This window comes from Ovis canadensis, chromosome 8 (genome assembly GCF_042477335.2).
Source record: "Ovis canadensis isolate MfBH-ARS-UI-01 breed Bighorn chromosome 8, ARS-UI_OviCan_v2, whole genome shotgun sequence".
Taxonomy (NCBI): Eukaryota; Metazoa; Chordata; class Mammalia; order Artiodactyla; family Bovidae; genus Ovis; species Ovis canadensis.
Genome location: NC_091252.1, coordinates 3,661,424 through 3,731,310, shown reverse-complemented (window position 1 = coordinate 3,731,310; position 69,887 = coordinate 3,661,424).

Sequence of the window (69,887 nt, the reverse complement as noted above, 5' to 3'; positions counted from 1 at the left end):
CAGTCCGCCGCGTGGATCAAAGGATCTATGGTTTTCCCTCGAGTCTTTCCCACGTGGCTTTCCCACGAGGCTTTCCCACAGGGCTGTCCCACGTGCACACGTGGTGGGAGTCGATCCTCGGCTTGAACGTCAAGGCAGTGCAGGGAAAACAGATTCCTCTGGAATGGACTGACACATCTGGAGGACTCTTGGAATGGTGGCACGACCCTGGAGTTCCTCTCGCCTTTCCTGTGGAGAGCGCCTCCTCTTGAGATGCGACGGGAACGCCGGGAATTCTATCCCTACGAAACAGGGAAAGGATCCCTCATCTCGAGCTAGGAGGCGGAAACGGGGCTCCCCTGGATGTGTGCGGGACACCACGTGCTTCCTCACGAGCGGAGACGGGTATGTCGGGGAACTTCTTGAGTTGCAGCAACGGTGTGAAGGACCCTTTGGAAGTTCCAGTGGTTAGATGTGATTGGCCTCGAGAAGCCTCAGCGGAAATGGGCCTCATCTCGCCTGGAGGGCAAAACCTCCTGGATTTTCTCGAGTTTCGGCAGGTGCTCTCGACTTACGACGGGGACCTCAGGGACCCGCTCTGGTGGCCTCAGGAAAGGCCAGTACCCATGCGAGTTCCTCGGGGGCCTCTCGGGATTCCTCTCCCGTCGATGCCGGTGCCTAAGACCTTGTGTGGAGTCGGGGCCGGAACCTGAGGATTCCTCTCCAGTGCTGACATGGATCTTGGGGTACTTCTGGAGTCTCCCCAGGGGAGTCAGTCCTCCTCTCGAATGGGGACATGCACTTGCGCTTTCCTCCAGAGCGGTAGCAGCAGTGACACGCAGTCCGCCGCGTGGATCAAAGGATCTATGGTTTTCCCTCGAGTCTTTCCCACGAGGCTTTCCTACGAGGCTTTCCCAAAGGACTCTCCCACGTGCACAGGTGGTGGGAGTCGATCCTCGGCTTGAACGTCAAGGCAGTGCAGGGAAAACAGGTTCCTCTGGAATGGACTGACACATCTGGGGGACTCTTGGAATGGTGTCACGACCCTGGAGTTCCTCTCGCCTTTCCTGTGGAGAGCGCCTCCTCTTGAGATGAGACGGGAACGCCGGGAATTCTTTACCTACGAAACAGGGAAAGGATCCCTCATCTCGAGCTAGGAGGCGGAAACGGGGCTCCCCTGGAGGTGTGCGGGACCCCACGTGCTTCCTCTCGAGTGGAGACGGGTATGTCGGGGAACTTCTTGAGTTGCAGCAAGGGTGTGAAGGACCCTTTGGAAGTTCCAGTGGTTAGACGTGATTGGCCTCGAGAAGCCTCAGCGGAAATGGGCCTCATCTCGCCTGGAGGGCAAAACCTCCTGGATTTTCTCGAGTTGCGGCAGGTGCTCTCGACTTACGAAGGGGACCTCAGGGATCCGCTCTGCTGGCCTCAGGAAAGGCCAGTCCCCATGCGAGTTCCTCGGGGGCCTCTCGGGATTCCTCTCCCGTCGAGGCCGGGGCCTAAGACCTTGTGTGGAGTTGGGGCCGGAACCTGAGGATTCCTCTCCAGTGCTGACATGGATCTTGGGGTACTTCTGGAGTCTCCCCAGGGGAGTCAGTCCTCGTCTCGAATGCGGGCATGCACTTGCGCTTTCCTCCAGAGCGGTAGCAGCAGTGTCACGCAGTCCACCGCGTGGATCAAAGGATCTATGGTTTTCCCTCGAGTCTTTCCCACGAGGCTTTCCAACGAGGCTTTCCCACGAGGCTTTCCCACGAGGCTTTCCCACAGGGCTGTCCCACGTGCACACGTTGTGGGAGTCGATCCTCGGCTTGAACGTCAAGGCAGTGCAGGGAAAACAGGTTCCTCTGGAATGGACTGACACATCTGGGGGACTCTTGAAATGGTGGCATGTCCCTGGAGTTCCTCTCGCCTTTCCTGTGGAGAGCGCCTCCTCTTGAGATGCGACGGGAACGCCGGGAATTCTTTCCCTACGAAACAGGGAAAGGATCCCTCATCTCGAGCTAGGAGGCGGAAACGGGGCTCCCCTGGATGTGTGCGGGACCCCACGTGCTTCGTCTCGAGTGGAGACGGGTATGTCGGGGAACTTCTTCAGTTGCAGCAAGGGTGTGAAGGACCCTTTGGAAGTTCCAGTGGTTAGACATGATTCGCCTCGAGAAGCCTCAGCGGAAATGGGCCTCATCTCGCCTGGAGGGCAAAACCTCCTGGATTTTCTCGAGTTGCGGCAGGTGCTCTCGACTTACGACGGGGACCTCAGGGACCCGCTCTGGTGGCCTCAGGAAAGGCCAGTCCCCATTCGAGTTCCTCGGGGGCCTCTCGGCATTCCTCTCCCGTCGATGCCGGGGCCTAAGACCTTGTGTGGAGTCGGGGCCGGAACCTGAGGATTCCTCTCCAGTGCTGACATGGATCTTGGGGTACTTCTGGAGTCTCCCCAGGGGAGTCAGTCCTCGTCTCGAATGCGGGCATGCACTTGCGCTTTCCTCCAGAGCGGTAGCAGCAGTGTCACGCAGTCCGCCGCGTGGATCAAAGGATCTATGGTTTTCCCTCGAGTCTTTCCCACGAGGGTTTCCCACGAGGCTTTCCCACAGGGCTGTCCCACGTGCACACGTGGTGGGAGTCGATCCTCGGCTTGAACGTCAAGGCAGTGCAGGGAAAACAGGTTCCTCTGGAATGGACTGACACATCTGGGGGACTCTTGGAATGGTGGCACGACCCTGGAGTTCCTCTCGCCATTCCTGTGGAGAGCGCCTCCTCTTGAGATGCGACGGGAACGCCGGGAATTCTTTCCCTATGAAACAGGGAAAGGATCCCTCATCTCGAGCTAGGAGGCGGGAACGGGGCTCCCCTGGATGTGTGAGGGACCCCACGTGCTTCCTCTCGAGTGGAGACGTGTATGTCGGGGAACTTCTTGAGTTGCAGCAAGGGTGTGAATGACCCTTTGGAAGTTCCAGTGGTTAGACGTGATTAGCCTCGAGAAGCCTCAGCGGAAATGGGCCTCATCTCGCCTGGAGGGCAAAACCTCCTGGATTTTCTCGAGTTGCGGCAGGTGCTCTCGACTTACGACGGGGACCTCAGGGACCCGCTCTGGTGGCCTCAGGAAAGGCCAGTCCCCATGCGAGTTCCTCAGGGGTGTCTCGTGATTCCTCTCCCGTCGATGCCGGGGCCTAAGACCTTGTGTGGAGTCGGGGCCGGAACCTGAGGATTCCTCTCCAGTGCTGACATGGATCTTGGGGTACTTCTGGAGTCTCCCCAGGGGAGTCAGTCCTCGTCTCGAATGCGGGCATGCACTTGCGCTTTCCTCCAGAGCGGTAGCAGCAGTGTCACGCAGTCCGCCGCGTGGATCAAAGGATCTATGGTTTTCCCTCGAGTCTTTCCCACGAGGCTTTCCCACGAGGCTTTCCCACAGGGCTGTCCCACGTGCACACGTGGTGGGAGTGGATCCTCGGCTTGAACGTCAAGGCAGTGCAGGGAAAACAGGTTCCTCTGGAATGGACTGACACATCTGGGGGACTCTTGGAATGGTGGCACGACCCTGGAGTTCCTCTCGCCTTTCCTGTGGAGAGCGCCTCCTCTTGAGATGCGACGGGAACGCCGGGAATTCTTTCCCTACGAAACAGGGAAAGGATCCCTCATCTCGAGCTGGGAGTCGGAAACGGGGCTCCCCTGGATGTGTGCGGGACACCACGTGCTTCCTCTCGAGTGGAGACGGGTATGTCGGGGAACTTCTTGAGTTGCAGCAAGGGTGTGAAGGACCCTTTGGAAGTTCCAGTGGTTAGACGTGATTGGCCTCGAGAAGCCTCAGCGGAAATGGGCCTCATCTCGCCTGGAGGGCAAAACCTCCTGGATTTTCTCGAGTTGCGGCAGGTGCTCTCGACTTACGAAGGGGACCTCAGGGATCCGCTCTGCTGGCCTCAGGAAAGGCCAGTCCCCATGCGAGTTCCTCGGGGGCCTCTCGGGATTCCTCTCCCGTCGAGGCCGGGGCCTAAGACCTTGTGTGGAGTTGGGGCCGGAACCTGAGGATTCCTCTCCAGTGCTGACATGGATCTTGGGGTACTTCTGGAGTCTCCCCAGGTGAGTCAGTCCTCGTCTCGAATGCGGGCATGCACTTGCGCTTTCCTCCAGAGCGGTAGCAGCAGTGTCACGCAGTCCACCGCGTGGATCAAAGGATCTATGGTTTTCCCTCGAGTCTTTCCCACGAGGCTTTCCCACGAGGCTTTCCCACAGGGCTGTCCCACGTGCACACGTTGTGGGAGTCGATCCTCGGCTTGAACGTCAAGGCACTGCAGGGAAAACAGGTTCCTCTGGAATGGACTGACACATCTGGGGGACTCTTGAAATGGTGGCATGTCCCTGGAGTTCCTCTCGCCTTTCCTGTGGAGAGCGCCTCCTCTTGAGATGCGACGGGAACGCCGGGAATTCTTTCCCTACGAAACAGGGAAAGGATCCCTCATCTCGAGCTAGGAGGCGGAAACGGGGCTCCCCTGGATGTGTGCGGGACCCCACGTGCTTCCTCTCGAGTGCAGACGGGTATGTCGGGGAACTTCTTGAGTTGCAGCAAGGGTGTGAAGGACCCTTTGGAAGTTCCAGTGGTTAGATGTGATTGGCCTCGAGAAGCCTCAGCGGAAATGGGCCTCATCTCGCCTGGAGGGCAAAACCTCCTGGATTTTCTCGAGTTGCGGCAGGTGCTCTCGACTTACGACGGGGACCTCAGGGACCCGCTCTGGTGGCCTCAGGAAAGTCCAGTCCCCATGCGAGTTCCACGGGGGCCTCTCGGCATTCCTCTCCCATTGAGGCCGGTGCCTAAGACCTTGTGTGGAGTCGGGGCCGGAACCTGAGGATTCCTCTCCAGTGCTGACATGGATCTTGGGGTACTTCTGGAGTCTCCCCAGGGGAGTCAGTCCTCGTCTCGAATGCGGGCATGCACTTGCGCTTTCCTCCAGAGCGGTAGCAGCAGTGTCACGCAGTCCGCCGCGTGGATCAAAGGATCTATGGTTTTCCCTCGAGTCTTTCCCACGAGGCTTTCCCACGAGGCTTTCCCACAGGGCTGTCCCACGTGCACACGTGGTGGGAGTGGATCCTCGGCTTGAACGTCAAGGCAGTGCAGGGAAAACAGGTTCCTCTGGAATGGACTGACACATCTGGGGGACTCTTGGAATGGTGTCACGACCCTGGAGTTCCTCTCGCCTTTCCTGTGGAGAGCGCCTCCTCTTGAGATGAGACGGGAACGCCGGGAATTCTTTACCTACGAAACAGGGAAAGGATCCCTCATCTCGAGCTAGGAGGTGGAAACGGGGCTCCCCTGGAGGTGTGCGGGACCCCACGTGCTTCCTCTCGAGTGGAGACAGGTATGTCGGGGAACTTCTTGAGTTGAAGCAAGGGTGTGAAGGACCCTTTGGAAGTTCAAGTGGTTAGATGTGATTGGCCTCGAGAAGCCTCAGCGGAAATGGGCCTCATCTCGCCTGGAGGGCAAAACCTCCTGGATTTTCTCGAGTTGCGGCAGGTGCTCTCGACTTACGACGGGGACCTCAGGGACCCGCTCTGGTGGCCTCAGGAAAGGCCAGTCCCCATGCGAGTTCCACGGGGGCCTCTCGGGATTCCTCTCCCGTCGATGCCGGGGCCTAAGACCTTGTGTGGAGTCGGGGCTGGAACCTGAGGATTCCTCTCCAGTGCTGACATGGATCTTGGGGTACTTCTGGAGTCTCCCAAGGGGAGTCGTCCTCGTCTCGAATGCGGGCATGCACTTGCGCTTTCCTCCAGAGCGGTAGCAGCAGTGTCACGCAGTCCTCCGCGTGGATCAAAGGATCTATGGTTTTCCCTCGAGTCTTTCCCACGAGGCTTTCACACGAAGCTTTCCCACAGGGCTGTCCCACGAGCACACGTGGTGGGAGTCGATCTTCGGCTTGAACGTCAAGGCAGTGCAGGGAAAACAGGTTCCTCTGGAATGGACTGACACATCTGGGGGACTCTTGGAATGGTGGCATGACCCTGGAGTTCCTCTCGCCTTTCCTGTGGAGAGCGCCTCCTCTTGAGATGCGACGGGAACGCCGGGAATTCTTTCCCTACGAAACAGGGAAAGGATCCCTCATGTCGAGCTAGGAGGCGGAAACGGGGCTCCCCTGGATGTGTGCGGGACCCACGTGCTTCCTCTCCAGTGGAGAAGGGTATGTCGGGGAACTTCTTGAGTTGCAGCAACGGTGTGAAGGGCCCTTTGGAAGTTCCAGTGGTTAGATGGGATTAGCCTCGAGAAGCGTCTTTGGAAATGGGCCTCATCTCGCCTGGAGGGCAAAACCTCCTGGATTTTCTCGAGTTGCGGCAGGTGCTCTCGACTTACGACGGGGACCTCAGGGACCCGCTCTGGTGGCCTCAGGAAAGGCCAGTCCCCATGAGAGTTCCTCGGGGGCCTCTCGGGATTCCTCTCCCGTCGATGCCGGGGCCTAAGACCTTGTGTGGAGTCGGCCCGGAACCTGAGGATTCCTCTCCAGTGCTGACATGGATCTTGGGGTACTTCTGGAGTCTCCCCAGGGGAGTCAGTCCTCGTCTCGAATGCGGGCATGCACTTGCGCTTTCCTCCAGAGCGGTAGCAGCAGTGTCACGCAGTCCGCCGCGTGGATCAAAGGATCTATGCTTTTCCCTCGAGTCTTTCCCACGAGGCTTTCCCACGAGGCTTTCCCACAGGGCTGTCCCACGAGCACACGTGGTGGGAGTCGATCCTCGGCTTGAACGTCAAGGCAGTGCAGGGAAAACAGGTTCCTCTGGAATGGACTGACACATCTGGGGGACTCTTGGAATGGTGGCACGACCCTGGAGTTCCTCTCGCCTTTCCTGTGGAGAGCGCCTCCTCTTGAGATGCGACGGGAACGCCGGGAATTCTTTCCCTACGAAACAGGGAAAGGATCCCTCATCTCGAGCTAGGAGGCGGAAACGGGGCTCCCCTGGATGTGTGCGGGACACCACGAGCTTCCTCTCGAGTGGAGACGGGTATGTCGCGGAACTGCTTGTGTTGCAGCAAGGGTGTGAAGGACCCTTTGGAAGTTCCAGTGGTTAGATGTGATCGGCCTCGAGAAGCCTCAGCAGAAATGGGCCTCAACTCGCCTGGAGGGCAAAACCTCCTAGATTTTCTCGAGTTGTGGCAGGTGCTCTCGACTTACGACGGGGACCTCAGGGACCCGCTCTGGTGGCCTCAGGAAAGGCCAGTCCCCATGCGAGTTCCTCGGGGGCCTCTCGGGATTCCTCTCCTGTCGATGCCGGGGCCTAAGACCTTGTGTGGAGTCGGGGCTGGAACCTGAGGATTCCTCTCCAGTGCTGACATGGATCTTGGGGTACTTCTGGAGTCTCCCAAGGGGAGTCGTCCTCGTCTCGAATGCGGGCATGGACTTGCGCTTTCCTCCAGAGCGGTAGCAGCAGTGTCACGCAGTCCGCCGCGTGGATCAAAGGATCTATGATTTTCCCTCGAGTCTTTCCCACGAGGCTTTCCCACGAAGCTTTCCCACAGGGCTGTCCCACGAGCACACGTGGTGGGAGTCGATCCTCGGCTTGAACGTCAAGGCAGTGCAGGGAAAACAGGTTCCTCTGGAATGGACTGACACATCTGGGGGACTCTTGGAATGGTGGCATGACCCTGGAGTTCCTCTCGCCTTTCCTGTGGAGAGTGCCTCCTCTTGAGATGCGACGGGAACGCCGGGAATTCTTTCCCTACGAAACAGGGAAAGGATCCCTCATCTCGAGCTAGGAGGCGGAAACGGGGCTCCCCTGGATGTGTGCGGGACCCCACGTGCTTCCTCTCGAGTGGAGACAGGTATGTCGGGGAACTTCTTGAGTTGCAGCAAGGGTGTGAAGGACCGTTTGGAAATTCCAGTGGTTAGATGTGATTGGCCTCGAGAAGCCTCATCGGAAATGGGCCTCATCTCGCCTGGAGCGCGAAACCTCCTGGATTTTCTCGAGTTGTGGCAGGTGCTCTCGACTTACGACGGGGACCTCAGGGACCCGCTCTGGTGGCCTCAGAAAAGGCCAGTCCCCATGCGAGTTCCTCGGGGGCCTCTCGGGATTCCTCTCCCGTCAATGCCGGGGCCTAATTCCTTGTGTGGAGTCGGGGCCGGAACCTGAGGATTCCTCTCCAGTGCTGACATGGATCTTGGGGTACTTCTGGGGTCTCCCCAGGGGAGTCAGTCCTCGTCTCGAATGCGGGCATGCACTTGCGCTTTCCTCCAGAGCGGTAGCAGCAGTGTCACGCAGTCCGCCACGTGGATCAAATGATCTATGGTTTTCCCTCGAGTCTTTCCCACGAGGCTTTCCCACGAGGCCTTCCCAAGGGCTGTCCCACGTGCACACGTGGTGGGAGTCGATCCTCGGCTTGAACGTCAAGGCAGTGCAGGGAAAACAGGTTCCTCTGGAATGGACTGACACATCTGCGGGACTCTTGGAATGGTGTCACGACCCTGGAGTTCTTCTCGCCTTTCCTATGGAGAGCGCCTCCTCTTGAGATGCGACGGGAACGCCGGAATTCTTTCCTACGAAACAGGGAAAGGATCCATCATCTCGAGCTAGGAGGCGGAAACGGGGCTCCCCTGGATGTGTGCGGGACCCTCGTGCTTCCTCTCGAGTGGAGACGGGTATGTCGGGGAACTTCTTGAGTTGCAGCAAGGGTGTCAAGGACCCTTTGGAAGTTCCAGTGGTTAGACGTGATTAGCCTCGAGAAGCCTCAGCGGAAATGGGCCTCATCTCGCCTGGAGGGCAAAACCTCCTGGATTTTCTCGAGTTGCGGCAGGTGCTCTCGACTTACGACGGGGACCTCAGGGACCCGCTCTGGTGGCCTCAGGAAAGGCCAGTCCCCATGCGAGTTCCTCGGGGGCCTCTCGGGATTCCTCTCCCGTCGTTGCCGGGGCCTAAGACCTTGTGTGGAGTCGGGGACGGAACCTGAGGATTCCTCTCCAGTGCTGACATGGATCTTGGGGTACTTCTGGAGTCTCCCCAGGGGAGTCAGTCCTCGTCTCGAATGCGGGCATGCACTTGCGCTTTCCTCCAGAGCGGTAGCAGCAGTGTCACGCAGTCCGCCGCGTGGATCAAAGGATCTATGGTTTTCCCTCGAGTCTTTCCCACGAGGCTTTCCCACGAGGCTTTCCCACAGGGCTGTCCCACGTGCACACGTGGTGGGAGTCGATCCTCGGCTTGAACGTCAAGGCAGTGCAGGGAAAACAGGTTCCTCTGGAATGGACTGACCCATCTGGGCGTCTCTTGGAATGGTGGCACGACCCTGGAGTTCCTCTCGCCTCTCCTGTGGAGAGCGCCTCCTCTTAAGATGCGACGGGAACGCCGGGAATTCTTTCCCTAAGAAACAGGGAAAGGATCCCTCATCTCGAGCTAGGAGGCGGAAACGGGGCTCCCCTGGATGTGTGCGGGACCCCACGTGCTTCCTCTCGAGTGGAGACGGGTATGTCGGGGAACTTCTTGAGTTGCAGCAAGGGTGTGAAGGACCCTTTGGAAGTTCCAGTGGTTAGATGTGATTAGCCTCGAGAAGCCTCAGCGGAAATGGGCCTCATCTCGCCTGGAGGGCAAAACCTCCTGGATTTTCTCGAGTTGCGGCATGTGCTCTCGACTTACGACGGGGACCTCAGGGACCCGCTCTGGTGGCCTCAGGAAAGGCCAGTCCCCATGTGAGTTCCTCGGGGGCCTCTCGGGATTCCTCTCCCGTCGATGCCGGGGCCTAAGACCTTGTGTGGAGTCGGGGCCGGAACCTGAGGATTCCTCTCCAGTGCTGACATGGATCTTGGGGTACTTCTGGAGTCTCCCCAGGGGAGTCAGTCCTCGTCTCGAATGCGGGCATGCACTTTCGCTTTCCTCCAGAGCGGTAGCAGCAGTGTCACGCAGTCCGCCGCGTGGATCAAAGGATCTATGGTTTTCCCTCGAGTCTTTCCCACGAGGCTTTCCCACGAGGCTTTCCCACAGGGCTGTCCCACGTGCACACGTGGTGGGAGTCGATCCTTGGCTTGAACGTCAAGGCAGTGCAGGGAAAACAGGTTCCTCTGGAATGGACTGACACATCTGGGGGACTCTTGGAATGGTGGCACGACCCTGGAGTTCCTCTCCCCTTTCTTGTGGAGAGCGCCTCCTCTTGAGATGCGACGGGAACGCCGGGAATTCTTTCCCTACGAAACAGGGAAAGGATCCCTCATCTCGAGCTAGGAGGCGGAAACGGGGCTCCCCTGGATGTGTGCGGAACCCCACGTGCTTCCTCTCGAGTGGAGGCGGGTATGTCGGGGAACTTCTTGAGTTGCAGCAAGGGTGTGAAGGACCCTTTGGAAGTTCCAGTGGTTAGACGTGATTAGCCTCGAGAAGCCTCAGCGGAAATGGGCCTCATCTCGCCTGGAGGGCAAAACCTCCTGGATTTTCTCGAGTTGCGGCAGGTGCTCTCGACTTACGACGGGGACCTCAGGGACCCGCTCTGGTGGCCTCAGGAAAGGCCAGTCCCCATGCGAGTTCCTCGGGGGCCTCTCGGGATTCCTCTCCCGTCGATACCGGGGCCTAAGACCTTGTGTGGAGTCGGGGCCGGAACCTGAGGATTCCTCTCCAGTGCTGACATGGATCTTGGGGTACTTCTGGAGTCTCCCCAGGGGAGTCAGTCCTCGTCTCGAATGCGGGCATGCACTTGCGCTTTCCTCCAGAGCGGTAGCAGCAGTGTCACGCAGTCCGCCGCGTGGATCAAAGGATCTATGGTTTTCCCTCGAGTCTTTCCCACGAGGCTTTCCCACGAGGCTTTCCCACAGGGCTGTCCCACGTGCACACGTGGTGGGAGTCGATCCTCGGCTTGAACGTCAAGGCAGTGCAGGGAAAACAGGTTCCTCTGGAATGGACTGACACATCTGGGGGACTCTTGGAATGGTGGCACGACCCTGGAGTTCCTCTCGCCTTTCCTGTGGAGAGCGCCTCCTCTTGAGATGCGACGGGAACGCCGGGAATTCTTTCCCTACGAAACAGTGAAAGGATCCCTCATCTCGAGCTAGGAGCCGGAAACGGGGCTCCCATGGATGTGTGCGGGATACCACGTGCTTCCTATCGAGTGGAGACGGGTATGTCGGGGAACTTCTTGAGTAGCAGCAAGGGTGTGAAGGACCCTTTGGAAGTTCCAGTGGTTAGATATGATTGGCCTCCAGAAGCCTCAGCGGAAATGGGCCTCATCTCGCCTGGAGGGCAAAACCTCCTGGATTTTCTCGAGTTGCGGCAGGTGCTCTCGACTTACGACGGGGACCTCAGGGACCCGCTCTGGTGGCCTCAGGAAAGGCCAGTCCCCATGTGAGTTCCTCGGGGGCCTCTCGGGATTCCTCTCCCGTCGATGCCGGGGCCTAAGACCTTGTGTGGAGTCGGGGCCGGAACCTGAGGATTCCTCTCCAGTGCTGACATGGATCTTGGGGTACTTCTGGAGTCTCCCCAGGGGAGTCAGTCCTCGTCTCAAATGCGGGCATGCATTTGCGCTTTCCTCCAGAGCGGTACCAGCAGTGTCACGCAGTCCGCCGCGTGGATCAAAGGATCTATGGTTTTCTATCGAGTCTTTCCCACGAGGCTTTCCCACGAGGCTTTCCCACGAGGCTTTCCCTCAGGGCTGTCCCACGTGCACACGTGGTGGGAGTCGATCCTCGGCTTGAACGTCAAGGCAGTGCAGGGAAAACAGGTTCCTCTGGAATGGACTGACCCATCTGGGCGTCTCTTGGAATGGTGGCACGACCCTGGAGTTCCTCTCGCCTCTCCTGTGGAGAGCGCCTCCTCTTGAGATGCGACGGGAACGCCGGGAATTCTTTCCCTAAGAAACAGGGAAAGGATCCCTCATCTCGAGCTAGGAGGCGGAAACGGGGCTCCCCTGGATGTGTGCGGGACCCCACGTGCTTCCTCTCGAGTGGAGACGGGTATGTCGGGGAACTTCTTGAGTTGCAGCAAGGGTGTGAAGGACCCTTTGGAAGTTCCAGTGGTTAGATGTGATTAGCCTCGAGAAGCCTCAGCGGAAATGGGCCTCATCTCGCCTGGAGGGCAAAACCTCCTGGATTTTCTCGAGTTGCGGCATGTGCTCTCGACTTACGACGGGGACCTCAGGGACCCGCTCTGGTGACCTCAGGAAAGGCCAGTCCCCATGCGAGTTCCTCGGGGGCCTCTCGGGATTCCTCTCCCATTGATGCTGGGGCCTAAGACCTTGTGTGGAGTCGGGGTCGGAACCTGAGGATTACTCTCCAGTGCTGACATGGATCATGGGGTACTTCTGGAGTCTCCCCAGGGGAGTCAGTCCTCGTCTCGAATGCGGGCATGCACTTGCGCTTTCCTCCAGAGCGGTAGCAGCAGTGTCACGCAGTCCGCCGCGTGGATCAAAGGATCTATGGTTTTCCCTCGAGTCTTTCCCACGAGGCTTTCCCACGAGGCTTTCCCACAGGGCTGTCCCACGTGCACACGTGGTGGGAGTCGATCCTCGGCTTGAACGTCAAGGCAGTGCAGGGAAAACAGGTTCCTCTGGAATGGACTGACACATCTGGGGGACTCTTGGAATGGTGTCACGACCCTGGAGTTCCTCTCGCCTTTCCTGTGGAGAGCGCCTCCTCTTGAGATGCGACGGGAACGCCGGGAATTCTTTCCCTACGAAACAGTGAAAGGATCCCTCATCTCGAGCTAGGAGCCGGAAACGGGGCTCCCCTGGATGTGTGCGGGATACCACGTGCTTCCTATCGAGTGGAGACGGGTATGTCGGGGAACTTCTTGAGTAGCAGCAAGGGTGTGAAGGACCCTTTGGAAGTTCCAGTGGTAAGATGTGATTGGCCTCGAGAAGCCTCAGCGGAAATGGGCCTCATCTCGCCTGGAGGGCAAAACCTCCTGGATTTTCTCGAGTTACGGCAGGTGCTCTCGACTTACGACGGGGACCTCAGGGACCCGCTCTGGTGGCCTCAGGAAAGGCCAGTCCCCATGTGAGTTCCTCGGGGGCCTCTCGGGATTCCTCTCCCGTCGATGCCGGGGCCTAAGACCTTGTGTGGAGTCGGGGCCGGAACCTGAGGATTCCTCTCCAGTGCTGACATGGATCTTGGGGTACTTCTGGAGTCTCCGCAGGGGAGTCAGTCCTCGTCTCGAATGCGGGCATGCACTTGCGCTTTCCTCCAGAGCGGTAGCAGCAGTGTCACGCAGTCCGCCGCGTGGATCAAAGGATCTATGGTTTTCCCTCGAGTCTTTCCCACGAGGCTTTCCCACGAGGCTTTCCCACAGGGCTGTCCCACGTGCACACGTGGTGGTAGTCGATCCTCGGCTTGAACGTCAAGGCAGTGCAGGGAAAACCGGTTCCTCTGGAATGGACTGACACATCTGTGGGACTCTTGGAATGGTGGCACGACCCTGGAGTTCCTCTCGCCTTTCCTGTGGAGAGCGCCTCCTCTTGAGATGCGACGGGAACGCCGGGAATTCTTTCCCTACGAAACAGGGAAAGGATCCCTCATCTCGAGCTAGGAGGCGGAAACGGGGCTCCCCTGGATGTGTGCGGAACCCCACGTGCTTCCTCTCGAGTGGAGACGGGTATGTCGGGGAACTTCTTGAGTTGCAGCAAGGGTGTGAAGGACCCTTTGAAAGTTCCAGTGGTTAGACGTGATTAGCCTCGAGAAGCCTCAGCGGAAATGGGCCTCATCTCGCCTGGAGGGCAAAACCTCCTGGATTTTCTCGAGTTGCGGCAGGTGCTCTCGACTTACGACGGGGACCTCAGGGACCCGCTCTGGTGGCCTCAGGAAAGGCCAGTCCCCATGCGAGTTCCTCGGGGGCCTCTCGGGATTCCTCTCCCGTCGATACCGGGGCCTAAGACCTTGTGTGGAGTCGGGGCCGGAACCTGAGGATTCCTCTCCAGTGCTGACATGGATCTTGGGGTACTTCTGGAGTCTCCCCAGGGGAGTCAGTCCTCGTCTCGAATGCGGGCATGCACTTGCGCTTTCCTCCAGAGCGGTAGCAGCAGTGTCACGCAGTCCGCCGCGTGGATCAAAGGATCTATGGTTTTCCCTCGAGTCTTTCCCACGAGGCTTTCCCACGAGGCTTTCCCACAGGGCTGTCCCACGTGCACACGTGGTGGGAGTCGATCCTCGGCTTGAACGTCAAGGCAGTGCAGGGAAAACAGGTTCCTCTGGAATGGACTGACACATCTGTGGGACTCTTGGAATGGTGGCACGACCCTTCAGTTCCTCTCGCCTTTCCTGTGGAGAGCGCCTCCTCTTGAGATGCGACGGGAACGCCGGGAATTCTTTCCCTACGAAACAGGGAAAGGATCCCTCATCTCGAGCTAGGAGGCGGAAACGGGGCTCCCCTGGATGTGTGCGGGACCCCACGTGCTTCCTCTCGAGTGGAGACGGGTATGTCGGGGAACATCTTGAGTTGCAGCAAGGGTGTGAAGGACCCTTTGGAAGTTCCAGTGGTTAGACGTGATTAGCCTCGAGAAGCCTCAGCGGAAATGGGCCTCATCTCGCCTGGAGGGCAAAACCTCCTGGATTTTCTCGAGTTGCGGCAGGTGCTCTCGACTTACGACGGGGACCACAGGGACCCGCTCTGGTGGCCTCAGGAAAGGCCAGTCCCCATGCGAGTTCCTCGGGGGCCTCTCGGGATTCCTCTCCCGTCGATGCCAGGGCCTAAGACCTTGTGTGGAGTCGGGGCCGGAACCTGAGGATTCCTCTCCAGTGCTGACATGGATCTTGGGGTACTTCTGGAGTCTCCCCAGGGGAGTCAGTCCTCGTCTCGAATGCGGGCATGCACTTGCGCTTTCCTCCAGAGCGGTAGCAGCAGTGTCACGCAGTCCGCCGCGTGGATCAAAGGATCTATGGTTTTCCCTCGAGTCTTTCCCACGAGGCTTTCCCACGAGGCTTTCCCACATGGCTGTCCCACGTGCACACGTGGTGGGAGTCGATCCTCGGCTTGAACGTCAAGGCAGTGCAGGGAAAACAGGTTTCTCTGGAATGCACTGACACATTTGGGGGACTCTTGGAATGGTGGCACGACCCTGGAGTTCCTCTCGCCTTTCCTGTGGAGAGCGCCTCCTCTTGAGATGCGACGGGAACGCCGGGAATTCTTTCCCTACGAAACAGGGAAAGGATCCCTCATCTCGAGCTAGGAGGCGGAAACGGGGCTCCGCTGGATGTGTGCGGGACCCCACGTGCTTCCTCTCGAGTGGAGACGGGTATGTCGGGGAACTTCTTGAGTTGCAACAAGGGTGTGAAGGACCCTTTTGAAGTTCCAGTGGTTAGACGTGATTAGCCTCGAGAAGCCTCAGCGGAAATGGGCCTCATCTCGCCTGGAGGGCAAAACCTCCTGGATTTTCTCGAGTTGCGGCAGGTGCTCTCGACTTACGACGGGGAACTCGGGGTACCGCTCTGGTGACCTCAGGAAAGGCCAGTCCCCATGCGAGTTCCTCGGGGGCCTCTCGGGATTCCTCTCCCATCGATGCCGGGGCCTAAGACCTTGTGTGGAGTCGGGGCCGGAACCTGAGGATTCCTCTCCAGTCCTGACATGGATCTTGGGGTACTTCTGGAGTCTCCCCAGGGGAGTCAGTCCTCGTCTCGAATGCGGGCATGCACTTGCGCTTTCCTCCAGAGCGGTAGCAGCAGTGTCACGCAGTCCGCCGCGTGGATCAAAGGATCTATGGTTTTCCCTCGAGTCTTTCCCACGAGGCTTTCCCACGAGGCTTTCCCACATGGCTGTCCCACGTGCACACGTGGTGGGAGTCGATCCTCGGCTTGAACGTCAAGGCAGTGCAGGGAAAACAGGTTCCTCTGTAACGGACTGACACATCTGGGCGTCTCTTGGAATGGTGGCACGACCCTGGAGTTCCTCTCGCCTCTCCTGTGGAGAGCCCCTCCTCTTGAGATGCGACGGGAACGCCGGGAATTCTTTCCTAAGAAACAGGGAAAGGATCCCTCATCTCGAGCTAGGAGTCGAAAACGGGGCTCCCCTGGATGTGTGCGGGACCCCACGTGCTTCCTCTCGAGTGGAGATGGGTATGTCGCGGAACTTCTTGAGTTGCAGCAAGGGTGTGAAGGACCCTTTGGAAGTTCCAGTGGTTAGATGTGATTAGCCTCGAGAAGCCTCAGCGGAAATGGGCCTCATCTCGCCTGGAGGGCAAAACCTCCTGGATTTTCTCGAGTTGCGGCAGGTGCTCTCGACTTACGACGGGGACCTCAGTGACCCGCTCTGGTGGCCTCAGGAAAGGCCAGTCCCCATGCGAGTTCCTCGGGGGCCTCTCGGGATTCCTCTCCCGTCGATGCCGGGGCCTAAGACCTTGTGTGGAGTCGGGGCCGGAACCTGAGGATTCCTCTCCAGTGCTGACATGGATCTTGGGGTACTTCTGGAGTCTCCCCAGGGGAGTCAGTCCTCGTCTCGAATGCGGGCATGCACTTGCGCTTTCCTCCAGAGCGGTAGCAGCAGTGTCACGCAGTCCGCCGCGTGGATCAAAGGATCTATGGTTTTCCCTCGAGTCTTTCCCACGAGGCTTTCCCACGAGGCTTTCCCACAGGGCTGTCCCACGTGCACACGTGGTGGGAGTCGATCCTCGGCTTGAACGTCAAGGCAGTGCAGGGAAAACAGGTCCCTCTGGAATGGACTGACACATCTGGGGGACTCTTGGAATGGTGGCACGACCCTGGAGTTCCTCTCGCCTTTCCTGTGGAGAGCGCCTCCTCTTGAGATGCGACGGGAACGCCGGGAATTCTTTCCCTACGAAACAGGGAAAGGATCCCTCATCTCGAGCTAGGAGGCGGAAACGGGGCTCCCCTGGATGTGTGCGGGACCCCACGTGCTTCCTCTCGAGTGGAGACGGGTATGTCGGGGAACTTCTTGAGTTGCAGCAAGGGTGTGAAGGACCCTTTGGAAGTTCCAGTGGTTAGACGTGATTAGCCTCGAGAAGCCTCAGCGGAAATGGGCCTCATCTCGCCTGGAGGGCAAAACCTCCTGGATTTTCTCGAGTTGCGGCAGGTGCTCTCGACTTACGACGGGGACCTCAGGGACCCGCTCTGGTGGCCTCAGGAAAGGCCAGTCCCCATGCGAGTTCCTCGGGGTCCTCTCGGGATTCCTCTCCCGTCGTTGCCGGGGCCTAAGACCTTGTGTGGAGTGGGGGCCGGAACCTGAGGATTCCTCTCCAGTGCTGACATGGATCTTGGGGTACTACTGGAGTCTCCCCAGGGGAGTCAGTCCTCGTCTCGAATGCGGGCATGCACTTGCGCTTTCCTCCAGAGCGGTAGCAGCAGTGTCACGCAGTCCGCCGCGTGGATCAAAGGATCTATGGTTTTCCCTCGAGTCTTTCCCACGAGGCTTTCCCACGAGGCTTTCCCACAGGGCTGTCCCACGTGCACACGTGGTGGGAGTGGATTCTCGGCTTGAACGTCAAGGCAGTGCAGGGAAAACAGGTTCCTCTGGAATGGACTGACACATCTGGGGGACTCTTGGAATGGTGGCACGACCCTGGAGTTCCTCTCGCCTTTCCTGTGGAGAGCGCCTCCTCTTGAGATGCGACGGGAACGCCGGGAATTCTTTACCTACGAAACAGGGAAAGGATCCCTCATCTCGAGCTAGGAGGCGGAAACGGGGCTCCCCTGGATGTGTGCGGGACCCCACGTGCTTCCTCTCGAGTGGAGACGGGTATGTCAGGGAACATCTTGAGTTGCAGCAAGGGTGTGAAGGACCCTTTGGAAGTTCCAGTGGTTAGAAGTGATTAGCCTCGAGAAGCCTCAGCGGAAATGGGCCTCATCTCACCTGGAGGGCAAAACCTCCTGGATTTTCTCGAGTTGCGGCAGGTGCTCTCGACTTACGACGGGGACCTCAGGGACCCGCTCTTGTGGCCTCAGGAAAGGCCAGTCCCCATGCGAGTTCCTCGGGGGCCTCTCGGGATTCCTCTCCCGTCGATGCCGGGGCCTAAGACCTTGTGTGGAGTCGGGGCCGGAACCTGAGGATTCCTCTCCAGTGCTGACATGGATCTTGGGGTACTTCTGGAGTCTCCCCAGGGGAGTCAGTCCTCGTCTCGAATGCGGGCATGCACTTGCGCTTTCCTCCAGAGCGGTAGCAGCAGTGTCACGCAGTCCGCCGCGTGGATCAAAGGATCTATGGTTTTCCCTCGAGTCTTTCCCACGAGGCTTTCCCACGAGGATTTCCCACAGGGCTGTCCCACGTGCACACGTGGTGGGAGTCGATCCTCGGCTTGAACGTCAAGGCAGTGCAGGGAAAACAGGTTCCTCTGGAATGGACTGACCCATCTGGGCGTCTCTTGGAATGGTGGCACGACCCTGGAGTTCCTCTCGCCTCTCCTGTGGAGAGCGCCTCCTCTTAAGATGCGACGGGAACGCCGGGAATTCTTTCCCTAAGAAACAGGGAAAGGATCCCTCATCTCGAGCTAGGAGGCGGAAACGGGGCTCCCCTGGATGTGTGCGGGACCCCACGTGCTTCCTCTCGAGTGGAGACGGGTATGTCGGGGAACTTCTTGAGTTGCAGCAAGGGTGTGAAGGACCCTTTGGAAGTTCCAGTGGTTAGATGTGATTAGCCTCGAGAAGCCTCAGCGGAAATGGGCCTCATCTCGCCTTGAGGGCAAAACCTCCTGAATTTTCTCGAGTTGCGGCAGGTGCTCTCGACTTACGACGGGGACCTCAGGGACCCGCTCTGGTGGCCTCAGGAAAGGCCAGTCCCCATGCGAGTTCCTCGGGGGCCTCTCGGGATTCCTCTCCCGTCGATGCCGGGGCCTAAGACCTTGTGTGGAGTCGGGGCCGGAACCTGAGGATTCCTCTCCAGTGCTGACATGGATCTTGGGGTACTTCTGGAGTCTCCCCAGGGGAGTCAGTCCTCGTCTCGAATGCGGGCATGCACTTGCGCTTTCCTCCAGAGCGGTAGCAGCAGTGTCACGCAGTCCGCCGCGTGGATCAAAGGATCTATGGTTTTCCCTCGAGTCTTTCCCACGAGGCTTTCCCACGAGGCTTTCCCACAGGGCTGTCCCACGTGCACACGTGGTGGGAGTCGATCCTCGGCTTGAACGTCAAGGCAGTGCAGGGAAAACAGGTTCCTCTGGAATGGACTGACACATCTGGGGGACTCTTGGAATGGTGGCACGACCCTGGAGTTCCTCTCGCCTTTCCTGTGGAGAGCGCCTCCTCTTGAGATGCGACGGGAACGCCGGGAATTCTTTCCTACGAAACAGGGAAAGGATCCCTCATCTCGAGCTAGGAGGCGGAAACGGGGCTCCCCTGGATGTGTGCGGGACCCCACGTGCTTCCTCTCGAGTGGAGACGGGTATGTCGGGGAACTTCTTGAGCTGCAGCAAGGGTGTGAAGGACCCTTTGGAAGTTCCAGTGGTTAGACGTGATTAGCCTCGAGAAGCCTCAGCGGAAATGGGCCTCATCTCGCCTGGAGGGCAAAACCTCCTGGATTTTCTCGAGTTGCGGCAGGTGCTCTCGACTTACGACGGGGACCTCAGGGACCCGCTCTGGTGGCCTCAGGAAAGGCCAGTCCCCATGCGAGTTCCTCGGGGGCCTCTGGGGATTCCTCTCCCGTCGATGCCGGGGCCTAAGACCTTGTGTGTAGTCGGGGCCGGAACCTGAGGATTCCTCTCCAGTGCTGACATGGATCTTGGGGTACTTCTGGAGTCTCCCCAGGGGAGTCAGTCCTCGTCTCGAATGCGGGCATGCACTTGCGCTTTCCACCAGAGCGGTAGCAGCAGTGTCACGCAGTCCGCCGCGTGGATCAAAGGATCTATGGTTTTCCCTCGAGTCTTTCCCACGAGGCTTTCCCACGAGGCTTTCCCACAGGGCTGTCCCACGTGCACACGTGGTGGGAGTCGATCCTCGGCTTGAACGTCAAGGCAGTGCAGGGAAAACAGGTTCCTCTGGAATGGACTGACACATCTGGGGGACTCTTGGAATGGTGGCACGACCCTGGAGTTCCTCTCGCCTTTCCTGTGGAGAGCGCCTCCTCTTGATATGCGACGGGAACGCCGGGAATTCTTTACCTACGAAACAGGGAAAGGATCCCTCATCTCGAGCTAGGAGGCGGAAACGGGGCTCCCCTGGATGTGTGCCGGACCCCACGTGCTTCCTCTCGAGTGGAGACGGGTATGTCGGGGAACTTCTTTAGTCGCAGCAAGGGTGTGAAGGACCCGTTGGAAGTTCCAGTATTTAGAGGTGATTAGCCTCGAGAAGCCTCAGCGGAAATGGGCCTCATCTCGCCTGGAGGGCAAAACCTCCAGGATTTTCTCGAGTTGCGGCATGTGCTCTCGACTTACGACGGGGACCTCAGTGACCCGCTCTGGTGACCTCAGGAAAGGCCAGTCCCCATGCGAGTTCCTCGGGGGCTTCTCGGGATTCCTCTCCCATTGATGCCGGGGCCTAAGACCTTGTGTGGAGTCGGGGCCGGAACCTGAGGATTCCTCTCCAGTGCTGACATGGATCATGGGGTACTTCTGGAGTCTCCCCAGGGGAGTCAGTCCTCGTCTCGAATGCGGGCATGTACTTGCGCTTTCCTCCAGAGCGGTAGCAGCAGTGTCACGCAGTCCGCCGCGTGGATCAAAGGATCTATGGTTTTCCTTCGAGTCTTTCCCACGAGGCTTTCCCACGAGGCTTTCCCACAGGGCTGTCCCACGTGCACACGTGGTGGGAGTGGATCCTCGGCTTGAACGTCAAGGCAGTGCAGGGAAAACAGGTTCCTCTGGAATGGACTGACACATCTGGGGGACTCTTGGAATGGTGGCACGACCCTGGAGTTCCTCTCGCCTTTCCTGTGGAGAGCGCCTCCTCTTGAGATGCGACGGGAACCCCGGGAATTCTTTCCCTACGAAACAGGGAAAGGATCCCTCATCTCGAGCTAGGAGGCGGAAACGGGGCTCCCCTGGATGTGTGCGGGATACCACGTGCTTCCTATCGAGTGGAGACGGGTATGTCGGGGAACTTCTTGAGTAGCAGCAAGGGTGTGAAGGACCCTTTGGAAGTTCCAGTGGTTAGATGTGATTGGCCTCGAGAAGCCTCAGCGGAAATGTGCCTCATCTCGCCTGGAGGGCAAAACCTCCTGGATTTTCTCGAATTACGGCAGGTGCTCTCGACTTACGACGGGGACCTCAGGGACCCGCTCTGGTGGCCTCAGGAAAGACCAGTCCCCATGCGAGTTCCTCGGGGGCCTCTCGGGATTCCTCTCCCGTCGATGCCGGGGCCTAAGACCTTGTGTGGAGTCGGGGCCGGAACCTGAGGATTCCTCTCCAGTGCTGACATGGATCTTGGGGTACTTCTGGAGTCTCCCCAGGGGAGTCAGTCCTCGTCTCGAATGCGGGCATGCACTTGCGCTTTCCTCCAGAGCGGTAGCAGCAGTGTCACGCAGTCCGCCGCGTGGATCAAAGGATCTATGGTTTTCCCTCGAGTCTTTCCCACGAGGCTTTCCCACGAGGCTTTCCCACAGGGCTGTCCCACGTGCACACGTGGTGGGAGTCGATCCTCGGCTTGAACGTCAAGGCAGTGCAGGGAAAACAGGTCCCTCTTGAATGGACTGACACATCTGGGGGACTCTTGGAATGGTGGCACGACCCTGGAGTTCCTCTCGCCTTTCCTGTGGAGAGCGCCTCCTCTTGAGATGCGACGGGAACGCCGGGAATTCTTTCCCTACGAAACAGGGAAAGGATCCCTCATCTCGAGCTAGGAGGCGGAAACGGGGCTCCCCTGGATGTGTGCGGGACCCCACGTGCTTCCTCTCGAGTGGAGACGGGTATGTCGGGGAACTTCTTGAGTTGCAGCAAGGGTGTGAAGGACCCTTTGGAAGTTCCAGTGGTTAGACGTGATTAGCCTCGAGAAGCCTCAGCGGAAATGGGCCTCATCTCGCCTGGAGGGCAAAACCTCCTGGATTTTCTCGAGTTGCGGCAGGTGCTCTCGACTTACGACGGGGACCTCAGGGACCCGCTCTGGTGGCCTCAGGAAAGGCCAGTCCCCATGCGAGTTCCTCGGGGGCCTCTCGGGATTCCTCTCCCGTCGTTGCCGGGGCCTAAGACCTTGTGTGGAGTCGGGGCCGGAACCTGAGGATTCCTCTCCAGTGCTGACATGGATCTTGGGGTACTGCTGGAGTCTCCCCAGGGGAGTCAGTCCTCGTCTCGAATGCGGGCATGCACTTGCGCTTTCCTCCAGAGCGGTAGCAGCAGTGTCACGCAGTCCGCCGCGTGGATCAAAGGATCTATGGTTTTCCCTCGAGTCTTTCCCACGAGGCTTTCCCACGAGGCTTTCCCACAGGGCTGTCCCACGTGCACACGTGGTGGGAGTCGATCCTCGGCTTGAACGTCAAGGCAGTGCAGGGAAAACAGGTTCCTCTGGAATGGACTGACACATCTGGGGGACTCTTGGAATGGTGGCACGACCCTGGAGTTCCTCTCGCCTTTCCTGTGGAGAGCGCCTCCTCTTGAGATGCGACGGGAACACCGGGAATTCTTTACCTACGAAACAGGGAAAGGATCCCTCATCTCGAGCTAGGAGGCGGAAACGGGGCTCCCCTGGATGTGTGCGGGACCCCACGTGCTTCCTCTCGAGTGGAGACGGGTATGTCAGGGAACATCTTTTGTTGCAGCAAGGGTGTGAAGGACCCTTTGGAAGTTCCAGTGGTTAGAAGTGATTAGCCTCGAGAAGCCTCAGCGGAAATGGGCCTCATCTCACCTGGAGGGCAAAACCTCCTGGATTTTCTCGAGTTGCGGCAGGTGCTCTCGACTTACGACGGGGACCTCAGGGACCCGCTCTGGTGGCCTCAGGAAAGGCCAGTCCCCATGCGAGTTCCTCGGGAGCCTCTCGGGATTCCTCTCCCATCGATGCCGGGGCCTAAGACCTTGTGTGGAGTCGGGGCCGGAACCTGAGGATTCCTCTCCAGTGCTGACATGGATCTTGGGGTACTTCTGGAGTCTCCCCAGGGGAGTCAGTCCTCGTCTCGAATGCGGGCATGCACTTGCGCTTTCCTCCAGAGCGGTAGCAGCAGTGTCACGCAGTCCGCCGCGTGGATCAAAGGATCTATGGTTTTCCCTCGAGTCTTTCCCACGAGGCTTTCCCACGAGGCTTTCCCACAGGGATGTCCCACGTGCACACGTGGTGGGAGTCGATCCTCGGCTTGAACGTCAAGGCAGTGCAGGGAAAACAGGTTCCTCTGGAATGGACTGACACATCTGGGGGACTCTTGGAATTGTGGCACGACCCTGGAGTTCCTCTCGCCTTTCCTGTGGAGAGCGCCTCCTCTTGAGATGCGACGGGAACGCCGGGAATTCTTTCCCTACGAAACAGGGAAAGGATCCCTCATCTCGAGCTAGGAGGCGGAAACGGGGCTCCGCTGGATGTGTGCGGGACCCCACGTGCTTCCTCTCGAGTGGAGACGGGTATGTCGGGGAACTTCTTGAGTTGCAACAAGGGTGTGAAGGACCCTTTGGAAGTTCCAGTGGTTAGACGTGATTAGCCTCGAGAAGCCTCAGCGGAAATGGGCCTCATCTCGCCTTGAGGGCAAAACCTCCTGAATTTTCTCGAGTTGCGGCAGGTGCTCTCGACTTACGACGGGGACCTCAGGGACCCGCTCTGGTGGCCTCAGGAAAGGCCAGTCCCCATGCGAGTTCCTCGGGGGCCTCTCGGGATTCCTCTCCCGTCGTTGCCGGGGCCTAAGACCTTGTGTGGAGTCGGGGCCGGAACCTGAGGATTCCTCTCCAGTGCTGACATGGATCTTGGGGTACTTCTGGAGTCTCCCCAGGGGAGTCAGTCCTCGTCTCGAATGCGGGCATGCACTTGCGCTTTCCTCCAGAGCGGTAGCAGCAGTGTCACGCAGTCCGCCGCGTGGATCAAAGGATCTATGGTTTTCCCTCGAGTCTTTCCCACGAGGCTTTCCCACGAGGCTTTCCCACAGGGCTGTCCCACGTGCACACGTGGTGGGAGTCGATCCTCAGCTTGAACGTCAAGGCAGTGCAGGGAAAACAGGTTCCTCTGGAATGGACTGACCCATCTGGGCGTCTCTTGGAATGGTGGCACGACCCTGGAGTTCCTCTCGCCTCTCCTGTGGAGAGCGCCTCCTCTTGAGATGCGACGGGAACGCCGGGAATTCTTTCCCTAAGAAACAGGGAAGGGATCCCTCATCTCGAGCTAGGAGGCGGAAACGGGGCTCCCCTGGATGTGTGCGGGACCCCACGTGCTTCCTCTCGAGTGGAGACGGGTATGTCGGGGAACTTCTTGAGTTGCATCAAGGGTGTGAAGGACCCTTTGGAAGTTCCAGTGGTTAGATGTGATTAGCCTCGAGAAGCCTCAGCGGAAATGGGCCTCATCTCGCCTGGAGGGCAAAACCTCCTGGATTTTCTCGAGTTGCGGCAGGTGCTCTCGACTTACGACGGGGACCTCAGGGACCCGCTCTGGTGGCCTCAGGAAAGGCCAGTCCCCATGCGAGTTCCTCGGGGGCCTCTCGGGATTCCTCTCCCATCGATGCCGGGGCCTAAGACCTTGTGTGGAGTCGGGGCCGGAACCTGAGGATTCTTCTCCAGTGCTGACATGGATCTTGGGGTACTTCTGGAGTCTCCCCAGGGGAGTCAGTCCTCGTCTCGAATGCGGGCATGCACTTGCGCTTTCCTCCAGAGCGGTAGCAGCAGTGTCACCCAGTCCGCCGCGTGGATCAAAGGATCTATGGTTTTCCCTCGAGTCTTTCCCACGAGGCTTTCCCACGAGGCTTTCCCACAGGGCTGTCCCACGTGCACACGTGGTGGGAGTCGATCCTCGGCTTGAACGTCAAGGCAGTGCAGGGAAAACAGGTTCCTCTGGAATGGACTGACACATCTGGGGGACTCTTGGAATGGTGGCACGACCCTGGAGTTCCTCTCGCCTTTCCTGTGGAGAGCGCCTCCTCTTGAGATGCGACGGGAACGCCGGGAATTCTTTCCTACGAAACAGGGAAAGGATCCCTCATCTCGAGCTAGGAGGCGGAAACGGGGCTCCCCTGGATGTGTGCGGGACCCCACGTGCTTCCTCTCGAGTGGAGACGGGTATGTCGGGGAACTTCTTGAGCTGCAGCAAGGGTGTGAAGGACCCTTTGGAAGTTCCAGTGGTTAGACGTGATTAGCCTCGAGAAGCCTCAGCGGAAATGGGCCTCATCTCGCCTGGAGGGCAAAACCTCCTGGATTTTCTCGAGTTGCGGCAGGTGCTCTCGACTTACGACGGGGACCTCAGGGACCCGCTCTGGTGGCCTCAGGAAAGGCCAGTCCCCATGCGAGTTCCTCCGGGGCCTCTGGGGATTCCTCTCCCGTTGATGCCGGCGCCTAAGACCTTGTGTGGAGTCGGGGCCGGAACCTGAGGATTCCTCTCCAGTGCTGACATGGATCTTGGGGTACTTCTGGAGTCTCCCCAGGGGAGTCAGTCCTCGTCTCGAATGCGGGCATGCACTTGCGCTTTCCTCCAGAGCGGTAGCAGCAGTGTCATGCAGTCCGCCGCGTGGATCAAAGGATCTATGGTTTTCCCTCGAGTCTTTCCCACGAGGCTTTCCCACGAGGCTTTCCCACAGGGCTGTCCCACGTGCACACGTGGTGGGAGTCGATCCTCGGCTTGAACATCAAGGCAGTGCAGGGAAAACAGGTTCCTCTGGAATGGACTGACACATCTGGGGGACTCTTGGAATGGTGGCACGACCCTGGAGTTCCTCTCGCCTTTCCTGTGGAGAGCGCCTCCTCTTGAGATGCGACGGGAACGCCGGGAATTCTTTACCTATGAAACAGGGAAAGGATCCCTCATCTCGAGCTAGGAGGCGCAAACGGGGCTCCCCTGGATGTGTGCCGGACCCCACGTGCTTCCTCTCGAGTGGAGACGGGTATGTCGGGGAACTTCTTTAGTCGCAGCAAGGGTGTGAAGGACCCGTTGGAAGTTCCAGTATTTAGAGGTGATTAGCCTCGAGAAGCCTCAGCGGAAATGGGCCTCATCTCGCCTGGAGGGCAAAACCTCCTGGATTTTCTCGAGTTGCGGCATGTGCTCTCGACTTACGACGGGGACCTCAGTGACCCGCTCTGGTGACGTCAGGAAAGGCCAGTCCCCATGCGAGTTCCTCGGGGGCCTCTCGGGATTCCTCTCCCATTGATGCCGGGGCCTAAGACCTTGTGTGGAGTCGGGGCCGGAACCTGAGGATTCCTCTCCAGTGCTGACATGGATCATGGGGTACTTCTGGAGTCTCCCCAGGGGAGTCAGTCCTAGTCTCGAATGCGGGCATGTACTTGCGCTTTCCTCCAGAGCGGTAGCAGCAGTGTCACGCAGTCCGCCGCGTGGATCAAAGGATCTATGGTTTTCTTTCGAGTCTTTCCCACGAGGCTTTCCCACGAGGCTTTCCCACAGGGCTGTCCCACGTGCACACGTGGTGGGAGTGGATCCTCGGATTGAACGTCTAGGCAGTGCAGGGAAAACAGGTTCCTCTGGAATGGACTGACACATCTGGGGGACTCTTGGAATGGTGGCACGACCCTGGAGTTCCTCTCGCCTTTCCTGTGGAGAGTGCCTCCTCTTGAGATGCGACGGGAACGCCGGGAATTCTTTCCCTACGAAACAGGGAAAGGATCCCTCATCTCGAGCTAGGAGGCGGAAACGGGGCTCCCCTGGATGTGTGCGGGATACCACGTGCTTCCTATCGAGTGGAGACGGGTATGTCGGGGAACTTCTTGAGTAGCAGCAAGGGTGTGAAGGACCCTTTGGAAGTTCCAGTGGTTAGATGTGATTGGCCTCGAGAAGCCTCAGCGGAAATGTGCCTCATCTCGCCTGGAGGTCAAAACCTCCTGGATTTTCTCGAGTTACGGCAGGTGCTCTCGACTTACGACGGGGACCTCAGGGACCCGCTCTGGTGGCCTCAGGAAAGGCCAGTCCCCATGCGAGTTCCTCGGGGGCCTCTCGGGATTACTCTCCCGTCGATGCCGGGGCCTAAGACCTTGTGTGGAGTCGGGGCCGGAACCTGAGGATTCCTCTCCAGTGCTGACATGGATCTTGGGGTACTTCTGGAGTCTCCCCAGGGGAGTCAGTCCTCGTCTCGAATGCGGGCATGCACTTGCGCTTTCCTCCAGAGCGGTAGCAGCAGTGTCACGGAGTCCGCCGCGTGGATCAAAGGATCTATGGTTTTCCCTCGAGTCTTTCCCACGAGGCTTTCCCACGAGGCTTTCCCACAGGGCTGTCCCACGTGCACACGTGGTGGGAGTCGATCCTCGGCTTGAACGTCAAGGCAGTGCAGGGAAAACAGGTTCCTCTGGAATGGACTGACACATCTGGGGGACTCTTGGAATGGTGGCACGACCCTGGAGTTCCTCTCGCCTTTCCTGTGGAGAGCGCCTCCTCTTGAGATGCGACGGGAACGCCGGGAATTCTTTCCCTACGAAACAGGGAAAGGATCCCTCATCTCGAGCTAGGAGGCGGAAACGGGGCCCCCCCTGGATGTGTGCGGGACCCCACGTGCTTCCTCTCGAGTGGAGACGGGTATGTCGGGGAACTTCTTGAGTTGCAGCAATGGTGTGAAGGACCCTTTGGAAGTTCCAGTGGTTAGATGTGATTGGCCTCGAGAAGCCTCAGCGGAAATGGGCCTCATCTCGCCTGGAGGGCAAAACCTCCTGGATTTTCTCGAGTTGCGGCAGGTGCTCTCGACTTACGACGGGGACCTCAGGGACCCGATCTGGTGGCCTCAGGAAAGGCCAGTCCCCATGCGAGTTCCTCGGGGGCCTCTCGGGATTCCTCTCCCGTCGATGCCGGGGCATAAGACCTTGTGTGGAGTCGGGGCCGGAACCTGAGGATTCCTCTCCAGTACTGACATGGATCTTGGGGTACTTCTGGAGTCTCCCCAGGGGAGTCAGTCCTCGTCTCGAATGCGGGCATGCACTTGCGCTTTCCTCCAGAGCGGTAGCAGCAGTGTCACGCAGTCCGCCGCGTGGATCAAAGGATCTATGGTTTTCCCTCGAGTCTTTCCCAAGAGGCTTTCCCACAGGGCTGTCCCACGTGCACACGTGGTGGGAGTCGATCCTCGACTTGAACGTCAAGGCAGTGCAGGGAAAACAGGTTCCTCTGGAATGGACTGACACATCTGGGGGACTCTTGGAATGGTGGCATCACCCTGGAGTTCCTCTCGCCTTTCCTGTGGAGAGCGCCTCCTCTTGAGATGCGACGGGAACGCCGGGAATTCTTTCCCTACGAAACAGGGAAAGGATCCCTCATCTCGAGTTAGGAGGCGGAAATGGGTCTCCCCTGGATGTGTGCGGGACACCACGTGCTTCCTCTCGAGTACAGACGGGTATGTCGGGGAACTTCTTGAGTTGCAGCAAGGGTGTGAAGGACCCTTTGGAAGTTCCAGTGGTTTGACGTGATTGGCCTCGAGAAGCCTCAGCGGAAATGGGCCTCATCTCGCCTGGAGGGCAAAACCTCCTGGATTTTCTCGAGTTGCGGCAGGTGCTCTCGACTTACGACGGGGACCTCAGGGACCCGCTCTGGTGGCCTCAGGAAAGGCCAGTCCCCATGCGAGTTCCTCGGGGGCGTCTCGGGATTCCTCTCCCGTCGATGCCGGGGCCTAAGACCTTGTGTGGAGTCGGGGCCGGAACCTGAGGATTCCTCTCCAGTGCTGACATGGATCTTGGGGTACTTCTGGAGTCTCCCCAGGGGAGTCAGTCCTCGTCTCGAATGCGGGCATGCACTTGCGCTTTCCTCCAGAGCGGTAGCAGCAGTGTCACGCAGTCCGCCGCGTGGATCAAAGGATCTATGGTTTTCCCTCGAGTCTTTCCCACGAGGCTTTCCCACGAGGCTTTCCCACAGGGCTGTCCCACGTGCACACGTGGTGCGAGTCGATCCTCGGCTTGAACTTCAACGCAGTGCAGGGAAAACAGGTTCCTCTGGAATGGACTGACACATCTGGGGGGCTCTTGGAATGGTGGCACGACCCTGGAGTTCCTCTCGCCTTTCCTGTGGAGAGCGCATCCTCTTGAGATGCGACGGGAACGCCGGGAATTCTTTCCCTAAGAAACAGGGAAAGGATCCCTCATCTCGAGCTAGGAGGCGGAAACGGGGCTCCCCTGGATGTGTGCGGGATCCCACGTGCTTCCTCTCGAGTGGAGACGGGTATGTCGGGGAACTTCTTGAGTTGCAGCAAGGGTGTGAAGGACCCTTTGGAAGTTCCAGTGGTTAGACGTGATTGGCCTCGAGAAGCCTCAGCGGAAATGGGCCTCATCTCGCCTGGAGGGCAAAACCTCCTGGATTTTCTCGAGTTGCGGCAGGTGCTCTCGACTTACGACGGGGACCTCAGGGACCCGCTCTGGTGGCCTCAGGAAAGGCCAGTCCCCATGCGAGTTCCTCGGGGGCCTCTCGGGATTCCTCTCCCGTCGATGCCGGGGCCTAAGACCTTGTGTGGAGTCGGGGCCGGAACCTTAGGATTCCTCTCCAGTGCTGACAAGGATCTTGGGGTACTTCTGGAGTCTCCCCAGGGGAGTCAGTCCTCGTCTCGAATGCGGGCATGCACTTGCGCTTTCCTCCAGAGCGGTAGCAGCAGTGTCACGCAGTCCGCCGCGTGGATCAAAGGATCTATGGTTTTCCCTCGAGTCTTTCCCACGAGGCTTTCCCACGAGGCTTTCCCACAGGGCTGTCCCACGTGCACACGTGGTGGGAGTCGATCCTCGGCTTGAACGTCAAGGCAGTGCAGGGAAAACAGGGTCCTCTGGAATGGACTGGCACATCTGGGGGACTCTTGGAATGGTGTCACGACCCTGGAGTTCCTCTCGCCTTTCCTGTGGAGAGCGCCTCCTCTTGAGATGCGACGGGAACGCCGGGAATTCTTTCCCTACGAAACAGGGAAAGGATCCCTCATCTCGAGCTAGGAGGCGGAAACGGGGCTCCCCTGGATGTGTGCGGGACCCACGTGCTTCCTCTCGAGTGGAGACGGGTATGTCGGGGAACTTCTTGAGTTGCAGCAAGGGTGTGAAGGACCCTTTGGAAGTTCCAGTGGTTACATGTGATTGGCCTCGAGAAGCCTCAGCGGAAATGGGTCTCATCTCGCATGGAGGGCAAAACCTCCTGGATATTCTCGAGTTGCGGCAGGTGCTCTCGACTTACGACGGGGACCTCAGGGACCCGCTCTGGTGGCCTCAGGAAAGGCCAGTCCCCATGCGAATTCCTCGGGGGCCTCTCGGGATTCCTCTCCCGTCGATGCCGGGGCCTAAGACCTTGTGTGTAGTCGGGGCCGGAAACTGAGGATTCCTCTCCAGTGCTGACATGGATCTTGGGGTACTTCTGGAGTCTCCCCAGGGGAGTCAGTACTCGTCTCGAATGCGGGCATGCACTTGCGCTTTCCTCCAGAGCGGTAGCAGCAGTGTCACGCAGTCCGCCGCGTGGATCAAAGGATCTATGGTTTTCCCTCGAGTCTTTCCCACGAGGATTTCCCACGAGGCTTTCCCACAGGGCTGTCCCACGTGCACACGTGGTGGGAGTCGATCCTCGGCTTGAACTTCAACGCAGTGCAGGGAAAACAGGTTCCTCTGGAATGGACTGACACATCTGGGGGACTCTTGGAATGGTGGCACGACCCTGGAGTTCCTCTCGCCTTTCCTGTGGAGAGCGCCTCCTCTTGAGATGCGACGGGAACGCCGGGAAATCTTTCCCTACGAAACAGGGAAAGGATCCCTCATCTCGAGCTAGGAGGCGGAAACGGGGCTCCCCTGGATGTGTGCGGGACCCCACGTGCTTCCTCTCGAGTGGAGACGGGTATGTCGGGGAACTTCTTGAGTTGCAGCAAGGGTGTGAAGGACCCTTTGGAAGTTCCAGTGGTTAGACGTGATGGGCCTCGAGAAGCCTCAGCGGAAATGGGCCTCATCTCGCCTGGAGGGCAAAACCTCCTGGATATTCTCGAGTTGCGGCAGGTGCTCTCGACTTACGACGGGGACCTCAGGGACCCGCTCTGGTGGCCTCAGGAAAGGCCAGTCCCCATGCGAATTCCTCGGGGGCCTCTCGGGATTCCTCTCCCGTCGATGCCGGGGCCTAAGACCTTGTGTGTAGTCGGGGCCGGAACCTGAGGATTCCTCTCCAGTGCTGACATGGATCTTGGGGTACTTCTGGAGTCTCCCCAGGGGAGTCAGTCCTCGTCTCGAATGCGGGCATGCACTTGCACTTTCCTCCAGAGCGGTAGCAGCAGTGTCACGCAGTCCGCCGCGTGGATCAAAGGATCTATGGTTTTCCCTCGAGTCTTTCCCACGAGGCTTTCCCACGAGGCTTTCCCACAGGGCTGTCCCACGTGCACACGTGGTGGGAGTCGATCCTCGGCTTGAACGTCAAGGCAGTGCAGGGAAAACAGGTTCCTCTGGAATGGACTGACACATCTGGGGGTCTCTTGGAATGGTATCTCGACCCTGGAGTTCCTATCGCCTTTCCTGTGGAGAGCGCCTCCTCTTGAGATGCGACGGGAACGCCGGGAATTCTTTCCCTACGAAACAGGGAAAGGATCCCTCATCTCGAGCTAGGAGGCGGAAACGGGGCTCCCCTGGATGTGTGTGGGACACCACGTGCTTCCTCTCGAGTGGAGACGGGTATGTCGGGGAACTTCTTGAGTTGCAGCAAGGGTGTGAAGGACCCTTTGGAAGTTCCAGTGGTTACATGTGATTGGCCTCGAGAAGCCTCAGCGGAAATGGTCCTCATCTCGCCTGGAGGGCAAAACCTCCTGGATTTTCTCGAGTTGCGGCAGGTGCTCTCGACTTACGACGGGGACCTCAAGGACCCGCTCTGGTGGCCTCAGGAAAGGCCAGTCCCCATGCGAGTTCCTCGGGGGCCTCTCGGGATTCCTCTCCCGTCGATGCCGAGGCCTAAGACCTTGTGTGGAGTCGGGGCCGGAACCTGAGGATTCCTCTCCAGTGCTGACATGGATCTTGGGGTACTTCTGGAGTCTCCCCAGGGGAGTCAGTCCTCGTCTCGAATGCGGGCATGCACTTGCGCTTTCCTCCAGAGCGGTAGCAGCAGTGTCACGCAGTCCGCCGCGTGGATCAAAGGATCTATGGTTTTCCCTCGAGTCTTTCCCACGAGGCTTTCCCACGAGGCTTTCCCACAGGGCTGTCCCACGTGCACACGTGGTGGGAGTCGATCCTCGGCTTGAACGTCAAGGCAGTGCAGGGAAAACAGGGTCCTCTGGAATGGACTGGCACATCTGGGGGACTCTTGGAATGGTGGCACGACCCTGGAGTTCCTCTCGCCTTTCCTGTGGAGAGCGCCTCCTCTTGAGATGCGACGGGAACGCCGGGAATTCTTTCCCTACGAAACAGGGAAAGGATCCCTCATCTCGAGCTAGGAGGCGCAAACGGGGCTCCCCTGGATGTGTGCGGGACCCACGTGCTTCCTCTCGAGTGGAGACGGGTATGTCGGGGAACTTCTTGAGTTGCAGCAAGGGTGTGAAGGACCCTTTGGAAGTTCCAGTGGTTAGACGTGATTGGCCTCGAGAAGCCTCAGCGGAAATGGGTCTCATCTCGCATGGAGGGCAAAACCTCCTGGATATTCTCGAGTTGCGGCAGGTGCTCTCGACTTACGACGGGGACCTCAGGGACCCGCTCTGGTGGCCTCAGGAAAGGCCAGTCCCCATGCGAATTCCTCGGGGGCCTCTCGGGATTCCTCTCCCGTCGATGCCGGGGCCTAAGTCCTTGTGTGGAGTCGGGGCCGGAACCTGAGGATTCCTCTCCAGTGCTGACATGGATCTTGGGGTACTTCTGGAGTCTCCCCAGGGGAGTCAGTTCTCGTCTCGAATGCAGGCATGCACTTGCGCTTTCCTCCAGAGCGGTAGCAGCAGTGTCACGCAGTCCGCCGCGTGGATCAAAGGATCTATGGTTTTCCCTCGAGTCTTTCCCACGAGGCTTTCCCACGAGGCTTTCCCACAGGGCTGTCCCACGTGCACACGTGGTGGGAGTCGATCCTCGGCTTGAACTTCAACGCAGTGCATGGAAAACAGGTTCCTCTGGAATGGACTGACACATCTGGGGGACTCTTGGAATGGTGGCACGACCCTGGAGTTCCTCTCGCCTTTCCTGTGGAGAGCGCCTCCTCTTGAGATGCGACGGGAACGCCGGGAATTCTTTCCCTACGAAACAGGGAAAGGATCCCTCATCTCGAGCTAGGAGGCGGAAACGGGGCTCCCCTGGATGTGTGCGGGACCCCACGTGCTTCCTCTCGAGTGGAGACGGGTATGTCGGGGAACTTCTTGAGTTGCAGCAAGGGTGTGAAGGACCCTTTGGAAGTTCCAGTGGTTAGACGTGATTGGCCTCGAGAAGCCTCAGCGGAAATGGGCCTAATCTCGCCTGGAGGGCAAAACCTCCTGGATTTTCTCGAGTTGCGGCAGGTGCTCTCGACTTACGACGGGGACCTCAGGGACCCGCTCTGGTGGCCTCAGGAAAGGCCAGTCCCCATGCGAGTTCCTCGGGGTCCTCTCGGGATTCCTCTCCCGTCGATGGCGGGGCCTAAGACCTTGTGTGGAGTCGGGGACGGAACCTGAGGATTCCTCTCCAGTGCTGACATGGATCTTGGGGTACTTCTGGAGTCTCCCCAGGGGAGTCAGTCCTCGTCTCGAATGCGGGCATGCACTTGCGCTTTCCTCCAGAGCGGTAGCAGCAGTGTCACGCAGTCCGCCGCGTGGATCAAAGGATCTATGGTTTTCCCTCGAGTCTTTCCCACGAGGCTTTCCCACGAGGCTTTCCCACAGGGCTGTCCCACGTGCACACGTGGTGGGAGTCGATCCTCGGCTTGAACGTCAAGGCAGTGCAGGGAAACAGGTTCCTCTGGAATGGACTGACACATCTGGGGGACTCTTGGAATGGTGGCACGACCCTGGAGTTCCTCTCGCCTTTCCTGTGGAGAGCGCCTCCTCTTGAGATGCGACGGGAACGCCCGGAAATCTTTCCCTACGAAACAGGGAAAGGATCCCTCATCTCGAGCTAGGAGGCGGAAACGGGGCTCCCCTGGATGTGTGCGGGACCCCACGTGCTTCCTCTCGAGTGGAGACGGGTATGTCGGGGAACTTCTTGAGTTGCAGCAAGGGTGTGAAGGACCCTTTGGAAGTTCCAGTGGTTAGACGTGATGGGCCTCGAGAAGCCTCAGCGGAAATGGGCCTCATCTCGCCTGGAGGGCAAAACCTCCTGGATATTCTCGAGTTGCGGCAGGTGCTCTCGACTTACGACGGGGACCTCAGGGACCCGCTCTGGTGGCCTCAGGAAAGGCCAGTCCCCATGCGAATTCCTCGGGGGCCTCTCGGGATTCCTCTCCCGTCGATGCCGGGGCCTAAGACCTTGTGTGTAGTCGGGGCCGGAACCTGAGGATTCCTCTCCAGTGCTGACATGGATCTTGGGGTACTTCTGGAGTCTCCCCAGGGGAGTCAGTCCTCGTCTCGAATGCGGGCATGCACTTGCACTTTCCTCCAGAGCGGTAGCAGCAGTGTCACGCAGTCCGCCGCGTGGATCAAAGGATCTATGGTTTTCCCTCGAGTCTTTCCCACGAGGCTTTCCCACGAGGCTTTCCCACAGGGCTGTCCCACGTGCACACGTGGTGGGAGTCGATCCTCGGCTTGAACGTCAAGGCAGTGCAGGGAAAACAGGTTCCTCTGGAATGGACTGACACATCTGGGGGTCTCTTGGAATGGTATCTCGACCCTGGAGTTCCTATCGCCTTTCCTGTGGAGAGCGCCTCCTCTTGAGATGCGACGGGAACGCCGGGAATTCTTTCCCTACGAAACAGGGAAAGGATCCCTCATCTCGAGCTATGAGGCGGAAACGGGGCTCCCCTGGATGTGTGTGGGACACCACGTGCTTCCTCTCGAGTGGAGACGGGTATGTCGGGGAACTTCTTGAGTTGCAGCAAGGGTGTGAAGGACCCTTTGGAAGTTCCAGTGGTTACATGTGATTGGCCTCGAGAAGCCTCAGCGGAAATGGTCCTCATCTCGCCTGGAGGGCAAAACCTCCTGGATTTTCTCGAGTTGCGGCAGGTGCTCTCGACTTACGACGGGGACCTCAAGGACCCGCTCTGGTGGCCTCAGGAAAGGCCAGTCCCCATGCGAGTTCCTCGGGGGCCTCTCGGGATTCCTCTCCCGTCGATGCCGAGGCCTAAGACCTTGTGTGGAGTCGGGGCCGGAACCTGAGGATTCCTCTCCAGTGCTGACATGGATCTTGGGGTACTTCTGGAGTCTCCCCAGGGGAGTCAGTCCTCGTCTCGAATGCGGGCATGCACTTGCGCTTTCCTCCAGAGCGGTAGCAGCAGTGTCACGCAGTCCGCCGCGTGGATCAAAGGATCTATGGTTTTCCCTCGAGTCTTTCCCACGAGGCTTTCCCACGAGGCTTTCCCACAGGGCTGTCCCACGTGCACACGTGGTGGGAGTCGATCCTCGGCTTGAACGTCAAGGCAGTGCAGGGAAAACAGGTTCCTCTGGAATGGACTGGCACATCTGGGGGACTCTTGGAATGGTGGCACGACCCTGGAGTTCCTCTCGCCTTTCCTGTGGAGAGCGCCTCCTCTTGAGATGCGACGGGAACGCCGGGAATTGTTTCCCTACGAAACAGGGAAAGGATCCCTCATCTCGAGCTAGGAGGCGCAAACGGGGCTCCCCTGGATGTGTGCGGGACCCACGTGCTTCCTCTCGAGTGGAGACGGGTATGTCGGGGAACTTCTTGAGTTGCAGCAAGGGTGTGAAGGACCCTTTGGAAGTTCCAGTGGTTAGACGTGATTGGCCTCGAGAAGCCTCAGCGGAAATGGGCCTCATCTCGCCTGGAGGGCAAAACCTCCTGGATTTTCTCGAGTTGCGGCAGGTGCTCTCGACTTACGACGGGGACCTCAGGGACCCGCTCTGGTGGCCTCAGGAAAGGCCAGTCCCCATGCGAGTTCCTCGGGGGCCTCTCGGGATTCCTCTCCCGTCGATTACGGGGCCTAAGACCTTGTGTGGAGTCGGGGCCGGAACCTTAGGATTCCTCTCCAGTGCTGACATGGATCTTGGGGTACTTCTGGAGTCTCCCCAGGGGAGTCAGTCCTCGTCTCGAATGCGGGCATGCACTTGCGCTTTCCTCCAGAGCGGTAGCAGCAGTGTCACGCAGTCCGCCGCGTGGATCAAAGGATCTATGGTTTTCCCTCGAGTCTTTCCCACGAGGCTTTCCCACGAGGCTTTCCCACAGGGCTGTCCCAAGTGCACACGTGGTGGGAGTCGATCCTCGGCTTGAACGTCAAGGCAGTGCAGGGAAAACAGGGTCCTCTGGAATGGACTGGCACATCTGGGGGACTCTTGGAATGGTGGCACGACCCTGGAGTTCCTCTCGCCTTTCCTGTGGAGAGCGCCTCCTCTTGAGATGCGACGGGAACGCCGGGAATTCTTTCCCTACGAAACAGGGAAAGGATCCCTCATCTCGAGCTAGGAGGCGGAAACGGGGCTCCCCTGGATGTGTGCGGGACCCACGTGCTTCCTCTCGAGTGGAGACGGGTATGTCGGGGAACTTCTTGAGTTGCAGCAAGGGTGTGAAGGACCCTTTGGAAGTTCCAGTGGTTAGACGTGATTGGCCTCGAGAAGCCTCAGCGGAAATGGGCCTAATCTCGCCTGGAGGGCAAAACCTCCTGGATTTTCTCGAGTTGCGGCAGGTGCTCTCGACTTACGACGGGGACCACAGGGACCCGCTCTGGTGGCCTCAGGAAAGGCCAGTCCCCATGCGAGTTCCTCGGGGTCCTCTCGGGATTCCTCTCCCGTCGATGGCGGGGCCTAAGTCCTTGTGTGGAGTCGGGGACGGAACCTGAGGATTCCTCTCCAGTGCTGACATGGATCTTGGGGTACTTCTGGAGTCTCCCCAGGGGAGTCAGTCCTCGTCTCGACTGCGGGCATGCACTTGCGCTTTCCTCCAGAGCGGTAGCAGCAGTGTCACGCAGTCCGCCGCGTGGATCAAAGGATCTATGGTTTTCCCTCGAGTCTTTCCCACGAGGCTTTCCCACGAGGCTTTCCCACAGGGCTGTCCCACGTGCACACGTGGTGGGAGTCGATCCTCGGCTTGAACGTGAAGGCAGTGCAGGGAAAACAGGTTCCTCTGGAATGGACTGACACATCTGGGGGACTCTTGGATTGGTGGCACGACCCTGGAGTTCCTCTCGCCTTTCCTGTGGAGAGCGCCTCCTCTTGAGATGCGACGGGAACGCCGGGAATTCTTTCCCTACGAAACAGGGAAAGGATCCCTCATTTCGAGCTAGGAGGCGCAAACGGGGCTCCCCTGGATGTGTGCGGGACCCACGTGCTTCCTCTCGAGTGGAGACGGGTATGTCGGGGAACTTCTTGAGTTGCAGCAAGGGTGTGAAGGACCCTTTGGAAGTTCCAGTGGTTAGACGTGATTGGCCTCGAGAAGCCTCAGCGGAAATGGGCCTCATCTCGCCTGGAGGGCAAAACCTCCTGGATATTCTCGAGTTGCGGCAGGTGCTCTCGACTTACGACGGGGACCTCAGGGACCCGCTCTGGTGGCCTCAGGAAAGGCCAGTCCCCATGCGAATTCCTCGGGGGCCTCTCGGGATTCCTCTCCCGTCGATGCCGGGGCCTAAGACCTTGTGTGTAGTCGGGGCCGGAACCTGAGGATTCCTCTCCAGTGCTGACATGGATCTTGGGGTACTTCTGGAGTCTCCCCAGGGGAGTCAGTCCTCGTCTCGAATGCGGGCATGCACTTGCGCTTTCCTCCAGAGCGGTAGCAGCAGTGTCACGCAGTCCGCCGCGTGGATCAAAGGATCTATGGTTTTCCCTCGAGTCTTTCCCACGAGGCTTTCCCACGAGGCTTTCCCACAGGGCTGTCCCACGTGCACACGTGGTGGGAGTCGATCCTCGGCTTGAACTTCAACGCAGTGCAGGGAAAACAGGTTCCTCTGGAATGGACTGACACATCTGGGGGACTCTTGGAATGGTGGAACGACCCTGGAGTTCCTCTCGCTTTTCCTGTGGAGAGCGCCTACTCTTGAGATGCGACGGGAACGCCGGGAATTCTTTCCCTACGAAACAGGGAAAGGATCCCTCATCTCGAGCTAGGAGGCGGAAACGGGGCTCCCCTGGATGTGTGCGGGACCCACGTGCTTCCTCTCGAGTGGAGACGGGTATGTCGGGGAACTTCTTGAGGTGCAGCAAGGGTGTGAAGGACCCTTTGGAAGTTCCAGTGGTTAGACGTGATTAGCCTCGAGAAGCCTCAGCGGAAATGGGCCTCATCTCGCCTGGAGGGCAAAACCTCCTGGATTTTCTCGAGTTGCGGCAGGTGCTCTCGACTTACGACGGGGACCTCAGGGACCCGCTCTGGTGGCCTCAGGAAAGGCCAGTCCCCATGCGAGTTCCTCGGGGGCCTCTCGGGATTCCTCTCCCGTCGATGCCGGGGCCTAAGACCTTGTGTGGAGTCGGGGCCGGAACCTGAGGATTCCTCTCCAGTGCTGACATGGATCTTGGGGTACTTCTGGAGTCTCCCCGTTGGAGTCAGTTCTCGTCTCGAATGCGGGCATTCACTTGCGCTTTCCTCCAGAGCGGTAGCAGCAGTGGCACGCAGTCCGCCGCGTGGATCAAAAGATCTATGGTTTTCCCTCGAGTCTTTCCCACGAGGCTTTCCCACGAGGCTTTCCCACATGGCTGTCCCACGTGCACACGTGGTGGGAGTCGATCCTCGGCTTGAACGTCAAGGCAGTGCAGGGAAACAGGTTCCTCTGGAATGGACTGACTCATCTGGGGGACTCTTGGAATGGTGTTACGACCCTGGAGTTCCTCTCGCCTTTCCTGTGGAGAGCGCCTCCTCTTGAGATGTGACGGGAACGCCGGGAATTCTTTCCCTAGGAAACAGGGACAGGATCCCTCATCTCGAGCTAGGAGGCGGAAACCGGGCTCCCCTGGATGTGTGCGGGACCCCACGTGGTTCCTCTCGAGTGGAGACGGGTATGTCGGGGATCTTCTTGAGTTGCAGCAAGGGTGTGAAGGACCCTTTGGAAGTTCCAGTGGTTAGACGTGATTGGCCTCGAGAAGCCTCAGCGGAAATGGGCCTCATCTCGCCTGGAGGGCAAAACCTCCTGGATTTTCTCGAGTTGCGGCAGGTGCTCTCGACTTACGACGGGGACCTCAGGGCCCGCTCTGGTGGCCTCAGGAAAGGCCAGTCCCCATGCGAGTTCCTCGGGGGCCTCTCGGGATTCCTCTCCCGTCGATGGCGGGGCCTAAGACCTTGTGTGGAGTCGGGGACGGAACCTGAGGATTCCTCTCCAGTGCTGACATGGATCTTGGAGTACTTCTGGAGTCTCCCCAGGGGAGTCAGTCCTCGTCTCGAATGCGGGCATGCACTTGCGCTTTCCTCCAGAGCGGTAGCAGCAGTGTCACGCAGTCCGCCGCGTGGATCAAAGGATCTATGGTTTTCCCTCGAGTCTTTCCCACGAGGCTTTCCCACGAGGCTTTCCCACAGGGCTGTCCCACGTGCACACGTGGTGGGAGTCGATCCTCGGCTTGAACGTCAAGCAGTGCAGGGAAAACAGGTTCCTCTGGAATGGACTGACACATCTGGGGGACTCTTGGAATGGTGTCTCGACCCTGGAATTCCTATCGCCTTTCCTGAGGAGAGCGCCTCCTCTTGAGATGCGACGGGAACGCCGGGAATTCTTTCCCTACGAAAGAGGGAAAGGATCCCTCATCTCGAGCTAGGAGGCGGAAACGGGGCTCCCCTGGATGTGTGTGGGACCCCACGTGCTTCCTCTCGAGTGGAGACGGGTATGTCGGGGAACTTCTTGAGTTGCAGCAAGGGTGTGAAGGACCCTTTGGAAGTTCCAGTGGTTAGATGTGATTGGCCTCGAGAAGCCTCAGCGGAAATGGGCCTCATCTGGCCTGGAGGGCAAAACCTCCTGGATTTTCTCGAGTTGCGGCAGGTGCTCTCGACTTACGACGGTGACCTCAGGGAAATGCTCTGGTGGCCTCAGGAAAAGCCAGTCCCCATGCGAGTTCCTCGGGGGCCTCTCGGGATTCCTCTCCCGTCGATGCCGGGGCCTAAGACCTTGTGTGGAGTCGGGGCCGGAACCTGAGGATTCCTCTCCAGTGCTGACATGGATCTTGGGGTACTTCTGGAGTCTCCCCAGGGGAGTCAGTCCTCGTCTCGAATGCGGGCATGCACTTGCGCTTTCCTCCAGAGCGGTAGCAGCAGTGTCACGCAGTCCGCCGCGTGGATCAAAGGATCTATGGTTTTCCCTCGAGTCTTTCCCACGAGGCTTTCCCACGAGGCTTTCCCACAGGGCTGTCACACGTGCACACGTGGTGGGAGTCGATCCTCGGCTTGAACTTCAACGCAGTGCAGGGAAAACAGGTTCCTCTGGAATGGACTGACACATCTGGGGGACTCTTGGAATGGTGGAACGACCCTGGAGTTCCTCTCGCCTTTCCTGTGGAGAGCGCCTCCTCTTGAGATGCGACGGGAACGCCGGGAATTCTTTCCCTACGAAACAGGGAAAGGATCCCTCATCTCGAGCTAGGAGGCGGAAACGGGGCTCCCCTGGATGTGTGCGGGACCCACGTGCTTCCTCTCGAGTGGAGACGGGTATGTGGGGGAACTTCTTGAGGTGCAGCAAGGGTGTGAAGGACCCTTTGGAAGTTCCAGTGGTTAGACGTGATTAGCCTCGAGAAGCCTCAGCGGAAATGGGCCTCATCTCGCCTGGAGGGCAAAACCTCCTGGATTTTCTCGAGTTGCGGCAGGTGCTCTCGACTTACGACGGGGACCTCAGGGACCCACTCTGGTGGCCTCAGGAAAGGCCAGTCCCCATGCGAGTTCCTCGGGGGCCTCTCGGGATTCCTCTCCCGTCGATGCCGGGGCCTAAGACCTTGTGTGGAGTCGGGGCCGGAACCTGAGGATTCCTCTCCAGTGCTGACATGGATCTTGGGGTACTTCTGGAGTCTCCCCAGGGGAGTCAGTCCTCGTCTCGAATGCGGGCATGCATTGCGCTTTCCTCCAGAGCGGTAGCAGCAGTGTCACGCAGTCCGCCGCGTGGATCAAAGGATCTATGGTTTTCCCTCGAGTCTTTCCCACGAGGCTTTCCCACGAGGCTTTCCCACAGGGCTGTCCCACGTGCACACGTGGTGGGAGTCGATCCTCGGCTTGAACGTCAAGGCAGTGCAGGGAAAACAGGTTCCTCTGGAATGGACTGACTCATCTGGGGGACTCTTGGAATGGTGTTACGACCCTGGAGTTCCTCTCGCCTTTCCTGTGGAGAGCGCCTCCTCTTGAGATGCGACGGGAACGCCGGGAATTCTTTCCCTACGAAACAGGGAAAGGATCCCTCATCTCGAGCTAGGAGGCGGAAACGGGGCTCCCCTGGATGTGTGCGGGACCCCACGTGCTTCCTCTCGAGTGGAGACGGGTATGTCGGGGATCTTCTTGAGTTGCAGCAAGGGTGTGAAGGACCCTTTGGAAGTTCCAGTGGTTAGACGTGATTGGCCTCGAGAAGCCTCAGCGGAAATGGGCCTCATCTCGCCTGGAGGGCAAAACCTCCTGGATTTTCTCGAGTTGCGGCAGGTGCTCTCGACTTACGACGGGGACCTCAGGGCCCGCTCTGGTGGCCTCAGGAAAGGCCAGTCCCCATGCGAGTTCCTCGGGGGCCTCTCGGGATTCCTCTCCCGTCGATGGCGGGGCCTAAGACCTTGTGTGGAGTCGGGGACGGAACCTGAGGATTCCTCTCCAGTGCTGACATGGATCTTGGAGTACTTCTGGAGTCTCCCCAGGGGAGTCAGTCCTCGTCTCGAATGCGGGCATGCACTTGCGCTTTCCTCCAGAGTGGTAGCAGCAGTGTCACGCAGTCCGCCGCGTGGATCAAAGGATCTATGGTTTTCCCTCGAGTCTTTCCCACGAGGCTTTCCCACGAGGCTTTCCCACAGGGCTGTCCCACGTGCACACGTGGTGGGAGTCGATCCTCGGCTTGAACGTCAAGCAGTGCAGGGAAAACAGGTTCCTCTGGAATGGACTGACACATCTGGGGGACTCTTGGAATGGTGTCTCGACCCTGGAGTTCCTATCGCCTTTCCTGAGGAGAGCGCCTCCTCTTGAGATGCGACGGGAACGCCGGGAATTCTTTCCCTACGAAACAGTGAAAGGATCCCTCATCTCGAGCTAGGAGGCGGAAACGGGGCTCCTCCGGATGTGTGCGGGACCCCACGTGCTTCCTCTCGAGTGGAGATGGGTATGTCGGGGAACTTCTTGAGTTGCAGCAAGGGTGTGAAGGACCCTTTGGAAGTTCCAGTGGTTAGATGTGATTGGCCTCGAGAAGCCTCAGCGGAAATGGGCCTCATCTGGCGTGGAGGGCAAAACCTCCTGGATTTTCTCGAGTTGCGGCAGGTGCTCTCGACTTACGACGGTGACCTCAGGGAAATGCTCTGGTCGCCTCAGGAAAAGCCAGTCCCCATGCGAGTTCCTCGGGGGCCTCTCGGGATTCCTCTCCCGTCGATGCCGGGGCCTAAGACCTTGTGTGGAGTCGGGGCCGGAACCTGAGGATTCCTCTCCAGTGCTGACATGGATCTTGGGGTACTTCTGGAGTCTCCCCAGGGGAGTCAGTCCTCGTCTCGAATGCGGGCATGCATTGCGCTTTCCTCCAGAGCGGTAGCAGCAGTGTCACGCAGTCCGCCGCGTGGATCAAAGGATCTATGGTTTTCCCTCGAGTCTTTCCCACGAGGCTTTCCCACGAGGCTTTCCCACAGGGCTGTCCCACGTGCACACGTGGTGGGAGTCGATCCTCGGCTTGAACGTCAAGGCAGTGCAGGGAAAACTGGTTCCTCTGGAATGGACTGACTCATCTGGGGGACTCTTGGAATGGTGTTACGACCCTGGAGTTCCTCTCGCCTTTCCTGTGGAGAGCGCCTCCTCTTGAGATGCGACGGGAACGCCGGGAATTATTTCCCTACGAAACAGGGAAAGGATCCCTCATCTCGAGCTAGGAGGCGGAAACGGGGCTCCCATGGATGTCTGCGGGACACCACGTGGTTCCTCTCGATTGGAGACGGGTATGTCGGGGAACTTATTGAGTTGCAGCAAGGGTGTGAAGGACCCTTTGGAAGTTCCAGTGGTTAGATGTGATTGGCCTTGAGAAGCCTCAGCGGAAATGGGCCTCATCTCGCCTGGAGGGCAAAACCTCCTGGATTTTCTCGAGTTGCGGCAGGTGCTCTCGACTTACGACGGGGACCTCAGGGACCCGCTCTGGTGGCCTCAGGAAAGCCCAGTCCCCATGCGAGTTCCTCGGGGGCCTCTCGGGATTCCTCTCCCGTCGATGCCGGGGCCTAAGACCTTGTTTGGAGTCGGGGCCGGAACCTGAGGATTCCTCTCCAGTGCTGACATGGATCTTGGGGGTACTTCTGGAGTCTCCCCAGGGGAGTCAGACCTCGTCTCGAATGCGGGCATGCACTTGCGCTTTCCTCCAGAGCGGTAGCAGCAGTGTCACGCAGTCCGCCGCGTGGATCAAAGGATCTATGGTTTTCCCACGAGGCTTTCCCACGAGGCTTTCCCACAGGGCTGTCCGACGTGCACACGTGGTGGGAGTCGATCCTCGGCTTGAACGTCAAGGCAGTGCAGGGAAAACAGATTCCTCTGAAATGGACTGACACATCTGGGGGACTCTTGGAATGGTGTCACGACCCTGGAGTTCCTCTCGCCTTTCCTGTGGAGAGCGCCTCCTCTTGAGATGCGACGCGAACGCCTGGAATTCTTTCCCTACGAAACAGGGAAAGGATCCCTCATCTCGAGCTAGGAGGCGGAAACGGGGCTCCCCTGGATGTGTGCGGGACACCACGTGCTTCCTCTCGAGTGGAGACGGGTATGTCGGGGAACTTCTTGAGTTGCAGCAAGGGTGTGAAGGACCCTTTGGAAGTTCAAGTGGTTAGATGTGATTGGCCTCGAGAAGCCTCAGCGGAAATGGGCCTCATCTCGCCTAGATGGCAAAACCTCCTGGATTTTCTCGAGTTGCGGCAGGTGCTCTCGACTTACGACGGGGACCTCAGGGACCCGCTCTGGTGGCCTCAGGAAAGGCCAGTCCCCATGCGAGTTCCTCGGGGGCATCTCGGGATTCCTCTCCCGTAGATGCCGGAGCCTAAGACCTTGTGTGGAGTCGGGGCCGGAACCTGAGGATTCCTCTCCAGTGCTGACATGGATCTTGGGGTACTTCTGGAGTCTCCCCAGGGGAGTCAGTCCTCGTCTCGAATGCGGGCATGCACTTGCGCTTTCCTCCAGAGCGGTAGCAGCAGTGTCACGCAGTCTGCCGCGTGGATCAAAGGATCTATGGTTTTCCCTCGAGTCTTTCCCACGAGGCTTTCCAACAGGGCTGTCCCACGTGCACACGTGGTGGGAGTCGATCCTCGGCTTGAACGTCAAGGCAGTGCAGGGAAAACAGGTTCCTCTGGAATGGACTGACACATCTGGGGGACTCTTGGAATGGTGGCACGACCCTGGAGTTCCTCTCGCCTTTCCTGTGGAGAGCGCCTCCTCTTGAGATGCGACGGGAATGCCGGGAATTCTTTCCCTACGAAACAGGGAAAGGATCCCTCATCTCGAGCTAGGAGGCGGAAACGGGGCTCCCCTGGATGTGTGCGGGACCCACGTGCTTCCTCTCGAGTGGAGACGGGTATGTCGGGGAACTTCTTGAGTTGCAGCAATGGTGTGAAGGACCCTTTGGAAGTTCCAGTGGTTAGATGTGATTAGCCTCGAGAAGCCTCAGCGGAAATGGGCCTCATCTCGCCTGGAGGGCAAAACCTCCTGGATTTTCTCGAGTTGCGGCAGGTGCTCTCGACTTACGACGGGGACCTCAGGGACCCGCTCTGGTGGCCTCAGGAAAGGCCAGTCCCCATGCGAGTTCCTCGGGGGCCTCTCGAGATTCCTCTCCCGTCGATGTCGGGGCCTAAGACCTTGTGTGAAGTCGGGGCCGGAACCTGAGGATTCCTCTCCAGTGCTGACATGGATCTTGGGGTACTTCTGGAGTCTCCCCAGGGGAGTCAGTCCTCGTCTCGAATGCGGGCATGCACTTGCGCTTTCCTCCAGAGCGGTAGCAGCAGTGTCACGCAGTCCTCCGCGTGGATCAAAGGATCTATGGTTTTCCCTCGAGTCTTTCCCACGAGGCTTTCCCACGAGGCTTTCCCACAGGGCTGTCCCACGTGCACACGTGGTGGGAGTCGATCCTCGGCTTGAACGTCAATGCAGTGCAGTGAAAACAGGTTCCTCTGGAATGGACTGACACATCTGGGGGACTCTTGGAATGGTGGCACGACCCTGGAGTTCCTCTCGCCTTTCCTGTGGAGAGCGCCTCCTCTTGAGATGCGACGGGAACGCCGGGAATTCTTTCCCTACGAAACAGGGAAAGGATCCCTCATCTCGAGCTAGGAGGCTGAAACGGGGCTCCCCTGGATGTGTGCGGGACACCACGTGGTTCCTCTCGAGTGGAGATGGGTATGTCGGGGCACTTATTGAGTTGCAGCAAGGGTGTGAAGGACCCTTTGGAAGTTCCAGTGGTTAGATGTGATTGGCCTCGAGAAGCCTCAGCGGAAATGGGCCTCATCTCGCCTGGAGGGCAAAACCTCCTGGATTTTCTCGAGTTGCGGCAGGTGCTCTCGACTTACGACGGGGACCTCAGGGACCCGCTCTGGTGGCCTCAGGAAAGGCCAGTCCCCATGCGAGTTCCTCGGGGGCCTCTCGGGATTCCTCTCCCGTCGATGCCGGGGCCTAAGACCTTGTGTGGAGTCGGGGCCGGAACCTGAGGATTCCTCTCCAGTGCTGACATGGATCTTGGGGTACTTCTGGAGTCTCCCCAGGGGAGTCAGACCTCGTCTCGAATGCGGGCATGCACTTGCGCTTTCCTCCAGAGCGGTAGCAGCAGTGTCACGCAGTCCGTCGCGTGGATCAAAGGATCTATGGTTTTCCCTCGAGTCTTTCCCACGAGGCTTTCCCACGAGGCTATCCCACAGGGCTGTCCCACGTGCACACGTGGTGGGAGTCGACCCTCGGCTTGAACGTCAAGGCAGTGCAGGGAAAACAGGGTCCTCTGGAATGGACTGACACATATGGGGGACTCTTGGAATGGTGTCACGACCCTGGAGTACCTCTCGCCTTTCCTGTGGAGAGCGCCTCCTCTTGAGATGTGACGGGAACGCCGGGAATTCTTTCCCTACGAAACAGGGAAAGGATCCCTCATCTCGAGCTAGGAGGCGGAAACCGGGCTCCCCTGGATGTGTGCGGGACCCACGTGCTTCCTCTCGAGTGGAGACGGGTATGTCGGGGAACTTCTTGAGTTGCAGCAATGGTGTGAAGGACCCTTTGGAAGTACCAGTGGTTAGACGAGATTAGCCTCGAGAAGCCTCAGCGGAAATGGGCCTCATCTCGCCTGGAGGGCAAAACCTCCTGGATTTTCTCGAGTTGCGGCAGGTGCTCTCGACTTACGACGGGGACCTCAGGGACCCGCTCTGGTGGCCTCAGGAAAGGCCAGTCCCCATGCGAGTTCCTCGGGGGCCTCTCGGGATTCCTCTCCCGTCGATGCCGGGGCCTAAGACCTTGTGTGGAGTCGGGGCCGGAACCTGAGGATTCCTCTCCAGTGCTGACATGGATCTTGGGGTACTTCTGGAGTCTCCCCAGGGGAGTCAGTCCTCGTCTCGAATGCGGGCATGCACTTGCGCTTTCCTCCAGAGCGGTAGCAGCAGTGTCACGCAGTCCGCCGCGTGGATCAAAGGATCTATGTTTTTCCCTCGAGTCTTTCCCACGAGGCTTTCCCACGAGGCTTTCCCACAGGGCTGTCCCACGTGCACACGTGGTGGGAGTCGACCCTCGGCTTGAACGTCAAGGCAGTGCAGGGAAAACAGGTTCCTCTGGAATTGACTGACACATCTGGGGGACTCTTGGAATGGTGGCACGACCCTGGAGTTCCTCTCGCCTCTCCTGTGGAGAGCGCCTCCTCTTGAGATGCGACGGGAACGCCGGGAATTCTTTCCCTACGAAACAGGGAAAGGATCCCTCATCTCGAGCTGGGAGGCGGAAACGGGGCTCCCCTGGATGTGTGCGGGACCCACGTGCTTCCTCTCGAGTGGAGACGGGTATGTCGGGGAACTTCTTGAGTTGCAGCAATGGTGTGAAGGACCCTTTGGAAGTTCCAGTGGTTAGATGTGATTGGCCTCGAGAAGCCTCAGCGGAAATGGGCCTCATCTCGCCTGGAGGGCAAAACCTCCTGGATTTTCTCGAGTTGCGGCAGGTGCTCTCGACTTACGACGGGGACCTCAGGGAACCGCTCTGGTGGCCTCAGGAAAGGCCAGTCCCCATGCGAGTTCCTCGGGGGCGTTTCGGGATTCCTCTCCCTTCGATGCCGGGGCCTAAGACCTTGTGTGGAGTCGGGGCCGGAACCTGAGGATTCCTCTCAAGTGCTGACATGGATCTTGGGGTACTTCTGTAGTCTCCCCAGGGGAGTCAGTCCTCGTCTCGAATGTGGGCATGCATTGTGCTTTCCTCCAGAGCGGTAGCAGCAGTGTCACGCAGTCCGCCGCGTGGATCAAAGGATCTATGGTTTTCCCTCGAGTCTTTCCCACGAGGCTTTCCCACGAGGCTTTCCCACAGGGCTGTCCCACGTGCACAAGTGGTGGGAGTCGATCCTCGGCTTGAACGTCAAGGCAGTGCAGGGAAAACAGGTTCCTCTGGAATGGACTGACACATCTGGGGGACCCTTGGAATGGTGGCACGACCCTGGAGTTCCTCTCGCCTTTCCTGTGGAGAGCGCCTCCTCTTGAGATGCGACGGGAACGCCGGGAATTCTTTCCCTACGAAAGAGGGAAAGGATCCCTCATCTCGAGCTAGGAGGCGGAAACGGGGCTCCCCTGGATGTGTGCGGGACACCACGTGCTTCCTCTCGAGTGGAGACGGGTATGTCGGGGAACTTCTTGAGTTGCAGCAAGGGTGTGAAGGACCCTTTGGAAGTTCCAGTGGTTAGATGTGATTGGCCTCGAGAAGCCTAAGCGGAAATGGGCCTCATCTCGCCTGGAGGGCAAAACCTCCTGGATTTTCTCGAGTTGCGGCAGGTGCTCTCGACTTACGACGGGGACCTCAGGGACCCGCTCTGGTGGCCTCAGGAAAGGCCAGTCCCCATGCGAGTTCCTCGGGGGCCTCTCGGGATTCCTCTCCCGTCGATGCCGGGGCCTAAGACCTTGTGTGGAGTCGGGGCCGGAACCTGAGGATTCCTCTCCAGTGCTGACATGGATCTTGGGGTACTTCTGGAGTCTCCCCAGGGGAGTCAGACCTCGTCTCGAATGCGGGCATGCACTTGCGCTTTCCTCCAGAGCGGTAGCAGCAGTGTCACGCATTCCGCCGCGTGGATCAAAGGATCTATGGTTTTCCCTCGAGTCTTTCCCACGAGGCTTTCCCACGAGGCTTTCCCACAGTGCTGTCCCACGTGCACACGTGGTGGGAGTCGATCCTCGGCTTGAACGTCAAGGCAGTGCAGGGAAAACAGGTTCCTCTGGAATGGACTGACACATCTGGGGGACTCTTGGAATGGTGGCACGACCCTGGAGTACCTCTCGCCTTTCCTGTGGAGAGCGCCTCCTCTTGAGATGCGACGGGAACGCCGGGAATTCTTTCCCTACGAAACAGGGAAAGGATCCCTCATCTCGAGCTAGGAGGCGGAAACGGGGCTCCCCTGGATGTGTGCGGGACCCACGTGCTTCCTCTCGAGTGGAGACGGGTATGTCGGGGAACTTCTTGAGTTGCAGCAATGGTGTGAAGGACCCTTTGGAAGTTCCAGTGGTTAGACGAGATTAGCCTCGAGAAGCCTCAGCGGAAATGGGCCTCATCTCGCCTGGAGGGCAAAACCTCCTGGATTTTCTCGAGTTGCGGCAGGTGCTCTCGACTTACGACGGGGACCTCAGGGACCCGCTCTGGTGGCCTCAGGAAAGGCCAGTCCCCATGCGAGTTCCTCGGGGGCCTCTCGAGATTCCTCTCCCGTCGATGTCGGGGCCTAAGACCTTGTGTGAAGTCGGGGCCGGAACCTGAGGATTCCTCTCCAGTGCTGACATGGATCTTGGGGTACTTCTGGAGTCTCCCCAGGGGAGTCAGTCCTCGTCTCGAATGCGGGCATGCACTTGCGCTTTCCTCAAGAGCGGTAGCAGCAGTGTCACACAGTCCTCCGCGTGGATCAAAGGATCTATGGTTTTCCCTCGAGTCTTTCCCACGAGGCTTTCCCACGATGCTTTCCCACAGGGCTGTCCCACGTGCACACGTGGTGGGAGTGGATCCTCGGCTTGAACGTCAAGGCAGTGCAGGGAAAACAGGTTCCTCTGGAATGGACTGACACATCTGGGGGTCTCTTGGAATGGTGGCACGACCCTGGAGTTCCTCTCGCCTTTCCTGTGGAGAGCGCCTCCTCTTGAGATGCGACGGGAACGCCGGGAATTCTTTCCCTACGAAACAGGGAAAGGATCCCTCATCTCGAGCTAGGAGGCTGAAACAGGGCTCCCCTGGATGTGTGCGGGACACCACGTGGTTCCTCTCGAGTGGAGACGGGTATGTCGGGGAACTTCTTGAGTTGCAGCAAGGGTGTGAAGGACCCTTTGGAAGTTCCAGTGGTTAGATGTGATTGGCCTCGAGAAGCCTCAGCGGAAATGGGCCTCATCTCGCCTGGAGGGCAAAACCTCCTGGATTTTCTCGAGTTGCGGCAGGTGCTCTCGACTTACGACGGGGACCTCAGGGACCCGCTCTGGTGGCCTCAGGAAAGGCCAGTCCCCATGCGAGTTCCTCGGGGGCCTCTCGGGATTCCTCTCCCGTCGATGCCGGGGCCTAAGACCTTGAGTGGAGTCGGGGCCGGAACCTGAGGATTCCTCTCCAGTGCTGACATGGATCTTGGGGTACTTCTGGAGTCTCCCCAGGGGAGTCAGACCTCGTCTCGAATGCGGGCATGCACTTGCGCTTTCCTCCAGAGCGGTAGCAGCAGTGTCACGCAGTCCGCCGCGTGGATCAAAGGATCTATGGTTTTCCCTCGAGTCTTTCCCACGAGGCTTTCCCACGAGGCTTTCCCACAGGGCTGTCCCACGTGCACACGTGGTGGGAGTCGATCCTCGGCTTGAACGTCAAGGCAGTGCAGGGAAAACAGGTTCCTCTGGAATGGACTGACACATCTGGGGGACTCTTGGAATGGTGTCACGACCCTGGAGTACCTCTCGCCTTTCCTGTGGAGAGCGCCTCCTCTTGAGATGTGACGGGAACGCCGGGAATTCTTTCCCTACGAAACAGGGAAAGGATCCCTCATCTCGAGCTAGGAGGCGGAAACGGGTCTCCCCTGGATGTGTGCGGGACCCACGTGCTTCCTCTCGAGTGGAGACGGGTATGTCGGGGAACTTCTTGAGTTGCAGCAATGGTGTGAAGGACCCTTTGGAAGTTCCAGTGGTTAGACGAGATTAGCCTCGAGAAGCCTCAGCGGAAATGGGCCTTATCTCGCCTGGAGGGCAAAACCTCCTGGATTTTCTCGAGTTTCGGCAGGTGCTCTCGACTTACGACGGGGACCTCAGGGACCCGCTCTGGTGGCCTCAGGAAAGGCCAGTCCCCATGCGAGTTCCTCGGGGGCCTCTCGGGATTCCTCTCCCGTCGATGCCGGGGCCTAAGACCTTGTGTGGAGTCGGGGCCGGAACCTGAGGATTCCTCTCCAGTGCTGACATGGATCTTGGGGTACTTCTGGAGTCTCCCCAGGGGAGTCAGTCCTCGTCTCGAATGCGGGCATGCACTTGCGCTTTCCTCCAGAGCGGTAGCAGCAGTGTCACGCAGTCCGCCGCGTGGATCAAAGGATCTATGGTTTTCCCTCGAGTCTTTCCCACGAGGCTTTCCCACGAGGCTTTCCCACAGGGCTGTCCCACGTGCACACGTTGTGGGAGTCGACCCTCGGCTTGAACGTCAAGGCAGTGCAGGGAAAACAGGTTCCTCTGGAATTGACTGACACATCTGGGGGACTCTTGGAATGGTGGCACGACCCTGGAGTTCCTCTCGCCTTTCCTGTGGAGAGCGCCTCCTCTTGAGATGCGACGGGAACGCCGGGAATTCTTTCCCTACGAAACAGGGAAAGGATCCCTCATCTCGAGCTGGGAGGCGGAAACGGGGCTCCCCTGGATGTGTGCGGGACCCACGTGCTTCCTCTCGTGTGGAGACGGGTATGTCGGGGAACTTCTTGAGTTGCAGCAATGGTGTGAAGGACCCTTTGGAAGTTCCAGTCGTTAGATGTGATTGGCCTCGAGAAGCCTCAGCGGAAATGGGCCTCATCTCGCCTGGAGGGCAAAACCTCCTGGATTTTCTCGAGTTGCGGCAGGTGCTCTCGACTTACGACGGGGACCTCAGGGACCCACTCTGGTGGCCTCAGGAAAGGCCAGTCCCCATGCGAGTTCCTCGGGGGCCTCTCGGGATTCCTCTCCCGTCGATGCCGGGGCCTAAGACCTTGTGTGGAGTCGGGGCCGGAACCTGAGGATTCCTCTCCAGTGCTGACATGGATCTTGGGGTACTTCTGGAGTCTCCCCAGGGGAGTCAGTCCTCGTCTCGAATGCGGGCATGCATTGCGCTTTCCTCCAGAGCGGTAGCAGCAGTGTCACGCAGTCCGCCGCGTGGATCAAAGGATCTATGGTTTTCCCTCGAGTCTTTCCCACGAGGCTTTCCCACGAGGCTTTCCCACAGGGCTGTCCCACGTGCACACGTGGTGGGAGTCGATCCTCGGCTTGAACGTCAAGGCAGTGCAGGGAAAACAGGTTCCTCTGGAATGGACTGACTCATCTGGGGGACTCTTGGAATGGTGTTACGACCCTGGAGTTCCTCTCGCCTTTCCTGTGGAGAGCGCCTCCTCTTGAGATGCGACGGGAACGCCGGGAATTCTTTCCCTACGAAACAGGGAAAGGATCCCTCATCTCGAGCTAGGAGGCGGAAACGGGGCTCCCCTGGATGTGTGCGGGACCCCACGTGCTTCCTCTCGAGTGGAGACGGGTATGTCGGGGATCTTCTTGAGTTGCAGCAAGGGTGTGAAGGACCCTTTGGAAGTTCCAGTGGTTAGACGTGATTGGCCTCGAGAAGCCTCAGCGGAAATGGGCCTCATCTCGCCTGGAGGGCAAAACCTCCTGGATTTTCTCGAGTTGCGGCAGGTGCTCTCGACTTACGACGGGGACCTCAGGGCCCGCTCTGGTGGCCTCAGGAAAGGCCAGTCCCCATGCGAGTTCCTCGGGGGCCTCTCGGGATTCCTCTCCCGTCGATGGCGGGGCCTAAGACCTTGTGTGGAGTCGGGGACGGAACCTGAGGATTCCTCTCCAGTGCTGACATGGATCTTGGAGTACTTCTGGAGTCTCCCCAGGGGAGTCAGTCCTCGTCTCGAATGCGGGCATGCACTTGCGCTTTCCTCCAGAGTGGTAGCAGCAGTGTCACGCAGTCCGCCGCGTGGATCAAAGGATCTATGGTTTTCCCTCGAGTCTTTCCCACGAGGCTTTCCCACGAGGCTTTCCCACAGGGCTGTCCCACGTGCACACGTGGTGGGAGTCGATCCTCGGCTTGAACGTCAAGCAGTGCAGGGAAAACAGGTTCCTCTGGAATGGACTGACACATCTGGGGGACTCTTGGAATGGTGTCTCGACCCTGGAGTTCCTATCGCCTTTCCTGAGGAGAGCGCCTCCTCTTGAGATGCGACGGGAACGCCGGGAATTCTTTCCCTACGAAACAGGGAAAGGATCCCTCATCTCGAGCTAGGAGGCGGAAACGGGGCTCCCCTGGATGTGTGCGGGACCCCACGTGCTTCCTCTCGAGTGGAGATGGGTATGTCGGGGAACTTCTTGAGTTGCAGCAAGGGTGTGAAGGACCCTTTGGAAGTTCCAGTGGTTAGATGTGATTGGCCTCGAGAAGCCTCAGCGGAAATGGGCCTCATCTGGCGTGGAGGGCAAAACCTCCTGGATTTTCTCGAGTTGCGGCAGGTGCTCTCGACTTACGACGGTGACCTCAGGGAAATGCTCTGGTCGCCTCAGGAAAAGCCAGTCCCCATGCGAGTTCCTCGGGGGCCTCTCGGGATTCCTCTCCCGTCGATGCCGGGGCCTAAGACCTTGTGTGGAGTCGGGGCCGGAACCTGAGGATTCCTCTCCAGTGCTGACATGGATCTTGGGGTACTTCTGGAGTCTCCCCAGGGGAGTCAGTCCTCGTCTCGAATGCGGGCATGCATTGCGCTTTCCTCCAGAGCGGTAGCAGCAGTGTCACGCAGTCCGCCGCGTGGATCAAAGGATCTATGGTTTTCCCTCGAGTCTTTCCCACGAGGCTTTCCCACGAGGCTTTCCCACAGGGCTGTCCCACGTGCACACGTGGTGGGAGTCGATCCTCGGCTTGAACGTCAAGGCAGTGCAGGGAAAACTGGTTCCTCTGGAATGGACTGACTCATCTGGGGGACTCTTGGAATGGTGTTACGACCCTGGAGTTCCTCTCGCCTTTCCTGTGGAGAGCGCCTCCTCTTGAGATGCGACGGGAACGCCGGGAATTATTTCCCTACGAAACAGGGAAAGGATCCCTCATCTCGAGCTAGGAGGCGGAAACGGGGCTCCCATGGATGTCTGCGGGACACCACGTGGTTCCTCTCGATTGGAGACGGGTATGTCGGGGAACTTATTGAGTTGCAGCAAGGGTGTGAAGGACCCTTTGGAAGTTCCAGTGGTTAGATGTGATTGGCCTTGAGAAGCCTCAGCGGAAATGGGCCTCATCTCGCCTGGAGGGCAAAACCTCCTGGATTTTCTCGAGTTGCGGCAGGTGCTCTCGACTTACGACGGGGACCTCAGGGACCCGCTCTGGTGGCCTCAGGAAAGGCCAGTCCCCATGCGAGTTCCTCGGGTGCCTCTCGGGATTCCTCTCCCGTCGATGCCGGGGCCTAAGACCTTGTTTGGAGTCGGGGCCGGAACCTGAGGATTCCTCTCCAGTGCTGACATGTATCTTGGGGGTACTTCTGGAGTCTCCCCAGGGGAGTCAGACCTCGTCTCGAATGCGGGCATGCACTTGCGCTTTCCTCCAGAGCGGTAGCAGCAGTGTCACGCAGTCCGCCGCGTGGATCAAAGGATCTATGGTTTTCCCACGAGGCTTTCCCACGAGGCTTTCCCACAGGGCTGTCCGACGTGCACACGTGGTGGGAGTCGATCCTCGGCTTGAACGTCAAGGCAGTGCAGGGAAAATAGGTTCCTCTGAAATGGACTGACACATCTGGGGGACTCTTGGAATGGTGTCACGACCCTGGAGTTCCTCTCGCCTTTCCTGTGGAGAGCGCCTCCTCTTGAGATGCGACGCGAACGCCGGGAATTCTTTCCCTACGAAACAGGGAAAGGATCCCTCATCTCGAGCTAGGAGGCGGAAACGGGGCTCCCCTGGATGTGTGCGGGACACCACGTGCTTCCTCTCGAGTGGAGACGGGTATGTCGGGGAACTTCTTGAGTTGCAGCAAGGGTGTGAAGGACCCTTTGGAAGTTCAAGTGGTTAGATGTGATTGGCCTCGAGAAGCCTCAGCGGAAATGGGCCTCATCTCGCCTAGATGGCAAAACCTCCTGGATTTTCTCGAGTTGCGGCAGGTGCTCTCGACTTACGACGGGGACCTCAGGGACCCGCTCTGGTGGCCTCAGGAAAGGCCAGTCCCCATGCGAGTTCCTCGGGGGCATCTCGGGATTCCTCTCCCGTAGATGCCGGAGCCTAAGACCTTGTGTGGAGTCGGGGCCGGAACCTGAGGATTCCTCTCCAGTGATGACATGGATCTTGGGGTACTTCTGGAGTCTCCCCAGGGGAGTCAGTCCTCGTCTCGAATGCGGGCATGCACTTGCGCTTTCCTCCAGAGCGGTAGCAGCAGTGTCACGCAGTCTGCCGCGTGGATCAAAGGATCTATGGTTTTCCCTCGAGTCTTTCCCACGAGGCTTTCCAACAGGGCTGTCCCACGTGCACACGTGGTGGGAGTCGATCCTCGGCTTGAACGTCAAGGCAGTGCAGGGAAAACAGGTTCCTCTGGAATGGACTGACACATCTGGGGGACTCTTGGAATGGTGGCACGACCCTGGAGTTCCTCTCGCCTTTCCTGTGGAGAGCGCCTCCTCTTGAGATGCGACGGGAATGCCGGGAATTCTTTCCCTACGAAACAGGGAAAGGATCCCTCATCTCGAGCTAGGAGGCGGAAACGGGGCTCCCCTGGATGTGTGCGGGACCCACGTGCTTCCTCTCGAGTGGAGACGGGTATGTCGGGGAACTTCTTGAGTTGCAGCAATGGTGTGAAGGACCCTTTGGAAGTTCCAGTGGTTAGACGAGATTAGCCTCGAGAAGCCTCAGCGGAAATGGGCCTCATCTCGCCTGGAGGGCAAAACCTCCTGGATTTTCTCGAGTTGCGGCAGGTGCTCTCGACTTACGACGGGGACCTCAGGGACCCGCTCTGGTGGCCTCAGGAAAGGCCAGTCCCCATGCGAGTTCCTCGGGGGCCTCTCGGGATTCCTCTCCCGTCGATGCCGGGGCCTAAGACCTTGTGTGGAGTCGGGGCCGGAACCTGAGGATTCCTCTCCAGTGCTGACATGGATCTTGGGGTACTTCTGGAGTCTCCCCAGGGGAGTCAGTCCTCGTCTCGAATGCGGGCATGCACTTGCGCTTTCCTCCAGAGCGGTAGCAGCAGTGTCACGCAGTCCGCCGCGTGGATCAAAGGATCTATGGTTTTCCCTCGAGTCTTTCCCACGAGGCTTTCCCACGAGGCTTTCCCACAGGGCTGTCCCACGTGCACACGTGGTGGGAGTGGACCCTCGGCTTGAACGTCAAGGCAGTGCAGGGAAAACAGGTTCCTCTGGAATTGACTGACACATCTGGGGGACTCTTGGAATGGTGGCACGACCCTGGAGTTCCTCTCGCCTCTCCTGTGGAGAGCGCCTCCTCTTGAGATGCGACGGGAACGCCGGGAATTCTTTCCCTACGAAACAGGGAAAGGATCCCTCATCTCGAGCTGGGAGGCGGAAACGGGGCTCCCCTGGATGTGTGCGGGACCCACGTGCTTCCTCTCGAGTGGAGACGGGTATGTCGGGGAACTTCTTGAGTTGCAGCAATGGTGTGAAGGACCCTTTGGAAGTTCCAGTGGTTAGATGTGATTGGCCTCGAGAAGCCTCAGCGGAAATGGGCCTCATCTCGCCTGGAGGGCAAAACCTCCTGGATTTTCTCGAGTTGCGGCAGGTGCTCTCGACTTACGACGGGGACCTCAGGGAACCGCTCTGGTGGCCTCAGGAAAGGCCAGTCCCCATGCGAGTTCCTCGGGGGCGTTTCGGGATTCCTCTCCCTTCGATGCCGGGGCCTAAGACCTTGTGTGGAGTCGGGGCCGGAACCTGAGGATTCCTCTCAAGTGCTGACATGGATCTTGGGGTACTTCTGTAGTCTCCCCAGGGGAGTCAGTCCTCGTCTCGAATGTGGGCATGCATTGTGCTTTCCTCCAGAGCGGTAGCAGCAGTGTCACGCAGTCCGCCGCGTGGATCAAAGGATCTATGGTTTTCCCTCGAGTCTTTCCCACGAGGCTTTCCCACGAGGCTTTCCCACAGGGCTGTCCCACGTGCACAAGTGGTGGGAGTCGATCCTCGGCTTGAACGTCAAGGCAGTGCAGGGAAAACAGGTTCCTCTGGAATGGACTGACACATCTGGGGGACCCTTGGAATGGTGGCACGACCCTGGAGTTCCTCTCGCCTTTCCTGTGGAGAGCGCCTCCTCTTGAGATGCGACGGGAACGCCGGGAATTCTTTCCCTACGAAAGAGGGAAAGGATCCCTCATCTCGAGCTAGGAGGCGGAAACGGGGCTCCCCTGGATGTGTGCGGGACACCACGTGGTTCCTCTCGATTGGAGACGGGTATGTCGGGGAACTTATTGAGTTGCAGCAAGGGTGTGAAGGACCCTTTGGAAGTTCCAGTGGTTAGATGTGATTGGCCTCGAGAAACCTAAGCGGAAATGGGCCTCATCTCGCCTGGAGGGCAAAACCTCCTGGATTTTCTCGAGTTGCGGCAGGTGCTCTCGACTTACGACGGGGACCTCAGGGACCCGCTCTGGTGGCCTCAGGAAAGGCCAGTCCCCATGCGAGTTCCTCGGGGGCCTCTCGGGATTCCTCTCCCGTCGATGCCGGGGCCTAAGACCTTGTGTGGAGTCGGGGCCGGAACCTGAGGATTCCTCTCCAGTGCTGACATGGATCTTGGGGTACTTCTGGAGTCTCCCCAGGGGAGTCAGACCTCGTCTCGAATGCGGGCATGCACTTGCGCTTTCCTCCAGAGCGGTAGCAGCAGTGTCACGCAGTCCGCCGCGTGGATCAAAGGATCTATGGTTTTCCCTCGAGTCTTTCCCACGAGGCTTTCCCACGAGGCTTTCCCACAGTGCTGTCCCACGTGCACACGTGGTGGGAGTCGATCCTCGGCTTGAACGTCAAGGCAGTGCAGGGAAAACAGGTTCCTCTGGAATGGACTGACACATCTGGGGGACTCTTGGAATGGTGGCACGACCCTGGAGTACCTCTCGCCTTTCCTGTGGAGAGCGCCTCCTCTTGAGATGCGACGGGAACGCCGGGAATTCTTTCCCTACGAAACAGGGAAAGGATCCCTCATCTCGAGCTAGGAGGCGGAAACGGGGCTCCCCTGGATGTGTGCGGGACCCACGTGCTTCCTCTCGAGTGGAGACGGGTATGTCGGGGAACTTCTTGAGTTGCAGCAATGGTGTGAAGGACCCTTTGGAAGTTCCAGTGGTTAGACGAGATTAGCCTCGAGAAGCCTCAGCGGAAATGGGCCTCATCTCGCCTGGAGGGCAAAACCTCCTGGATTTTCTCGAGTTGCGGCAGGTGCTCTCGACTTACGACGGGGACCTCAGGGACCCGCTCTGGTGGCCTCAGGAAAGGCCAGTCCCCATGCGAGTTCCTCGGGGGCCTCTCGAGATTCCTCTCCCGTCGATGTCGGGGCCTAAGACCTTGTGTGAAGTCGGGGCCGGAACCTGAGGATTCCTCTCCAGTGCTGACATGGATCTTGGGGTACTTCTGGAGTCTCCCCAGGGGAGTCAGTCCTCGTCTCGAATGCGGGCATGCACTTGCGCTTTCCTCCAGAGCGGTAGCAGCAGTGTCACACAGTCCTCCGCGTGGATCAAAGGATCTATGGTTTTCCCTCGAGTCTTTCCCACGAGGCTTTCCCACGATGCTTTCCCACAGGGCTGTCCCACGTGCACACGTGGTGGGAGTGGATCCTCGGCTTGAACGTCAAGGCAGTGCAGGGAAAACAGGTTCCTCTGGAATGGACGGACACATCTGGGGGTCTCTTGGAATGGTGGCACGACCCTGGAGTTCCTCTCGCCTTTCCTGTGGAGAGCGCCTCCTCTTGAGATGCGACGGGAACGCCGGGAATTCTTTCCCTACGAAACAGGGAAAGGATCCCTCATCTCGAGCTAGGAGGCTGAAACAGGGCTCCCCTGGATGTGTGCGGGACACCACGTGGTTCCTCTCGAGTGGAGACGGGTATGTCGGGGAACTTCTTGAGTTGCAGCAAGGGTGTGAAGGACCCTTTGGAAGTTCCAGTGGTTAGATGTGATTGGCCTCGAGAAGCCTCAGCGGAAATGGGCCTCATCTCGCCTGGAGGGCAAAACCTCCTGGATTTTCTCGAGTTGCGGCAGGTGCTCTCGACTTACGACGGGGACCTCAGGGACCCGCTCTGGTGGCCTCAGGAAAGGCCAGTCCCCATGCGAGTTCCTCGGGGGCCTCTCGGGATTCCTCTCCCGTCGATGCCGGGGCCTAAGACCTTGTGTGGAGTCGGGGCCGGAACCTGAGGATTCCTCTCCAGTGCTGACATGGATCTTGGGGTACTTCTGGAGTCTCCCCAGGGGAGTCAGTCTTCGTCTCGAATGCGGGCATGCACTTGCGCTTTCCTCCAGAGCGGTAGCAGCAGTGTCACGCAGTCCGCCGCGTGGATCAAAGGATCTATGGTTTTCCCTCGAGTCTTTCCCACGAGGCTTTCCCACGAGGCTTTCCCACAGGGCTGTCCCACGTGCACACGTGGTGGGAGTCGATCCTCGGCTTGAACGTCAAGGCAGTGCAGGGAAAACAGGTTCCTCTGGAATGGACTGACACATCTGGGGGACTCTTGGAATGGTGTCACGACCCTGGAGTACCTCTCGCCTTTCCTGTGGAGAGCGCCTCCTCTTGAGATGTGACGGGAACGCCGGGAATTCTTTCCCTACGAAACAGGGAAAGGATCCCTCATCTCGAGCTAGGAGGCGGAAACGGGTCTCCCCTGGATGTGTGCGGGACCCACGTGCTTCCTCTCGAGTGGAGACGGGTATGTCGGGGAACTTCTTGAGTTGCAGCAATGGTGTGAAGGACCCTTTGGAAGTTCCAGTGGTTAGACGAGATTAGCCTCGAGAAGCCTCAGCGGAAATGGGCCTTATCTCGCCTGGAGGGCAAAACCTCCTGGATTTTCTCGAGTTTCGGCAGGTGCTCTCGACTTACGACGGGGACCTCAGGGACCCGCTCTGGTGGCCTCAGGAAAGGCCAGTCCCCATGCGAGTTCCTCGGGGGCCTCTCGGGATTCCTCTCCCGTCGATGCCGGGGCCTAAGACCTTGTGTGGAGTCGGGGCCGGAACCTGAGGATTCCTCTCCAGTGCTGACATGGATCTTGGGGTACTTCTGGAGTCTCCCCAGGGGAGTCAGTCCTCGTCTCGAATGCGGGCATGCACTTGCGCTTTCCTCCAGAGCGGTAGCAGCAGTGTCACGCAGTCCGCCGCGTGGATCAAAGGATCTATGGTTTTCCCTCGAGTCTTTCCCACGAGGCTTTCCCACGAGGCTTTCCCACAGGGCTGTCCCACGTGCACACGTGGTGGGAGTCGACCCTCGGCTTGAACGTCAAGGCAGTGCAGGGAAAACAGGTTCCTCTGGAATTGACTGACACATCTGGGGGACTCTTGGAATGGTGGCACGACCCTGGAGTTCCTCTCGCCTTTCCTGTGGAGAGCGCCTCCTCTTGAGATGCGACGGGAACGCCGGGAATTCTTTCCCTACGAAACAGGGAAAGGATCCCTCATCTCGAGCTGGGAGGCGGAAACGGGGCTCCCCTGGATGTGTGCGGGACCCACGTGCTTCCTCTCGTGTGGAGACGGGTATGTCGGGGAACTTCTTGAGTTGCAGCAATGGTGTGAAGGACCCTTTGGAAGTTCCAGTCGTTAGATGTGATTGGCCTCGAGAAGCCTCAGCGGAAATGGGCCTCATCTCGCCTGGAGGGCAAAACCTCCTGGATTTTCTCGAGTTGCGGCAGGTGCTCTCGACTTACGACGGGGACCTCAGGGAACCGCTCTGGTGGCCTCAGGAAAGGCCAGTCCCCATGCGAGTTCCTCGGGGGCGTTTCGGGATTCCTCTCCCTTCGATGCCGGGGCCTAAGACCTTGTGTGGAGTCGGGGCCGGAACCTGAGGATTCCTCTCCAGTGCTGACATGGATCTTGGGGTACTTCTGGAGTCTCCCCAGGGGAGTCAGTCCTCGTCTCGAATGTGGGCATGCATTGTGCTTTCCTCCAGAGCGGTAGCAGCAGTGTCACGCAGTCCGCCGCGTGGATCAAAGGATCTATGGTTTTCCCTCGAGTCTTTCCCACGAGGCTTTCCCACGAGGCTTTCCCACAGGGCTGTCCCACGTGCACACGTGGTGGGAGTCGATCCTCGGCTTGAACGTCAAGGCAGTGCAGGGAAAACAGGTTCCTCTGGAATGGACTGACACATCTGGGGGACTCTTGGAATGGTGGCACGACCCTGGAGTTCCTCTCGCCTTTCCTGTGGAGAGTGCCTCCTCTTGAGATGCGACGGGAACGCCGGGAATTCTTTCCCTACGAAACAGGGAAAGGATCCCTCATCTCGAGCTAGGAGGCGGAAACGGGGCTCCCCTGGATGTGTGCGGGACACCACGTGCTTCCTCTCGAGTGGAGACGGGTATGTCGGGGAACTTCTTGAGTTGCAGCAAGGGTGTGAAGGACCCTTTGGAAGTTCCAGTGGTTAGACGTGATTGGCCTCCAGAAGCCTCAGCGGAAATGGGCCTCATCTCGCCTGGAGGGCAAAACCTCCTGGATTTTCTCGAGTTGCGGCAGGTGCTCTCGACTTACGACGGGGACCTCAGGGAACCGCTCTGGTGGCCTCAGGAAAGGCCAGTCCCCATGCGAGTTCCTCGGGGGCCTCTCGGGATTCCTCTCCCGTCGATGCCGGGTCCTAAGACCGTGTGTGGAGTCGGGCCGGAACCTGAGGATTCCTCTCCAGTGCTGACATGGATCTTGGGGTACTTCTGGAGTCTCCCCAGGGGAGTCAGTCCTCGTCTCGAATGCGGGCATGCACTTGCGCTTCCCTCCAGAGCGGTAGCAGCAGTGTCACGCAGTCTGCCGAGTGGATCAAAGGATCTATGGTTTTCCCTCGAGTCTTTCCCACGAGGCTTTCCACGAGGCTTTCCCACAGGGCTGTCCCACGTGCACACGTGGTGGGAGTCGATCCTCGGCTTGAACGTCAAGGCAGTGCAGGGAAAACAGGTTCCTCTGGAATGGACTGACACATCTGGGGGACTCTTGGTATGGTGGCATGACCCTGGAGTTCCTCTTTCCTTTCCTGTGGAGAGCGCCTCCTCTTGAGATGCGACGGGAACGCCGGGAATTCTTACCCTAGGAAACAGGGAAAGGATCCCTCATCTCGAGATAGGAGGCGGAAACGGGGCTCCCCTGGATGTGTGCGGGACACCACGTGCTTCCTCTCGAGTGCAGACGGGTATGTCGGGGAACTTCTTGAGTTGCAGCAAGGGTGTGAAGGACCTTTTGGAAGTTCCAGTGGTTAGATGTGATTGGCCTCGAGAAGCCTCAGCGGAAATGGGCCTCATCTCGCCTGGAGGGCAAAACCTTCTGGATTTTCTCGAGTTGCGGCAGGTGCTCTCGACTTACGACGGGGACCTCAGGGACCCGCTCTGGTGGCCTCAGGAAAGGCCAGTCCCCATGCGAGTTCCTCGGGGGCCTCTCGGGATTCCTCTCCCGTTGATGCCGGGGCCTAAGACCTTGTGTGGAGTCGGGGCCGGAACCTGAGGATTCCTCTCCAGTGCTGACATGGATCTTGGGGTACTTCTGGAGTCTCCCCAGGGGAGTCAGTCCTCGTCTCGAATGCGGGCATGCACTTGCGCTTTCGTCCAGAGCGGTAGCAGCAGTGTCACGCAGTCCGCCGCGTGGATCAAAGGATCTATGGTTTTCCCTCGAGTCTTTCCCACGAGGCTTTCCCACGAGGCTTTCCCACAGGGCTGTCCCACGTGCACACGTGGTGGGAGTCGATCCTCGGCTTGAACGTCAAGGCAGTGCAGGGAAAACAGGTTCCTCTGGAATGGACTGACACATCTGGGGGACTCTTGGAATGGTGTCACGACCCTGGAGTTCCTCTCGCCTTTCCTGTGGAGAACGCCTCCCTTTGAGATGCGACGGGAACGCCGGAATTCTTTCCCTACGAAACAGGGAAAGGATCACTCATCTCGAGCTAGGAGGCGGAAACGGGGCTCCCCTGGATGTGTGCGGGACCCACGTGCTTCCTCTCGAGTGGAGACGGGTATGTCGGGGAACTTCTTAAGTTGCAGCAAGGGTGTGAAGGACCCTTTGGAAGTTCCAGTGGTTAGACGTGATTAGCCTCGAGAAGCCTCAGCGGAAATGGGCTTCATCTCGCCTGGAGGGCAAAACCTCCTGGATTTTCTCGAGTTGCGGCAGGTGCTCTCGACTTACGACGGGGACCTCAGGGAGCCGCTCTGGTGGCCTCAGGAAAGGCCAGTCCCCATGCGAGTTCCTCGGGGGCCTCTCGGGATTCCTCTCCCGTCGATGCCGGGGCCTAAGACCTTGTGTGGAGTCGGGGCCGGAACCTGAGGATTCCTCTCCAGTGCTGACATGGATCTTGGGGTACTTCTGGAGTCTCCCCAGGGGAGTCAGTCCTCGTCTCGAATGCGGGCATGCACTTGCGCTTTCCTCCAGAGCGGTAGCAGCAGTGTCACGCAGTCCGCCGCGTGGATCAAAGGATCTATGGTTTTCCCTCGAGTCTTTCCCACGAGGCTTTCCCACGAGGCTTTCCCACAGGGCTGTCCCACGTGCACACGTGGTGGGAGTCGATCCTCGGCTTGAACCTCAAGGCAATGCAGGGAAAACAGGTTCCTCTGGAATGGACTGACACATCTGGGGGTCTCTTGGAATGGTGCCACGACCCTGGAGTTCCTCTCGCCTTTCCTGTGGAAAGCGCCTCCTCTTGAGATGCGACGGGAACGCCGGGAATTCTGTCCCTACGAAACAGGGAAAGGATCCCTCATCTCGAGCTAGGAGGCGGAAACGGGGCTCCCCTGGATGTGTGCGGGACCCCACGTCCTTCCTCTCGAGTGGAGACGGGTATGTCGCGGAACTGCTTCAGTTGTAGCAAGGGTGTGAAGGACCCTTTGGAAGTTCCAGTGGTTAGATGTGATTAGCCTCGAGAAGCCTCAGCGGAAATGGGCCTCATCTCGCCTGGAGGGCAAAACCTCCTGGATTTTCTCGAGTTGCGGCAGGTGCTCTCGACTTACGACGGGGACCTCAGGGACCCGCTCTGGTGGCCTCAGGAAAGGCCAGTTCCCATGCGAGTTCCTCGGGGGCCTCTCGGTATTCCTCTCCCGTCGATGCTGGGGCCTAAGACCTTGTGTGGAGTCGGGGCCGGAACCTGAGGATTCCTCTCCAATGCTGACATGGATCTTGGGGTACTTCTGGAGTCTCCCCAGGGGAGTCAGTCCTCGTCTCGAATGCGGGCATGCACTTGCGCTTTTCTCCAGAGCGGTAGCAGCAGTGTCACGCAGTCCGCCGCGTGGATCAAAGGATCTATGGTTTTCCCTCGAGTCTTTCCCACGAGGCTTTCCCACGAGGCTTTCCCTCAGGGCTGTCCCACGTGCACACGTGGTGGGAGTCGATCCTCGGCTTGAACGTCAAGGCAGTGCAGGGAATTCAGGTTCCTCTGGAATGGACTGACACATCTGGGGGACTCTTGGAATGGTGGCACGACCCTGGAGTTCCTCTCGCCTTTCCTGTGGAGAGCGCCTCCTCTTGAGATGCGACGGGAACGCCGGGAATTCTTTCCCTACGAAACAGGGAAAGGATCCCTCATCTCGAGCTAGGGGCGGAAACGGGGCTCCCCTGGATGTGTGCGGGACCCCACGTGCTTCCTCTCGAGTGGAGACGGGTATGTCGGTGAACTTCTTTAGTTGCAGCAAGGGTGTGAAGGACCCTTTGGAAGTTCCATTGGTTAGACGTGATTGGCCTCGAGAAGCCTCAGCGGAAATGGGCCTCATCTCGTCTGGAGGGCAAAACCTCCTGGAATTTCTCGAGTTGCGGCAGGTGCTCTCAACTTACGACGGGGACCTCAGGGACCCGCTCTGGTGGCCTCAGGAAAGGCCAGTCCCCATGCGAGTTCCACGGGGGCCTCTCGGGATTCCTCTCCCTTCGATGCTGGGGCCTAAGACCTTGTGTGGAGTCGGGGCCGGAACCTGAGGATTCCTCTCCAGTGCTGACATGGATCTTGGGGTACTTCTGGAGTCTCTCCAGGGGAGTCAGTCTTCGTCTCGAATGCGGGCATGCACTTGCGCTTTCCTCCAGAGCGGTAGCAGCAGTGTCACGCAGTCCGCCGCGTGGATCAAAGGATCTATGGTTTTCCCTCGAGTCTTTCCCACGAGGCTTTCCCACGAGGCTTTCCCACAGGGCTGTCCCACGTGCACACGTGGTGGGAGTCGATCCTCGGCTTGAACGTCAAGGCAGTGCAGGGAAAACAGGTTCCTCTGGAATGGACTGACACATCTGGGGGTCTCTTGGAATGGTGCCACGACCCTGGAGTTCCTCTCGCCTTTCCTGTGGAGAGCGCCACCTCTTGAGATGCGACGGGAACGCCGGGAATTCTTTCCTTACGAAACAGGGAAAGGATCCCTCATCTCGAGCTAGGAGGCGGAAACGGGGCTCCCCTGGATGTGTGCGGGACCCCACGTGCTTCCTCTCGAGTGGAGACGGGTATGTCGGGGAATTGCTTCAGTTGCAGCAAGGGTGTGAAGGACCCTTTGGAAGTTCCAGTGGTTAGACGTGATTCGCCTCGAGAAGCCTCAGCGGAAATGGGCCTCATCTCGCCTGGAGGGCAAAACCTCCTGGATTTTCTCGAGTTGCGGCAGGTGCTCTCGACTTACGACGGGGACCTCAGGGACCCGCTCTGGTGGCCTCAGGAAAGGCCAGTCCCCATGCGAGTTCCTCGGGGGCCTCTCGGGATTCCTCTCCCGTCGATGCCGGGGCCTAAGACCTTGTGTGGAGTCGGGGCCGGAACCTGAGGATTCCTCTCCAGTGCTAACATGGATCTTGGGGTACTTCTGGAGTCTCCCCAGGGGAGTCAGACCTCGTCTCGAATGCGGGCATGCACTTGCGCTTTCCTCCAGAGCGGTAGCAGCAGTGTCACGCAGTCCGCCGCGTGGATCAAAGGATCTATGGTTTTCCCTCGAGTCTTTCCCACGAGGCTTTCCCACGAGGCTTTCCCACAGGGCTGTCCCACGTGCACACGTGGTGGGAGTCGATCCTCGGCGTGAACGTCAAGGCAGTGCAGGGAAAACAGGTTCCTCTGGAATGGACTGACACATCTGGGGGACTCTTGGAATGGTGGCACGACCCTGGAGTTCCTCTCGCCTTTCCTGTTGAGAGTGCCTCCTCTTGAGATGCGACGGGAACGCCGGGAATTCTTTCCCTACGAAACAGGGAAAGGATCCCTCATCTCGAGATAGGAGGCGGAAACGGGGCTCCCCTGGATGTGTGCGGGACACCACGTGCTTCCTCTCGAGTGCAGACGGGTATGTCGGGGAACTTCTTGAGTTGCAGCAAGGGTGTGAAGGACCCTTTGGAAGTTCCAGTGGTTAGATGTGATTGGCCTCGAGAAGCCTCAGCGGAAATGGGCCTCATCTCGCCTGGAGGGCAAAACCTTCTGGATTTTCTCGAGTTGCGGCAGGTGCTCTCGACTTACGACGGGGACCTCAGGGACCCGCTCTGGTGGCCTCAGGAAAGGCCAGTCCCCATACGAGTTCCTCGGGGGCCTCTCGGGATTCCTCTCCGGTCGATGCCGGGGCCTAAGACTTGTGTGGAGTCGGGGCCGGAACCTGAGGATTCCTCTCCAGTGCTTACATGGATCTTGGGGTACTTCTGGAGTCTCCCCAGGCGAGTCAGTGCTCGTCTCGAATGCGGGCATGCACTTGCGCTTTCCTCCAGAGCGGTAGCAGCAGTGTCACGCAGTCCGCCACGTGGATCAAAGGATCTATGGTTTTCCCTCGAGTCTTTCCCACGAGGCTTTCCCACGAGGCTTTCCCACAGGGCTGTCCCACGTGCACACGTGGTGGGAGTCGATCCTCAGCTTGAACGTCAAGGCAGTGCAGGGAAAACAGGTTCCTCTGGAATGGACTGACACATCTGGGGGACTCTTTGAAGGGTGGCACGACCCTGGAGTTCCTCTCGTCTTTCCTGTGGAGAGCGCCTCCTCTTGAGATGCGACGGGAACGCCGGGAATTCTTTCCCTACGAAACAGGGAAAGGATCCCTGATCTCGAGCTAGGAGGCGGAAACGGGGCTCCCCTGGATGTGTGCGGGACCCTCGTGCTTCCTCTCGAGTGGAGACGGGTATATCGGGGAACTTCTTGAGTTGCAGCAAGGGTGTGAAGGACCCTTTGGAAGTTCCATGGGTTAGATGTGATTAGCCTCGAGAAGCCTCAGCGGAAATGGGCCTCATCTCGCCTGGAGGGCAAAACCTCCTGGATTTTCTCGAGTTGCGGCAGGTGCTCTCGACTTACGACGAGGACCTCAGGGACCCGCTCTGGTGGCCTCAGGAAAGGCCAGTCCCCATGCGAGTTCCTCGGGGGCGTTTCGGGATTCCTCTCCCGTTGATGCCGGGGCCTAAGACCTTGTGTGGAGTTGGGGTCGGAACCTGAGGATTCCTCTCCAGTGCTGACATGGATCTTGGGGTACTTCTGGAGTCTCCCCAGGGGAGTCAGTGCTCGTCTCGAATGCGGGCATGCACTTGCGCTTTCCTCCAGAGCGGTAGCAGCAGTGTCACGCAGTCCGCCTCGTGGATCAAAGGATCTATGGTTTTCCCTCGAGTCTTTCCCACGAGGCTTTCCCACGAGGCTTTCCCACAGGGCTGTCCCACGTGCACACGTGGTGGGAGTCGATCCTCGGCTTGAACGTCAAGGCAGTGCAGGGAAAACAGGTTCCTCTGGAATGGACTGACACATCTGGGGGGCTCTTGGAATGGTGGAACGACCCTGGAGTTCCTCTCGCCTTTCCTGTGGAGAGCGCCTCCTCTTGAGATGCGACGGGATCGCCGGGAATTCTTTCCCTACGAAACAGGGAAAGGATCCCTCATCTCGAGCTAGGAGGCGGAAACGGGCATCCCCTGGGTGTGTGCGGGACCCTCGTGCTTCCTCTCGAGTGGAGACGGGTATGTCGGGGAACTTCTTGAGTTGCAGCAAGGGTGTGAAGGACCCTTTGGAAGTTCCAGTGGTTAGATGTGATTAGCCTCGAGAAGCCTCAGCGGAAATGGGCCTCATCTCGCCTGGAGGGCAAAACCTCCTGGATTTTCTCGAGTTGCGGCAGGTGCTCTCGACTTACGACGGGGACCTCAGGGACCCGCTCTGGTGGCCTCAGGAAAGGCCAGTCCCCATGCGAGTTCCTCGGTGGCCTCTCGGGATTCGTCTCCCGTTGATGCCGGGGCCTAAGACCTTGTGTGGAGTTGGGGTCGGAACCTGAGGATTCCTCTCCAGTGCTGACATGGATCTTGGGGTACTTCTGGAGTCTCCCCAGGGGAGTCAGTCCTCGTCTCGAATGCGGGCATGCACTTGCGCTTTCCTCCAGAGCGGTAGCAGCAGTGTCACCCAGTCCTCCGCGTGGATCAAAGGATCTATGGTTTTCCCTCGAGTCTTTCCCACGAGGCTTTCCCACGAGGCTTTCCCAAAGGGCTGTCCCACGTGCACACGTGGTGGGAGTCGATCCTCGGCTAAAACGTCAAGGCAGTGCAGGGAAAACAGGTTCCTCTGGAATGGACTGACACATCTGGGGGACTCTTGGAATGGTGGCACGACCCTGGAGTTCCTCTCGCCTTTCCTGTGGAGAGCGCCTCCTCTTGAGATGCGACGGGATCGCCGGGAATTCTTTCGCTATGAAACAGGGAAAGGATCCCTCATCTCGAGCTAGGAGGCGGAAACGGGTCTCCCCTGGATGTGTGCGGGACCCTCGTGCTTCCTCTCGAGTGGAGACGGGTATGTCGGGGAACTTTTTGAGTTGCAGCAAGGGTGTGAAGGACCCTTTGGAAGTTCCATGGGTTAGATGTGATGAGCCTCGAGAAGCCTCAGTGGAAATGGGCCTCATCTCGCCTGGAGGGCAAAACCTCCTGGATTTTCTCGAGTTGCGGCAGGTGCTCTAGACCTACGACGGGGACCTCAGGGACCAGCTCTGGTGGCCTTAGGAAAGGCCATTCCCCATGCGACTTCCTCGGGGGCCTCTCGGGATTCCTCTCCCATTGATGCCGGGTCCTAAGACCTTGTGTGGAGTTGGGGTCGGAACCTGAGGATTCCTCTCCAGTGCTGACATGGATCTTGGGGTACTTCTGGAGTCTCCCCAGGGGAGTCAGTGCTCGTCTCGAATGCGGGCATGCACTTGCATTTTCCTCCAGAGCGGTAGCAGCAGTGTCACGCAGTCCGCCGCGTGGATCAAAGGATCTATGGTTTTCCCTCGAGTCTTTCCCACGAGGCTTTCCCACGAGGCCTTCCCACAGGGCTGTCCCACGTGCACACGTGGTGGGAGTCGATCCTCGGCTTGAACGTCAAGGCAGTGCAGGGAAAACAGGTTCCTCTGGAATGGACTGACACATCTGGGGGACTCTTGGAATGGTGGCACGACCCTGGAGTTCTTCTCGCCTTTCCTGTGGAGAGCGCCTCCTCTTGAGGTGCGACGGGAACGCCGGGAATTCTTTCCCTATGAAACAGGGAAAGGATCCCTCATCTCGAGCAAGGAGGCGGAACCGGGGCTCCCCTGGATGTGTGCGGGACCCTAGTGATTCCTCTCGAGTGGAGACGGGTATGTCGGGGAACTTCTTGAGTTGCAGCAAGGGTGTGAAGGACCCTTTGGAAGTTCCAGTGGTTAGATGTGATTAGCCTCGAGAAGCCTCAGCGGAAATGGGCCTCATCTCGCCTGGAGGGCAAAACCTCCTGGATTTTCTCGAGTTGCGGCAGGTGCTCTCGACTTACGACGGGAACCTCAGGGACCCGCTCTGGTGGCCTCAGGAAAGGCCAGTCCCCATGCGAGTTCCTCGGCGGCCTCTCGGGATTCCTCTCCCGTCGATGCCGGGGCCTAAGACCTTGTGTGGAGTCGGGGCCGGAACCTGAGGATTTCTCTCCAGTGCTGACATGGATCTTGTGGTACTTCTGGAGTCTCCCCAGGGGAGTCAGTGCTCGTCTCGAATGCGGGCATGCACTTGCGCTTTCCTCCAGAGCGGTAGCAGCAGTGTCACGCAGTCCACCGCGTGGATCAAAGGATTTATGGTTTTCCCTCGAGTGTTTCCCACGAGGCTTTCCCACGAGGTTTTCCCACAGGGCTGTCCTACGTGCACACGTGGTGGGAGTCGATCCTCTGCTTGAACGTCAAGGCAGTGCAGGGATAACAGGTTCCTCTGGATTGGACTGAAACATCTGGGGGACTCTTGGAATGATGCCACAACCCTGGAGTTCCTCTCGCCTATCCTGTGGAGAGCGCCTCCTCTTGAGATGCGACGGGAACGCCGGGAATTCTTTCCCTACGAAACAGGGAAAGGATCCCTCATCTCGAACTAGGAGGCGGAAACGGGGATCCCCTGGATGTGTGCGGGACCCTCGTGCTTCCTCTCGAGTGGAGACGGGTATGTCGGGGAACTTCTTGAGTTGCAGCAAGGGTGTGAAGGACCCTTTGG